This window comes from Drosophila albomicans, chromosome 2R (assembly GCF_009650485.2).
Source record: "Drosophila albomicans strain 15112-1751.03 chromosome 2R, ASM965048v2, whole genome shotgun sequence".
Classification (NCBI taxonomy): Eukaryota; Metazoa; Arthropoda; class Insecta; order Diptera; family Drosophilidae; genus Drosophila; species Drosophila albomicans.
This window is the reverse complement of record NC_047631.2, coordinates 17,961,077-18,012,462: the sequence shown is the minus strand read 5'-3', so window position 1 is coordinate 18,012,462 and position 51,386 is coordinate 17,961,077. Positions and strand designations below refer to the sequence as shown.

At 38.3% G+C, this 51,386-nt stretch overlaps 8 protein-coding genes and 1 long non-coding RNA gene across 20 annotated transcripts; 5 read left to right on the top strand and 4 right to left on the bottom strand.

Annotated features, from left to right (window-relative positions):
* Window positions 1-3,510: 3,510 nt before the first annotated feature.
* On the bottom strand, window positions 3,511-13,080 carry LOC117574633 (probable cytochrome P450 9f2). Of its 6 annotated transcripts, XM_052006627.1 has the most exons (5): window positions 9,348-9,597; window positions 7,823-8,333; window positions 7,272-7,739; window positions 3,750-3,939; window positions 3,511-3,690 (listed from the first exon to the last, which is right to left on the bottom strand). In XM_052006627.1, the coding sequence occupies exons 1-5, from the start codon at window positions 9,548-9,550 to the stop codon at window positions 3,527-3,529; spliced, it is 1,536 nt and encodes a 511-aa protein (XP_051862587.1). In that variant the 5' UTR covers window positions 9,551-9,597; the 3' UTR covers window positions 3,511-3,526. The 6 variants fall into 6 exon arrangements, with proteins under 6 accessions (XP_051862587.1, XP_034114421.2, XP_034114420.2 ...); XM_034258530.2 differs by lacking the exons at window positions 7,272-7,739; window positions 7,823-8,333 and adding an exon at window positions 4,497-5,013 and having other exon boundaries at window positions 3,512-3,690; window positions 3,750-4,407; window positions 9,348-9,567; XM_034258529.2 differs by lacking the exons at window positions 7,272-7,739; window positions 7,823-8,333; window positions 9,348-9,597 and adding exons at window positions 4,497-5,013; window positions 6,141-6,358 and having other exon boundaries at window positions 3,512-3,690; window positions 3,750-4,407.
* A 3,766-nt stretch (window positions 13,081-16,846) lies between these two features.
* Window positions 16,847-18,182, top strand: LOC117575431 (Krueppel-like factor 5). The gene is made up of 2 exons (XM_052006770.1): window positions 16,847-17,640; window positions 17,712-18,182. Exons 1-2 carry the CDS (start codon window positions 16,944-16,946, stop codon window positions 17,948-17,950), a joined length of 936 nt encoding a protein of 311 aa, XP_051862730.1. The 5' UTR covers window positions 16,847-16,943; the 3' UTR covers window positions 17,951-18,182.
* Window positions 18,183-21,655: 3,473 nt separating this feature from the next.
* LOC117575156 (uncharacterized) lies at window positions 21,656-23,033 on the top strand. 3 transcript variants are annotated; one of them, XR_007955282.1, is made up of 3 exons: window positions 21,656-21,916; window positions 22,093-22,147; window positions 22,238-23,033. It is a non-coding gene; the product is annotated as an uncharacterized LOC117575156 (long non-coding RNA). The 3 variants fall into 3 exon arrangements; XR_007955283.1 differs by having other exon boundaries at window positions 21,973-22,147; XR_007955281.1 differs by having other exon boundaries at window positions 21,656-22,147.
* Window positions 23,034-24,789: 1,756 nt separating this feature from the next.
* LOC117576066 (uncharacterized) lies at window positions 24,790-26,744 on the bottom strand. The gene is made up of 3 exons (XM_034260600.2): window positions 26,528-26,744; window positions 26,104-26,330; window positions 24,790-25,651 (listed from the first exon to the last, which is right to left on the bottom strand). Exons 1-3 carry the CDS (start codon window positions 26,617-26,619, stop codon window positions 25,191-25,193), a joined length of 780 nt encoding a protein of 259 aa, XP_034116491.1. The 5' UTR covers window positions 26,620-26,744; the 3' UTR covers window positions 24,790-25,190.
* Window positions 26,745-26,776: 32 nt separating this feature from the next.
* LOC117576064 (S-phase kinase-associated protein 2) lies at window positions 26,777-29,066 on the top strand. The gene is made up of 5 exons (XM_034260599.2): window positions 26,777-26,965; window positions 27,200-28,139; window positions 28,199-28,604; window positions 28,664-28,823; window positions 28,880-29,066. The coding sequence occupies exons 1-5, from the start codon at window positions 26,907-26,909 to the stop codon at window positions 29,064-29,066; spliced, it is 1,752 nt and encodes a 583-aa protein (XP_034116490.1). The 5' UTR covers window positions 26,777-26,906.
* A 10-nt stretch (window positions 29,067-29,076) lies between these two features.
* Window positions 29,077-29,581, bottom strand: LOC117576068 (uncharacterized). Its single transcript, XM_034260603.2, has one exon. The coding sequence runs from the start codon at window positions 29,548-29,550 to the stop codon at window positions 29,257-29,259; it is 294 nt and encodes a 97-aa protein (XP_034116494.1). The 5' UTR covers window positions 29,551-29,581; the 3' UTR covers window positions 29,077-29,256.
* Window positions 29,582-30,250: 669 nt separating this feature from the next.
* Window positions 30,251-31,920, top strand: LOC117576067 (mitochondrial pyruvate carrier 1). Of its 3 annotated transcripts, none has more exons than XM_034260602.2 (4): window positions 30,251-30,403; window positions 30,686-30,776; window positions 30,838-31,053; window positions 31,299-31,920. In XM_034260602.2, exons 3-4 carry the CDS (start codon window positions 30,885-30,887, stop codon window positions 31,454-31,456), a joined length of 327 nt encoding a protein of 108 aa, XP_034116493.1. In that variant the 5' UTR covers window positions 30,251-30,403; window positions 30,686-30,776; window positions 30,838-30,884; the 3' UTR covers window positions 31,457-31,920. The 3 variants fall into 3 exon arrangements, with proteins under 3 accessions (XP_034116493.1, XP_051863982.1, XP_034116492.1); XM_052008022.1 differs by having other exon boundaries at window positions 30,254-30,403; window positions 30,860-31,053; XM_034260601.2 differs by lacking the exon at window positions 30,251-30,403 and having other exon boundaries at window positions 30,550-30,776; window positions 30,860-31,053.
* Window positions 31,921-31,959: 39 nt separating this feature from the next.
* LOC117576063 (serine-rich adhesin for platelets) lies at window positions 31,960-44,899 on the bottom strand. Of its 3 annotated transcripts, none has more exons than XM_052008021.1 (4): window positions 44,419-44,899; window positions 40,089-40,178; window positions 33,320-34,047; window positions 31,960-33,252 (listed from the first exon to the last, which is right to left on the bottom strand). In XM_052008021.1, exons 3-4 carry the CDS (start codon window positions 33,896-33,898, stop codon window positions 32,671-32,673), a joined length of 1,161 nt encoding a protein of 386 aa, XP_051863981.1. In that variant the 5' UTR covers window positions 33,899-34,047; window positions 40,089-40,178; window positions 44,419-44,899; the 3' UTR covers window positions 31,960-32,670. The 3 variants fall into 3 exon arrangements, with proteins under 3 accessions (XP_051863981.1, XP_051863980.1, XP_034116489.1); XM_052008020.1 differs by lacking the exon at window positions 44,419-44,899 and adding an exon at window positions 41,421-41,823; XM_034260598.2 differs by lacking the exons at window positions 40,089-40,178; window positions 44,419-44,899 and adding an exon at window positions 38,168-39,070.
* A 2,773-nt stretch (window positions 44,900-47,672) lies between these two features.
* LOC117573492 (N-sulphoglucosamine sulphohydrolase) lies at window positions 47,673-49,534 on the top strand. Its single transcript, XM_034256720.2, has one exon. It carries the CDS (start codon window positions 47,817-47,819, stop codon window positions 49,395-49,397), a length of 1,581 nt encoding a protein of 526 aa, XP_034112611.2. The 5' UTR covers window positions 47,673-47,816; the 3' UTR covers window positions 49,398-49,534.
* The last annotated feature ends 1,852 nt before the right edge of the window (window positions 49,535-51,386 follow it).

Below are 51,386 nucleotides of genomic sequence, written 5' to 3'. Positions count from 1 at the left end.
GCATGCCAAAGGGCAGAGACACTTCAAATGCAGTTCATCATTCATGGCATTCCATTCATCACATGAATGTTTCGGGGCGACACAAACAGACACTTGACAGCTGACCAGCACCTTGGGCTGTTAGGTAAACATGAATTTATCGGTTATTATTAGCACCTTTCCATCATAATTGCACCATAGGAGTCGAGTCAGCAGTCGAGCAATTGCCAAATTTTCTAACGGTTGCCCGTTGTCCGTTGCATGTTGCCTTTCTTCGATCTCTTTGCATCTCTTTGAATACTTTCATTCAACATGCAATTGCATTGATAAGTGTGAAAAGGCTTTTGGCAAAGCAGCAGTCGGCAATCCACAGTAGCATTGTCCACATTCCATAGAAACTCACTGTGTCATTGTTCCATTTTCGTACATTTCAATTTGCATTTGACTTTGCCGCTTTGGCCATCGACGAGTCGAGTCGAGCCAACCCAAGCCACTTATGTTTGCCTCATTTCTCGACAGGAAACCAGGCTATGCAAGGATCACGGACACGCTCTTCTGAATGGATGAGGCTTTTGGCCCTAGGGAGCGTGCCGGCTACTGGCAATTGTTACCATCTTACACATACTTCTTGCGCTTCCTTGCACAAATCTGTGAATCCTAAGACGATTTTCTTGACCAAATCTGTCATAAGCCGTAAAGCGTGTCATACAAAAAAATCTTGCTTTGTTGGTCCAAGCGGAATCAATTGCCAGAAAAACTATAGGAGCAAAAACAATTTAAGATTTTGCCAGAAACGATAAATAAAACAATTTAAAATGTTTAAGTAAACAGTTTTCGATAGATCTGTTTATTTATTTGCGTATTAATTATAAATATTATATTTTGACTACAATTTTTCTTTCGTTTCTGAACATTTATAAAATAATTCACTATTGCGCATAATACAAATGATGATAAAGATATTTTTCGTTCGCTTTCTATTTGTAACTTAAAATGTTTAAATTTAACAAAAGTCAATATATTATATAAAATTGTTATGAAAGAAAACCTTTTTTCTTTATAGGCAAATTAAATCGGAAACTGTCTACAATCTGACAAATCAAAGATACTTGATTAAGATATTTAATGTTGCATGAATACTTGAACTCATTAATGATTTATATGATTTCGCATATCTTCCCTTTTATTCACTTTCTATTTATTTAAATTTGATTCCATTTTTTTCGTCAATTTCAATACTTGTCAGTTAAAATAAAATAATTTTAATACTGTCACTTCTATTTCCCTTTTATATATGTATTTATCTTTATTAGAATTTTGTCAGCCATTTAATGGATTTTCTATTTATATATTATTCTTCTTTTCGCTTCTACTTCATTCTTGATCATTTATTTTTACAATTAAGGAAAAGTATTATTATTTCTAGATATTGAAATTTATTTTTTGCTGCACTACAAAAAAATACAAAAACCAGCATTGAAATATACAATATCAGATACTCTTTTTAATGCGAGTTTTGCTACATTTTTATTTACTCACAGTTACTTTTATTCTAAGGTCTGTTTCGATTTGCATTTTCAGCGCCCCGAAAAGTGTTGTAAGCCCTTTAATCTAGCTAATCCTGGGCAGGTAAATCAGATTGAATCGGTAGCCAACATAGTTCGATGTGCAACTGTGACATTGTTTGAAGGCAAATGTCCATTAATAATAGAACGATTACCCGACGAGGTCAACACTTTACACTGACACACACACAAATGTATAGCATACAGAAGTTGGTTGCCCGCATTGGTATTTGAATGTGAAAAACTCTGCAGGACATGCAGATCCTTTTGAATGGTCAGTCATACTACTAGGGAGAGTGCATTTGAATGAACTGCATTACAAGCGGATTATTGGATTTGAGGTTAAGTGCATTTTCAATGATTGCAACAACTTTAACTGTAACTGTAACGAAATTGAAATTTCTCGAGGATTTTCACAACTGTTTTGACTTTTCCCAAATACTGTCTCAAATGCTAAGCTGCCAACGACAAAAAAAACGCGCACAAAACGCGCGCGGTAGGCGGAGCGAGACACACGAACGCCATTGCTGACAGACAAACAAGGCAGCTGCTCACGCACACACACACACTCATACACAGTCAACATCTGAGCGAGAGAGAGAGAGAGAGCGCGCACTCAGCTGCCTGTGGCATGCCCCAAAAGGAGCGAGAAGCGTGCGTCAAGGGGAATCGCAGCAGACGTTCGTTTTAGTTGGAAAACTAAACGGGCATTGATCATGCTTGGAGTGGCTGCGACTTAAACGCGCGTGTTGACTGTCGCCTGCCATTGTCCAACTGCGGTAGTGGTAGTGGCTGTGGCAGTGGCAGTGGCAGGGTCAGGCAATAGACACGGGAGACGAGCGACGAGAGATGCGACCGGGGTTGCTCTTTGTGTGCCTTTTAATGGACCAACGGCCGCCGCGGTTTTTGTGGCGTTGTGTCACGGGATAAATATTAATCGATATCTGTGTTGAGTATACATATCTCCCTTTGTATGCGCGAGAGTATAGTATCCTTTTGTTGCCGGCCAGCAGAAAACCCTTGTGTGTCCTGCTACACTAACACTCACTCACATAAAATGAGCAACATCCGCGCTCTATTCCTCGTACCTTTGGCGCGCTTTGCCCGCTGGAATTAGTCGAGTGCATTCACTTGAAAAACTAATTTGATTTATGTCTTCGACTTCGCGTTAAAGTGCGGTTTTCCATTCAGATTGTGTGCCGCCCATTCCCAGCCGCCATTCACACCCATAACATGGCCAGTTCATCCAAGCATCCAGCTGCTTTCACAACGCCCAGCCAAGCGCCTTCTTGACTTGCTTTTCGCCTCACTGTACGCCGTGTGGCAGCGGGGACTTTCGATGTGTATAATTAATTTTGGGGAAATGAGACAAAGAAGGCTGCTAAATTATTAATAAACATTAATAAAACATAGCTCAGTTTTCTATAAAAGAATTTGTGATTCGAATTGACGCTGCTTAATTTGCAATTTTTCTGACAAGAGATTTAAGAATATAAATATATTTTAAACTCAAACATTTATCTAACAAAAAATGCTAAGAATAGAAATATATACATTTTACTTTGAATTTACGCCGAATAACTTGTAACTTTGCTACTTCTCAATTCTATATTTATTAGGTGAAATTAAAAGTTTTTCAAACAACCTTTTTTAGATAAATACAAATTTAAACCTTCACAAACTGTGATTAAAATGAAATGCAAATATATTAATAAATAAGTAAAGTAAATAATAAAATATTGCTAGTATTTATTTATTTGCCTCATGTTATCCGTAATTTTAGTGCCAAACAAAAATGAACTAAAACATCTGCGTATCTTTCTTCATTGAAAGCAGAAATGGGTATATAATATATATCATAAAGCCAGATCAAATCTACACTTATAGAATCCATAGCAGAAAATACTATAACAATAAATGTGCAATACAAACTCAAGTATATATTATTGAATGTTAAAAATATACAAAACAATTTTTTCGTTTCAATTCCGTGGAATAAGTTTGAGCCAGAAACCATTTTTAGGCTTCAGCTGAAAGCCTGAACTGAGTACCAAGGGGATGCAGCTTTTCTCGGAAGCAGCAATACGGAAATCACGCAACAAATAGTAGATAACAGCCTTTGCCTCAAGCAATGCAAAGCGAGAGCCTTAAAATTCATATATTAGTAAGTAAAAAGGTTTTCTTCGTTCCAAAAATTATAATTACCTATACAATTGCGTGGACCGATACCAAAGGGAAAATAAGTAAAAGGTTGGATTTTATCTTTGTTCTCCTCGCTAAAACGATCCGGATCGAACTTCTCGGGGCTCTCAAAGTACTTAGGATCACGATGAAAGCCACAAGTAGGCAGGGAAATTAAGTGACCCTTCTTGATTTCCACCTTCTTACCATCAACCTCATAGCTAATATCCTTGTTGCACTCTCGATCAACAGCAATTGCCGCCGGCCATTTACGCAGCACCTCAGATACCACTTGATCCAAGTACTTCATGCCCATCAGAGCTTCGTATGTGAGCTGACCACCCTCTAGATCGCTGTTGACCTGACTAACTTCCTCATAAAGTCTGCTCTGCACATCCTCGTTCTCCATGATCTCGTGTGCGGTGAAACACATCAGGACCGCCGATGTCTCAAAGCCGGCAAAGAAAAAGACAAAGCATTGGGCCACAATATCGCGATCACTCCAGTTGCGAACTGGGCCACTCTTGGCTTTATCAGACTGTATCATGCCACTCGACTCCATCAGCATGTTAATCATGTCCGGACGCACAATGTTGTTCTCCTGACGATACTTCATGGCATCCAGCACAAGACGCACAAAGTACTCGGTACTCTTTCTATCGAATAGCGGCAATCTGAGCAACTGCAAGCAAAGATCAAATATTATTATGAATACTCTAATCATTCTAATTAATTCTCGAATAATAATTTATATGAATAATTCATACATACTTTGAACAACCGCTTGGAAGTCATAAATATCAAAAACTTCAAGCTCTGCAGACCTGTGAAGTTCATCATCTTCTTGCCACTCAAGTAGAACGCATTTTCGCGATCCTTGAATGAGTTCACCTGCAGTCCAAAGGCTGTGGAAGCAATCACATCATTGGTAAACCGAGTGCAATAGTCCTTCATATCCAGGACGAGTCCATCCATGGGCACCCCATCACGTTTCAGGCACTGCACAGCCTCGTTGGCCACAATATCCATCAGCTGAAACATTTGACGCATTTTGCTGCCCGTGAACGCAGGACTCAAAGTGCTGCGCATGTCCTTCCAACGTGCATCACGCATGGAGAACAAGGAGCTGCCAAATAGATTATCCATATTATGCGGTTCATCATCGACCACGCCAAACATATCGCGATGATTGACAAAATGATCAAAATCCTTAATGGTTATCTGTTTCAATAATTCCGGATCGCGTATCATTAGCATCGGCGTCCGTTGGTCAAAGATGCCATAAACCCTGTGAATAAGTGCAAAAAATAATCTCAGTTTCATTTTGGGACATCGACCGATAAGTAAAGTATCATAAAAGGCCCGCAATTTGTTTGATTAGAAGCATGACTCATTAACAGACGGCGGATCACTGACAAAATGTGAACTTATCAATTCGAGTGCGATGGTATTCCAGTATTATTGCTGTTTTCAGCAACAGCAACTTGGAAAATAATAAGTTTACTCTCTACTTTAATTATTTTTATAATTTTATCACAAAATATTGCTAGTTCATATAGTTTTAAAAAAGTTTATCAAAAGTAATGAAGTGGACTTGTATGATAAAAACACTGCTGATTCAATTAATTAATGCTGATGGAATTTGTTCCAGTTTAATGTCAATGTTAATTGAAGTAAATCAAACAAGAAAGAAAGTCGAGTGTGCTTGACTGTGAGATACCCGCTACTCTTTTTTAATGTGTGCTATTATTTTTATTTTAAAATGGATCAATAATACACTGTAAAATATACCGAAATCCATATTTGGTATATCGATAAGGTACTGAGTTCGAAATATAATATACCATACAGGCCAAAATATTTAAGATTCTCATTCAAAGCACCTAAGACTTGATTACAATAGGTGTAATTTGCATAGATAATTATTTCTTAGATAACTTCTGCAATTTTAATCAATTTAATCAATTTCTGGAATTCTAAATACTATAGCGTCTAAAATTTGAAATAAATTAGATCTGCGTGCGAACATTAAAAGTGCTGACAAAAAAATAGCTATCTCTTATAGTCTCTTAGGTCTAGGTATTCATAGGTAGTAACGGACAGACAGACAGACGGACATGGCTATATCGTCTTGGCTTTTGGCGCTGATCAAGAATACTATGTGTATACTTTATGTGGTCGAAGATGACTCCTTGTGCCTGTTACATACATTTACATGTACCCTATGCGAAGTGGAATTCTATTTAAATTGCATAAAGTAAAAATAAAATTAATAAATAAATACTGAATACAAACTTTTGCATCTTTTAAAATAATTTTAACCCGCACCCTAATTAAAAGCTTTTCAATAAATTGTTTTTGATATTGCATGATAAGTGTACATACGAGATCTATTCATTAATAAATTCTACTCACTTGCTGTCGCTTTTGAGGTACAATTCGACGACTAGATCAAACACCGATTTCTGGCGCACAAACATTTTCCACATGCTGCCGACCAAGGGAAATGAATGATCATAATCAATGCCCTTATCCTTAAAGAAATTATAGTTGGCTGTGGACCATCGATAGGCTAACAGCAGTAGCACTACGAGTATCGCAAAAAATTCCAGCAACATTTTTGACGATTCCGATTTAGAATGATCTAAGCGCAAATAATAACAAAGCACGCTCAACGACGATCTGAACGCACTGAACTCAAATAAATATTGCCCACATGAGCATCTAAATACGAAAGCTTTGTTCCAATTGACAGAAGCTTTAATGTGAAGCTTTTGCAAGCAATAAATGATTGAGTGAATGATTGTAAACAAACACAAAGCCAAAACTCAACGAGCGTGCGTGGGAGACGATTCAGATGCATCTCTATATAAGTGCAAACGAATATGAACAAACTTTTCAATAAAGGACAATGATTTTTATCACAAATAATAATTTAATAATTAAAAATTTTATAATTTTGTAGTTATTAAAGTATTTATTTATTTTCATATTACGCGTAATGTATTTCAAAAACATTTTATATATTCCACTGCAGAACATACTCGTACAAGAATAACAATTCTCAATACAAATTTAACTATATATTAATAAATGTTAAAATAAAGACATCACAATTCGTTTGTTTCAATTCCTTGGAATGAGTTTGAGCCAGAAACCATTTTTAGGCTTCAGCTGAAAGCCGGAGGAACTGAGAACCAAGGGGATGCAGCTTTTCTCGGAAGCAGCAATACGGAAATCACGCAACAAATAGTAGATAACAGCCTTTGCCTCAAGCAAAGCGAAACGAGAACCTAAAAATTCATATTTAGAAATATAAGTAAAAAAGTTTACTTCATGCTACAAAAGAAACTCACCTATGCAATTGCGTGGACCGATGCCAAAGGGAAAGTAAGTAAAAGGTTGGATTTTATCCTTGTTCTCCTCGCTAAAACGTTCAGGATCGAACTTTTCGGGGTTTTCAAAGTATTTAGGATCACGATGGAAGCCACAAGTAGGCAGAGAAATTGCGTCGCCCTTCTTTATTTCCACCTTCTTACCATCAACCTCATAGGTAATATCCTTGTTGCACTCTCGATCAACAGCAATTGCCGCCGGCCATTTACGCAGCACTTCGGAAACCACTTGATCCAAGTACTTCATGCCCATCAGAGCCTCGTATGTGAGCTGACCACCCTCTAGATCGCTGTTGACCTGGGAAACTTCCTCATAAAGTCTGCTCTGTACATCCTCGTTCTCCATGATCTCGTGTGCGGTGAAACACATCAGGACGGCCGATGTCTCAAATCCGGCAAAGAAAAAGACAAAGCATTGGGCCACAATATCACGATCGCTCCAGTTGCGAACTGGGCCACTCTTGGCTTTATCGGACTGTATCATGCCACTCGCTTCCATCAACATGTTAATCATGTCTGGACGCACTATGTTGTTCTCCTGACGATACTTCATGGCATCCAGCACAAGACGCACAAAGTACTCGGTGCTCTTTCTATCGAATAGCGGCAATCCGAGCAACTGCAAGCAAAGATAAAATATTATTATAATCAATCTAAATAATTGTAGAATAATAATTAATATAATTAACAATTTATACACACCTTAAACAGCCGTTTGGAAGTGGTGAATATCAAAAACTTCAAGCTCTGCAGCAGACCCGTGAAGTCCGTCAGCTTCTTACCACTCAAGTAAAACGTATTTTCGCGATCCTTGAATGAGTTCACCTGCAGTCCAAATGCAGTGGAAGCAATCACATCATTAGTAAACCGGGTGCAATAGTCCTTCATATCCAGGACGAGTCCTTCCTTGGGCACCCCATCACGTTTCAGGCACTGCACAGCCTCGTTGGCCACAATATCCATCAGCTGAAACATTTGACGCATTTTGCTGCCCGTGAACGCAGGACTCAAAGTGCTGCGCATGTCCTTCCAACGTGCATCACGCATGGAGAACAAGGAGCTCCCAAATAGATTATGCGGTTCATCATCGACCACGCCAAACATATCGCGATGATTCACAAAATGATCGAAATCCTTAATGGTTATCTGTTTCAATAATTCTGGATCGCGTATCATTAGCAGCGGCGTCCGTTGCTCAAAGATCCCATAAACCCTGGAATAAGTGCAAAAAATAATCTCAATTTCGTTTTGGGATAACAACCGATAAGTGAAGAATCATTAACACACGGCAAATCACTAAGTTTACGCTTTACAGTCTTCATTTTTATAATTTTATTTCATAATAATAATATGTATGTAAAAAATATATAATTGCGAGTATATGAAAAATAATACAGCTCTGCTTAATAGCCAGTAGTCCAAATATGATAAAAACACTACTGATTCAATTACTATAATTAACGCTGATCGAAAAAAAAAGGTTAATTGAAATAAATAAAACAAGAAAGTAGAGTGTTCTGGACTGTGAAATACCCGCTACACATTTTTAATGTGTGGTATTATTTTTAAAATTGACCAAATAATATACCGTAAAAGTACTGAAATATACCCAAATCCATGTTTGGTATATTGAAAAGGTTCTGCGCTCAAAATACACCATAATGTCAAAATATACCAGATTCTCATTAAAAAAACAGCTTCTTAGATAACTTCTACAATTTTTATCATATCCCAATCAATTCTCAGGAATCCTATTGCGGCAAAAATTTTAAAGTGCTGTTAAAAAAAATTACATCTATCTCTTATAATCTCTCAGGTATATGTAGGTGTTCATACGGGCCACATCGTCTTGACTGTTGATGCTCATCAATAATACTATGTGTATACTTTATGGGGTCGGAGATGTCTCCTTTTGCCTGTTACATACATTTCCTGGCTACCAAAAGTTAGAATAACTTTTTACCCTATTCGTAGCGAGTATAAAAAATGTAATTCTATTTAAATTTCATAAAGTAAAAACGCGCTGAACAAATGGAATCAAATTAATAAACAAATTCTCATTATTAGGCTACAAATAGTGAATACAAACTTTTGCATCTATTCAAAATGATCTCAAACCTCACCCTTATTGAGAGCTTTTCAATAAATTGTTTTCTATATTGCATGATAAGTGTACATACGATATACATATATACTTGAATATATTTAATTATGTACTTCTACTCACTTGCTGTCGCTTTGAAGGTACAACTTGACGACTAGATCAAGCACCGATTTCTGTTTCAGAAACATTTCCCACATGCTGCCGAGCAAGGGAAATGGATGATCATAATCAATGCCCTTATCTTTGAAGAAATTATAGTTTGCTGTGGACCATCGATAGGCCAACAGCAGTAGCACTACGAATATCGCAAAGAATTCCAGCAACATTTTTGACGATTCCAATGTAGAATGATCTAAGCGCAAATAATAACAAAGCACGCTCAACGACGATCTGAACGCACTGAACTCAAATAAATATTGCCCACATGAGCATCTAAATACGAAAGCTTTGTTCCAATTGACAGAAGCTTTAATGTAAAGCAGTGAATGATTGAGTGAATGATTGTAAACAAACGCAAAGCCAAAGCTCAACGAGCGTGCGTGGGAGACAATTCAGATGCGACTCTATCTAAGTCCAAACGAATATGAACAAACTTTTCAATAAAGGCTAATGATTTTTATCATTAATAACAATTTAATAATTAAAAAGAAAGTGTATAATTTTTTAGTTATAGTATTTATTTATTTTCATATTACTAATATATATATTTTAAACACATTTTACAAGATGAACATCAAACAAAATCGAAAGTGAACTAAAGCAATTGCGTTTCTTTCTTCATTGAAAGAAGAGAAGGATATTAAATATATCCCTCTCACAAAGCGAAATCGAATCTACACTTATATATCCCATTGCCGAACATACTCGTACAAGAACAACAATTCTCAATACAAATTTAAGTATATATTAATAAATGTTAAAATAAAGACATCACAATGCGTTTGTTTCAATTCCGTGGAATGAGTTTGAGCCAGAAACCATTTTTAGGCTTCAGCTGAAAGCCGGAGGAACTGAGAACCAAGGGGATGCAGCTCTTCTCGGAAGCAGCAATACGGAAATCACGCAACAAATAGTAGATAACAGCCTTTGCCTCAAGCAAAGCGAAACGAGAACCTAAAAATTCATATTTAGAAATATAAGTAAAAAAGTTTACTTCATGCTACAAAAGAAACTCACCTATGCAATTGCGTGGACCAATGCCAAAGGGATAATAAGTAAAAGGTTGGATTTTATCCTTGTTCTCCTCGCTAAAACGTTCAGGATCGAACTTTTCGGGGTTTTCAAAGTATTTAGGATCACGATGGAAGCCGCAAGTGGGCAGCCAAAGAGCGTCGCCTTTCTTGATCTCAACCTTCTTACCATCAACCTCATAGGTAATATCCTTGTTGCACTCTCGATCAACAGCAATTGCCGCCGGCCATTTGCGCAGTACTTCGGAAACCACTTGATCCAAGTACTTCATTCCCATCAGAGCTTCGTAGGTGAGTTGACCACCCTCCAGATCGCTGTTGACCTGACTAACTTCCTCATAAAGTCTGCTCTGCACATCCTCGTTCTCCATGATCTCGTGTGCGGTGAAACACATCAGGACCGCCGATGTCTCAAAGCCGGCAAAGAAAAAGACAAAGCATTGGGCGACAATATCGCGATCACTCCAGTTGCGAACTGGGCCACTCTTGGCTTTATCGGACTGTATCATGCCACTCGCTTCCATCAACATGTTAATCATGTCTGGACGCACTATGTTGTTCTCCTGACGATACTTCATGGCATCCAGCACAAGACGCACAAAGTACTCGGTGCTCTTTCTATCGAATAGCGGCAATCTGAGCAACTACAAGCAAAGATTATTTTTGAAAAACTCTAATAATTCTATCTATACACACTTTGAACAGCCGCTTGGAACTGGTGAATAGGAGGAACTTTAAGTTCTGCAGACCCGTAAAATCCGTCATCTTCTTACCACTCAAATAGAACGTATTTTCACGATCCTTGAATGAGTTCACCTGCAGTCCAAATGCAGTGGAAGCAATCACATCATTAGTAAACCGGGTGCAATAGTCCTTCATATCCAGGACGAGTCCTTCCTTGGGCACCCCATCACGTTTCAGGCACTGCACAGCCTCGTTGGCCACAATATCCATCAGCTGAAACATTTGACGCATTTTGCTGCCTGTGAACGCAGGACTCAAAGTGCTGCGCATGTCCTTCCAACGTGCATCACGCATGGAGAACAAGGAGCTCCCAAATAGATTGTCCATATTATGCGGATCATCTTCGTCCACTCCAAACACATCACGATGATTGATAAAGTGATCGAAATCCTTAATGGTTATCTGTTTCAATAATTCCGGATCGCGTATCATTAGCAGCGGCGTTCGTTGCTCAAAAATGCCATAAACCCTGTGAATAAGTGCAAAAAATAATCTCAGTTTCGTTTTGGAACAACGACCGATAAGTAAAGTATCATAAAAGGCCCCCAATTTGTTTGACTAGGAGCATGAGTCATTAACACACGGCGGATCATTGGTAAAATATGAAATAATTATCAATTCGAGTGCGGTTATACTCAAGTGTTATTGTGGCTGTCCGGCGAAAAACATTAATTTTGTTTGTTTGTAAGTGTTTTGAGCAACACCAACTAAGAAAATGATAAGATTACGCTTTACTTTCATTATCTTTATAATTTTATCACATATTATTGCTAGTATTAGTTAATGATTGCAATTTTAATACTTACTACACATATGTGTGTCTACATTTATTATTCGAGTATATTTATAAATATATAAGCCCTTTAAAACTAGTTTACTTTAATATATACAATTTTTATTAAACTGCCGGCAAGACAAAACTACTTTGGAAAATGTTATCAAAAGTAATAAAGTAGACTTGGTATATATGTAAATGCATATGTATAACATATATACATAATTACGAGTATATGAATAATAATATAACTCTGCTCGATAGCACGTATTGCAGATATGATAAAAACAATGCTGATTCTATTAAATAACTCTGATGGGACAACGAATGTTAATTGAATTAAATAAATAAGCAAAATTCTATTTAAATCGTATAAAGTAAAACGGCGCTCATCAAATGGAATCAAAGAAACAAATAAATTGCCACTATTAGGGTATTAGGCCGTCGGCTCTTCAAAGCTAACTATTTAATTAGTTTTCTGACAGACAATAAGCGCATAAATGAATTCAAGTGTTAAGCAAACAAGTTGATTTAATAATCCGCAACGACAGGTTGATTGTTATGGAATTTTGTTGTATAGAATGAAAATAATATAGTTCCATATTCTGTATACAATTGTTGTATATAATATTATTGTATTACAATAATAGCTATACGCCAACTGAATACAAACATTTGCATTTATTCAAAATGATCTAAACCGCACCCTAGTTTAGAGCTTTTCAATAAATTGTTTTTGATTTTGCATGATATGTGTACATACGATATATATTTATCAATAGATGTAATTATGTATGTATCTTGACCTTCACTGGAATTTATTTGTAATACGCAATTGTTGATTCTACTCACTTGCTGTCGCTTTTGTTGTACAATTCAACGACTAGATCAAGCATCGATTTCTGACGCAGAAACATTTTCCACATGCTGCCCACAAAGGGATATGGATGATGATAATCAATGCCCTTATCCTTAAAGAAATTATAGTTGGCTGTTGACCATCGATAGGCTAACAGCAGTAGCACTACGAATATCGCAAAGAATTCCAGCAACATTTTTGCCGATTCCAATGTAGAATGATCTAAACGCAAATAATTACAAAGCACGCTCAACGACGATCTGAACGTACTGAACTCAACTAAATGTTGCCCACATGAGCATCTAAATAAGAAAGCTTTGTTTCGCTGGACGGAAGCTTTAATATGAAGCTTTTGCGAGCAATGAATGATTGAGTTGCGTATGAACTTATAATCAAACACAAACAAAAGCTGACGACAACGCATCTAATAATAAAACTGATACCAGTTGACAGTGAACTTGACTGCAATTTCAACTCAACGAGCGTGCGTGGGAGGGGCTGCAGATGCGCCTCTATACAAGTTCAAAGAAAAATAAACAAACTTTTGAATAAAGGTCAATGATATAATATGATGATAATTTAATAATTTAAAAGAAAACGCATAATTTTATGCTCAGTACACATGTACCCATAGCATGATGAAATATTGTTTGCTTCTTCAGAATTTCATCATAAGCGACAGAAATTGCAACGCGATAATGAAATACTTTTAACAAGATTACGTATCTGAAACGCAATACCAAAGATATTGATACAAAGTTTACGATTTACTTTACACTATTGATTGAATTTGAATTAATTTTAAGAATATATTACCGATTAATACATTATTTCTGCTTCAGATTAAATTGAAAGAAAACATCTAATAGTGCTGCAACAATTAAATTTCTAATTACTTTGTAAAATTGGCATAAAAGATAAATTCAACTTATTTAAGTTATACAATTTAAATATTGATGACTCAATGCATCAATGTGGATAATTTTTTACAACAATAAATTAAATTTTTTCAGATTTCGATTAAAATATGAAATTCTTTGTCTTAAATAAACCAAAAGATGATTTCAAAGAGAATCAACTTATGCGCACTAAACATAATTTAACATTTATTGAGCTTCATTTAAATTATTTTCAAAAAGTATCTTATATTATTAAATTAGTTATGTTAATAAATGTTCAGAAATCTTTTAACTCAACAATAAAGATACTGACTATTTTACATAATTTAATTTAAGATGTTATTAACTTAAATTATTTCATAGTGATAGCCATAACTTAGTTAACAAAACATTTAACAAATATTAAATACAATCGCTTTCAAAATGAAGTAAAATAATTTAAAAAGTATCTCTTTGTATTACATTATTTAACATAAGTCTAAAATTCTTTCGTTAACAATATTCGATTGAGATATTATTAAATAGAATTGATTTGATATGAATAATCAAATATATTTATATACGATCTACAATATTCTCATAAGACTTCCTTCAGTAAGGGAATCTTAAAATACTGATACTGACATTAATCGTTTGTTATGCAGTATTTCGCGTAATTCCTATGAACAACTCATTTTACGTAGAGCACAAGATACAAGAAAGTATCTTGAAGATGCTGGTGCCACTTAAGCCTACCGCTGCGTCATTAGAAACAAAAGGGAAATCATTAGGATTAAGTGCAACTGCTTTGTTCTCGCAACGCTAATGAATGCAACGGGTGCATTGGATTGGGCTGCGCTTGCCGGGTTACGCTTTGCGGGTTAGGTCGGGGTTTTAGGGCTGCGCCCGTAGGTGGTTTTAGTACCTGCCATAAAACGACTACACGCCAGAGAGATTCATTCACGATTTGAGCAGCAGCAGCGACTCATTCATAAATGCGCTTTTTGCCTGAAAATCGGGCCGATTGAGACAGGATCTCCTATACCAGGAGTGGTATGCGAGTGTTATCAGGTAGGAGGTGGGTTGCCAGGCGCGGTTTGGATCATAAAAATCCATGAGCTTATTTGCGTAGGCTGGCACTTAGGCTTGGCAGCCGCCTGATACCACCGCTTTGGCTTGGGACTTTCCCAGCGTGTTTGTCAAATAACGAGCGTAGGTTTTTCCACCCATTTCCAAAGCGGCTTCGGCTTCAGCTTCGGCTTCGGCTTGTCATAAAGTAGCACCTACCTAACACAATGCAATGCTCATAAATAGTAAGAAGAGATGCTATAAAATAATTAAATATAGTAAAATGTTGCCAGCCGGTGAACCAAAAAGTTCATTCATGGAATGTCTGGAATATTTCCATATCTACTACGCATATACCTGGCATAATAATTAGAGCAAACATTGCGGCATATAACAATAAGGATGTGTGGATATATGTACGTATATTATGTATGTGGCGTCATATCAACACTTTGATTAATGAGGAAATTTCATAAACTCAAATGAGAAGATGTCGGCATGATTACAGCACATGTTGCACATGGCGCCTCATTAGATGGCGACGATGTGGTCAGGGGAAAAACACATCCTAACCAAACTAAGTTCAACACGATTGCGACTAACGTGCCAACGTGTTTATCGTAATGCCAGAGACAGATAAGCCAAGCAGAGCTAGATTAGTTACTGCCTCGCTCACAGATCCGCGTGCAGATCAGGATACATCCGGCTCTATGCGGTTAATCACGAGGTGACCAGATTCTTCGGGATGCTAGCTTATGATATGTGGAATTGAGCCAAGTAATGGACTAGGTGTGATCTTAGTATCGGGATTAAGCCTTGATTACAGTGTGATTAATGGCAGCTTAAGCGGAGGCATGGATTTCCTTATTCCAAGCTAGATTTGGATTACCTAGCGGACAATCCTACGCTGTAGATTAGCGCGCCATTTTCCACTGTTAGTTCGTTTCAATCTTTAAGATACTTATGTATCTTTCGCCATTATTTCCATCAATCTCACTGACAACTGGCCCCAAAATGGGGCTCGAGATTTATCAACAATTGCCTTGGGACAAACGCCTCTCGTAGCCCGTAAAGTAGCCAACAATTTATCCGTGTCATCCCCCAATAAACTTAAAGCAACTGTACCATTTTACATGCTCAAACCTCAGCTCAAACCCCCCCAAAAAAAGGAATATTTGAGAGCACATCTACTCCAATCTCTATGTATATGCGTATTCGCTTGATACACATTTTGCATATTTAAAGCGCAAGTTTAGCAGCACAAAGTGCCCGCAAAGACGAGAGACCAACAACAACCCCCACGGAATGAAAGAAGCACTTAATTCAATAATAAATTGCCACCCGAGAAGGGCAGAAGCTAAAGCAAGCCCCTTGGTTTTACGGGCAAGCCCGAATCAACCAAAAAAAAAAATGAAAGAAAGAAAAAGCAGTGCCCACAGATAACCAAGTTATAGCTTAACACACAGGCGGGGGGTTGCCACGCCCAGGCGGGCAGGGATGTAGGATGAGGACGAGAACGAGGACAAGGATGAGAGCCAAGCCCAGTTGCGCCTTTGAGACAACAACTTTTATCAAATTGCGTATAAGGGGGTTTGTCGGTAGGTAAGCGTAAAATTCATAATCATGAATACTTTGCTTAAAGTTCCACCCCATGGGGAGAAATACTACATATAAATATATATATGTATATATATATATGTATCTAATAAATAGTGCTGGGAATATACACACACTAAAAGCGAAAGTCAAGGAAGCTGCCATTTCAAGAGGCGATTAGATTTGCTGCCAAACAGCCACACACACAATCGCACACACATACCTTATATACCAACCCGCATGTGTGTGTGTGTGTGTGTATTTGAGTCTGCGTGAGCGGCCATTGTTGTGCGGTGCGAAAAAACAACCCTGAAGCGTGCCTCTCGCTCTCACAGACAGATAGGCAGCAAATCGATGAATGAAGCGAGCGTCTGCGTGTGTGTGCCTGTGTGTGTGTGTATGAGTGCGTGTAGGTAGGCCGCTGTTAGGTAGACCTTTTGGGCACCAGCCAGGACCTCTTTAAATTGTGCGTCGCTCGACCGAGAGAGTTCAGTTCGAGTTGAGATCTTGTAACGCACACAACGCACGCCAAGTGTTCCGCCCAACATCATAGTACAACAAATTTCTGAGTTCTTTATTTTTTGGTTTTCAATCGAAGTAAACGTAAAAATGTCGACAATTAACTTGCATCCACCGCAAACATACTCGCGTCTTTTCCGTCCCTGGGATACGCAACGCCAAACGCCTGCGCCGCCCGCCAGGCCAGTGAAACGTGAACGTGAATCCGAGTTGGATATCTGCAATCCATCTCCTGCTCCCGCTGAACGTGTGACCATCAAAACGGAGCTGCCTACAGTCAGCAACAGCAGCAGCAGCAATTTCTGCTACGGTCAGGATAGCGATCGCGAATCATCATCCTCGTCATCCGCATCCTCATCCTCATCGAGCAGCAACAGCAGCAAGTCCAGCTACGAGGATGGCCTCAACAACAGCAGCAGCTACACACGCACCTCCACACCACTTCTGGATGTGACACCGCAGCCAGCATTCCCCGTATCCAATGTGTTGGCGCCGCAGCAATTGTCGCCCGCACAGCCAGCTCCCTATTTGCCCAGCAGTGATTTATATTACGCCGCCGCCGCTGCGGCTGCTGCAGCTGCCAACACACCATCGGCTGCTGCCTTTGGCATGGATCCCTTCACATTGGGACTGATGGAGCAGGAGTATGCTCGTGTCATGGCCGAGGATGCACAGCTGAAGGCCCTGAATGCCCGCAAGCAGCGACCAAAGAAGTTCAAGTGTCCGCACTGCGACGTTGCCTTCTCCAACAATGGCCAACTCAAGGGACACATTCGCATTCATACCGGTAAGTTAAACTTTATTCAGACTCGCAATTGACATGCCTTACTTACAATTTAATTTTCTTTTACTTTACAGGCGAGCGACCTTTCAAATGTGACGTGGAAACCTGCGGCAAAACCTTTACACGCAACGAGGAGCTCACACGGCACAAGCGCATCCATTCGGGTCTGCGGCCGTATCCTTGCAGCGCCTGTGGCAAGAAGTTCGGGCGTCGCGATCATCTGAAGAAGCACATGAAGACGCATTTGCCGCAAGAGCGCCAACTGGGACCGGCTATCTTTATGCCCATGTATCCCTATCTCTATGGATACTAAGCGAGACAGTCCCCAGCTAAGCCAGCGATCTGTGAAGCGCTTGCACGCTTTAAAAACGCTACAAGCCCAACACTACACTACACTACACAACAACAACAAGGAACAATTCAATCATGAAACCGCAACTACAAGCAATTTAATGCCGGCCAAAACTATCTCTACCTCAGGCGTACCTGGCGCAAACTGGCGCACAACACAAACAGACACACATCGATACACACACACACACACACATACAGATACACCTACACACTCACACAAGTACAATCACATAGTCTACCTCAGAGATATGCAGACGATATATGCAAATATTGAGCTATTTATTTTTTAATGAATATTTACACTTCCACTACGTGACGAGACAGTCGAAGAAACTCCCACCACACATGTGTAAATAAATCCTTAAGTGATCCTTTCTCATATGCTAAGCGATTAAGAGTGTTAAGAGCGAGACATACAAATAGTTGTTTAAGAGATACCATTACTATACCACTTACAATACGATTACGATTACGCGTTTAAGAGAATATTTTGTCACCACTTTTTATATAGTTATTATACGAATGCTGAAATGCAGTTAATAGCAATACGAAATCCGATGATACGATTTACATTTAAATATCTAGTTAAATATTCAGAGCTGTATTATACGATTTATGTTTACACAAAAAAAACCCACACAAACAATATAAAAATTTAAAAACAAATTCATTTCTTTTAATTCAATTTGCATCTTTGATATTGCAGCCTTTTCAGCTTTCCATTTGCATCTGTTTCCACTTTCAGTTAATAATTCTGCATTGCGGCCATTTTGCACATTTCATTAATGACTTTTCACTTCCCACTAACCAGATCATTTTGGCAAATTGCTCGTGTCATGCCGGCAAATTCAAAAGTGAAATCTGCAGTTTGCATTCGTCGGCACATTTGTGTCAAATCAAAGGGTTACAAACTCGTTTTCCACAAGTCACAAGGCCCAAAACTAACTGCGAAAATTCATTGAGAAAACCCACAAAATAAAATCCATTAGTTTGCAGCAAGTTAAATAGATCTTAACTTTTCGTCCAGAACAAATCCATTAATTTGGTTCAGAGAGACAGAGTGACTGCATCTGGAAGAGGAGTTTTCTCACAGTCCTCTCTTTGGCATTGACATTGCAATTGTTCACGTATCCTTGCCATTACTCAGACGACAGCTTGCGTCATTCATAAGGACAATGAGGTGTGGGCCCACCTGAGCAACTAGGAGGGAGACACAATGTCTGTTGCGGGAATTTATTATCGAGAGTAAATCGAATCCCGAATATCAATGTGACTTCTACGTGTGCACAATAGCTGCAATTTCGTTAACCGTAGCAGACCGATGGGCACTACACAATCTTTTTTTTCTATTTCTCTATTCTTCGGACAATGGCAATAAGGTTGCTTGATAGGGGCGTGCAGGTTCCATATACCATATACCATATCTGCAACTACCTGTGCCTCAACCTGTGTCCTCCCCTGGCCTGAGAACATTTTTTCCCTGGCAGACACGGTGTCGTCGTTGTTCGACAAGTGCCACAATGATCTAACTAATAATGTGTGTCCCATTGATTTCAGTACTTGTAATTCTACTTGCAGCAGACACAGCGGCTGCACTTTGTGAGGCTGCAAGACAACGTCAAGTACAGAAACTACCAATTTTTCAAGATGATATGCTTTTCGTCAGCACAGTCGATATCGATATTTGCCCCGTATTGTCCTTTAATTGCTGGCAATTAATTTCACTCTTTGCGCGATTCAACAGAATAGAATCTCTTCTTTTCTCAAGTGTGGGAAAGCTAAATTCCCTAAGAAAACTCTCTCTTGTACAATTTCAAATAAATAGTCCTATATAGACTTGTGTATTTATGTCAATCACATTGACAACTGCTAATTTATGGGGTATAACAAAACGCATATGAAGAAAACCTGGACATCACTCAAATTGAAGATGTTTGCTATCACGTCGCATTTATGGATATAAATTTGTTGGGATAAAAATAAACATCACCCTTAGATCAAATATTGAACAAGTTCAAAAGAAATTAAGAAGAAATTACTCATTCCCATACTAACATTTAAAATATGTCAAAATTATTAAGTTTATCTTTTAGTGTCTCATAATTGAAAAATGTGTAAGACCCTAATACGATTTTTCGTATAAACCTAAGTCCATAATTTAATATGTTAATGTCATCATTTTTAAATCGTCAGCCCTATATGAATCCTTTTGTTGTAGCGTTTAATGAGCTACTTTTTATTTCAAAAATTCTTTCAAAAAAAATAGAACACCAAAAAAACCGCTCAACATAACATCTCAAATTTACTTTTATTGCATTAAGAAATACCTAACTTACATAAAAAATTAGTTTTTTTTAATATTTAGTACAATAACCGTTAGTTATGTGTTCTAAAAAATGGTACAAATTATAATGTATGCCATTTAAAAATTCGCTGATGTATGTAAATAGATTGACATACAAACTTAAGTAGTTAACGTAAATGTTAATAATAATATGGTTAATATTTTTCATTTTATTTAAAATTACAACTGACTCAAACTAAAAAAAAATGTAGGTTTTATTGTAATTATTATTTCCAAAATTCCTTTGCGATCTTAAACAAGCCTTATTTACTTATGCAACTTTAGTACTTGAAAATAAATTATATTACTCAACTTTACAAATAAAAACAACAAATAAATTTTAAAATAATGTGCACAAAGCATTTCCACACAATTTATTATTCATAGAATCCCCAATTTATGGGCAAAAATAATTTATTAGCTCTATTTATATATAATACTGCATTGAGACTCTTAAATTCATTTTTTAATACATATACATACATTTAATAGTACACTTAAAATAAGAGTGAGATACCAAGAAACCAAAATACTATTATTTCTCATCCAAAATACGATGTAGATTTGGATCGTTACGCAACTTCTCAATCGACGTGAGAATTCACAAGAATTTGAATTGACACAAGAATGTAATTACAGCAGAATAAAAGTCAAGAAAGAAGAGAGCATTGTTTGCGGAACAATATATCGAAAGTAAAGTCACTTCCTAACAAGAAAGTAGTTTGGCCATCCATAACAGGCTGACATCAGTCTTGGAACAATTGCGATGTAGGAGGCACTAGCCTATCTGCCATTCATGACCACAAAAAGGCCAAACAAAAGTCGTCGGGTGGTCCATAAATTTCGCAACTAGATAATTGCCAACTAAAAGGACGAGAATCAGGATCACCTCGAGCAACAGAATGAGACTTCATGCACTTCGTTGCAGGGCCACACAACGAGTCTGGCCGAGAAATTGAAATGTCTTTTGTCCACTAATAGAGAAATATACGGGCTATAATTTCGCAACGCAACCGAACAGTGGGAGCAATTGAATGAGAAGTGCAAAAAATGAAAGAAAGAAAACTAAAGAAACAGAAAAAGAGCTGTGCATGAAAATAAAAAATGGAGTTGCAGAGAGTTGGGTATCAATTGCTACCTTTCACAGCGCCAGTTCGCTCGGCCAAGCAAAGTGCGTCGACGGGTTTCAACCCCTCGAGGAACAACCCTCATCCCCTATTTCATAGACACACACACACACACACACAGAAACGCACCCAGGGGCTGGCAGGAGGTAGACGCAGTAGTCGTAGAAGCTGTTGCCCGTGCGCTGACGTTTTAAACAAAGTGTCAGAGGATCCATTTAATTGGGAAATTTATTGGTCAGCTACAGCAGCATAGGAGACGACGACATACTGTCTGGCCCTCTCTTGTTGGCTTTCTTTGGCTCGCATGTTTTGCGGTTTGCTGGAAATGCTTTCACACACAGGGGAAAGTGGTCCACTAAAAAATAAAAAGAAGAAACAACGATACAAACTAGAGACAAATTCGTGTAAAAGAAGTGGATTTGTTTTGAATGACAACAACGTGTGTGGCTAACATGTTGGTATTTCTATTCAATCTCATATTTGTATTACGTATTATATATAGTATTGTAGTGGAATATTTTGTGAGCTCGTTCCGATTATGAGACTTTCCCGCTAATTATATTTGTACAGGCCACACGCTATGGACATTCAGAGACATTGTTCATTGCTCAACATTTTTTCATTTTCCAGCTACTTATCAATCGTATTTTCCAAGAGTCTCGTCTAATCCTAGGCGGAAAAGTGGGTATGTCCCGACACACGCTAAACGATGAGTTTATCTGCATAAACACTCATAATAAGTCGATTGTCTGCACTCTAATCTCACTTCCCTTAGTCCTCGCTGCCAAACGACTAATGAGCATTTCTTTCCATTATCTCATCATGCAAATGTACGCAATTGCGAAGCGTATCCTAACGCCGGGAATTGGACTTGCACAACTCTGCGTAACGTGAAAGATCCGTCACAGATGGCACAAGGTGAAGTCCTAATCTGTTTTTGGTCAGATAAAAACCACAGATGCAGATACATAAACACTCACACACACACACACACACACACACTATTGCAGTTGCAGTTTCCGTTGCGAAATGAGTTTGTCAGCTATGGGATGACAGACCTTCGTAATATCCCCTTAATTAAAAAGACGTTCATCATCGATTTGTTTATTATGCAATTGCAATTTCAATTGCATTCATATCAAACCAGATATCGACCAAAACAAACATCCAGGCAGCGCCCAACTGTGCCAAAAGGTAAACCAGTAGGTGGTGCCGGAAGTGCCCGAGAATCCATCCACAAAACAAACCTAGGTGAGGTATCTGTTGTGCAGTTTCCCATCAACAGGAGACAACAAACTAATCAAAACTAATGATGACATAATTGGCTCGGAAGCAGGACCCTATGTGTGGGTCCTCTGTGTAATCGAATAGGAATTGATATAGGAAGAAAACTGAGGAAGTGGCTGACGCAGTGCGAAAACAAAGCCACATACAAATTGGGTCTACCAAGGAAACAAACATCAGCCATCAGTCAGGGGTCCTCAAAAAAAAGAAGGAAGAAGACGGAAAGAACATCTCGCACAAGTTACAAGCAAATAAAAAGAAAACGAGAAAAAAGTGAAAAAAGATAATTGATTTGTTTGCAAAACTGCAATGCGATGACACTTTGGATTTTAATGCCCATGGTGTGGTCCTGTTCTGTGTTCAGCAATTAGTTGGAACGTTATAATTACAATGAGGAAATTGTTGTGACATTTGGTAAAAGTCAAAACTATTGAGCAATTCATCAATATGCTGCCACACAGACTGCTTTCCTTTCTCAAATGCCTTCTTCTTCGACTTTTCTTCCCTTTTCTATTTTTTTATTCATTATAATTTTTGTGGCACGGATGTTGCCCCGCGGTGTAGCGTGTGCTACTGTCCGCTTCCATTTCCCGTGGGGAACTAAAGTCAACTGCCACACAGCTGCCATCCATACAAGTTGTTATATTTTAATTAACGCTGAAGGATATTCTATAGAAAATCTATTAGTCGCATCAGCAGCAACACATAAATAATGAAAACTTAATTACTTCTTATTAAGGAAACCTTTAAAATAGAGATTTGAAACTTGGCTCTTACAGCATTTTAATCAAATACAACTTTTAATATAACGTACAGTAATTTTTACGATTCTATGATTTTGCTAAACAAAATGTAATTTAAGGTTTAACCAAAATCTTATAATATTTGTAGTTGGTCAAATAAACTAAATGAATAATCATAATTTCAGCTTCTCAAGCAAAACTTTTTACGTTTAATTTTCAACTTTGATATGATATGATCAAACATTTAATTAAAAAAATTAACTTGTTTTACTGTTGATAATAAAAAATACATATATACAACAGATAAATTTGCAAAATTGTTGCAAAGCGGAAAATCTATGTTGTATACATTTTAAATAAACATAAATATTAATTTTAATTCACAAAAATTTATTTAAAAAACCAATCTATTTTTTGACATTTAATGTCAAAACATTTATGCCAAGAGTGAAATAATTGGACTTACTTTACTTTAAGCAAAAAATATTCAAATACATAAACAACAACCAATACCAAATAAAATCAAGTAAAATTGGGTGTGCTCGAATGTGAGATACCCGCTTCCCATTTTCAATAAAAGCTAAACAGTGCCGAATTATTCTCAAATTATACCAACAATATACTAACTTACCCCCGAATTTGTATATACTACTACATTAAAAATATACCAGATTGTCATCGAAAACTTCTAAGACCTGCGGCAGCATACATTTTTTACCATATAAAATAGTTTCATAAATAACTTCTACAGTTTTATCTGATCGTAACCAAATTTTCAGGATTCATAACGAAAATAGTTGGGTAATATATACCAAAAATCGTGAGTCTCGCTTACGCTTACAATTCTATTTTTATTGATTTGTGGGGCAGAAGTGGACGTGGCAAAAATCAAAAACGAACTTGATCATAAGAATAAGAAGTGCTGTCGGAAAAAGTTATAGCTCTATCTCTCATAGTCTCTGAGATCCAGGCAGATGGACATGGCTAAAACGTCTCGTCTGTTGATGCTGATTAAGAATATTTATACTTTATGGGGTTGGAGATAAAGTTAAAAAAACATAAAGTTATTGTACCCCTCTAACCTTTGGATAGCGGGTATAAAAAGCCAACAAATTTCTCATATCTCAATAAAAAAAACCAATAATATATTTATATCCCCATCTTTAAACAAAGAAACAAAGGCAGCTATATTGTTGTATATCTTAACAATGACTATTCTTTTATTTGTATGATTATAAAACATACTATAAGTAGCTGTAATAAATAGCAGCTTGTAGCAAAGTGTATATAAACGAGTATATAAAATAGATTCGAGTATGTATAAAAATGCAAAAGGTAAATAACATTTCAAATACTTATGTCAATACAAGAATATTTATCAAAATTGTATCGTGCATTTGTTCTATCAAGTTTGAATGTGCTATCAAAATGCGTATCAGACTTGACTTCAACGTGGTACATTTGGAAATAAAGACTTACAAACTATGAAAATGATAAGGTTTAACTTGAAGATTCATTTGTTTACATATATATATAAATAAGGATTACATTCGATATTTGTCATGTGGCATTCAAAGGGCATCTTTAAGTAAGGCACCGACATGTGGGCCGCTGAGATTATTGTCCCTCATCGTTTGATCGAACATTTTTTTGTTTCTTCTTGAGGTTACTTGAGGATAATATATTCCGCCTAATTCTTGGCTAATAAAGCATTATGGCCGCCTGGTTCTTGTCTTTGCTCAGCGGCTCTAAGCGATGACGATCGCGATGCTCACGTCTCTTAGCATACAGCAATATGATGATGTTAATGAGTACCACAATTGTGGATATTACAACCAAATAGAAGCTGTAGCCCAGACTAGCCAATCCTGTGCTGGTCCAATGCTGTTTCTGGTGCTCCGTCAAGAGCACATTGTGTATGAGATACTGATAAAACTGCACCAGCCAGGCCACAAAGGCAACAATCTGTGCGCAAGCTGCCGAAATGTTGGAGGCCAAGAGCAGCACCATAGTGCCGCCTTTCTTGGCAGCCGATGCCGACTTTAGCACAGCAGCTATGGCAGCCACAGCACAAGCCAAGAGGCCGAGTCCGGTGCCCAGGGTGGTGATCAGCCAAAGCCAGAAACTGTTATCGCCATGCTCGGTGCGAATGAATGAATAAACTGCAAAGAAGAAATGCCAAATGAACTAAGAGGTGCTAATTGGTACAGTATAATGTCGATAATTGCACACAAAATTTCTAACACAAATAATGATGCAAGTGTCGAGTTTATTTTTATTTTAAACCGATGCGCAGTCACAATATTTTTGGAGATATGATTAAAGCGACAACTTAACAGCAGTTGTGCGTTTAACTGCAACTTTTCCTTTAAAAATCGATCGCGCCCGGTAGGTGGCGCTATATAACTGTTGGGCGTTTCTCATAAAAAGAATTGATCGATGCCCTATAGGTGGCGCTATTTAATAGCTGTTGGAATTTTAACCAAAATCGGATGACTCAAAAATGATGCAAAAAACCGGAAATCTAACCGGAAATACAATTTTATGCAATTATATTGGATGCGCAATTATGTGCAATTAACGACGTTATACTGTATATATTTGCATAACTAACCTTCAAGCGGATGACAGCGCTCACCAATGCCCAGATTCAAGTACTGGCTGCCGTAGAAGAGGCCGAAGTTAACGTCGCCTTTGGCCTCGGTAGAGTTAATGCGTCGCGGATAAGCGCGCACCCAATGATTGGTTGTCACGCTCACTAGCAGCAATCCTATGGCCAAACAGCTGCCAAAGAATGTGGAGAACACCAGGGCTCGCGTTCGTATGCTCATCTTGGCGGATCTGCAAGGTAGATGCTTAATCAGTTCACTATCAAAAGACTTAAGGTGCGAACTGATAAGATGCAACAAAGAGCTGCTGTGTCATTGCTCCCCCACATAGTACTTCATCACTATGCGCACAGTCAACAAAGAAAGTGCAACAACAACAAAACAGCAACAAAAGCGACCCTTGTGTACACTGTCTCTGTAGTCTTTTACCTTGCGAAAGTTGTGCTGCTGCGGCGCTGAACGCCGTCGTCGTCTTTATCGTTGTTATCACGCTCCTCTAACTCAAAACAATTTTGATTCATTTGCAGGATGCTTGATTTTATTTCGAATTATTGCTTCACTCTCACTATTTTTGTTGCTGCTGCTTCAAAATACGATTTTCCTGTATTTTCGATGATTTTGTTGTTGTGTTTTCCCACTGAATTGCACAAGTGTTGACAAGCGCGTAGTGCTGTACAACTCGACATAGACTGCGCACGAAATGGCAACGCTGCCGCAATTGAAATGTTGGCTACTAACATATGGCAACGCTGCATACAAAAATAGCGCGTAATTTGTGCGTGAAGAAAAGAGAAATTTCGCAATAAATATGAGCAGCCGCAAGCACAGAGGAGCCGAAAACATTGAAAATCTATGTCCAGTATCCAGGTAAATAAATGTATATAACAATTGCATAAATGCAAGCATGCGAAAACCCCCATTGCAATGTGCCCGGCAAGCAAAAGGCGCGAATTGCGCGCAGTGACGTCACATGCAATGCAAACGATCAAAAAAACGGGGGCAGCTTTTAATTGAAAGGTGCTTGACCCGCCAATTGCATGCCGAGCACTTTTGCTTTAAGTAATGAATAAAACAACTCCCCTCACTTCCTCCCCGTTACAGAAAACGCTCGTCGAGTAAGAACAGCGCAGTCGGCATCGGGGCGACAACGTCAAAAGCTGCGCCGTCGTCGTCTACGGCGTCGACGTCGTCTTCGATCTACGAATACACTTCATCGCCCTCTGTGCTCACATACGAGGCGCTCGAGGAGATGGGCATTGGCATGCTCGATTCAGAAGAGAGTAGCTCCTCGGCCATGTCCGCGATTGCTTTGGCAGTCAGCGCCACCAGCGATGAGAACTCCAATGAAACAACGCCCTGTGCTACAATTGCAGCGCGCATGTTGCATCAACACCAGCAACAGTCGCGCCTCAGTCTCAATTCCACTGGGGACCACAACAACAGTACCCTGGTTGAGCTGTGCAACGAAGATAGCCAAGAGCAGCGTCTGTTATCCTTGTCACAAGCGAAGCGCACTGCTTTGGCCAACAACGAGAGTCCAGCGGGCAGCAATTCGAATTCGCCCAGTAAACGCACACGCAATCCGCTGGCCACAGTGACGTGCAACCAGCAAAGCGAGGCGCCACAGCAAACGTTGCTGCCACCGCCACCGCAACAACCACAACAGCAGACACCTCTTAGCTTGCTGCCTTCGACCAGCAAACAAGCGTTGCTGCGACAGCAAAAGAAGCCAACGCCAGTGCCACGCCTGGTGCCCACTCAAAACTTCTTTGTGTATCGCACCCCAGCGATGAGTGCTCACATTAGCAGCGGGATCAATTACTTTGAACAGCTGTCCGATGAGATACTGCTGGACATCTTCAGGTGGCTGCCGAAGAAGGCATTGTTGCGCATCGCCACCGTTTGTCGCCGCTTCAACTGCTGTGCGCGTGATGAGACGCTGTGGACACGCTTGGATTTGGGACTGCGTACCATTCGTCCGTCTGGCCTGGAGCACGTTGTGCGACGCAGCATCCCGGTGTTGCGTCTAGCGCAAGCTGATGTAAGTGATAGTTTAACTCTTTATCAATTCTTAAACTAATTTCCTTTTCTTTACCTTAGATTCAAGATCCTGCTTTTAGTTACTCGCCAGCTGCTGTTGACTTTCACTCGCGACTGCAATACTTGGACTTGAGTCTGGCTTCCATTTCCCTCATCTCGTTGCAAACATTGCTCACACATTGCCGTCAACTCAAGAAGCTCAGTCTCGAGCATGCTGAGCTCAATGATGAGATTTGCTTTGAGATTGCACAAAACACATCGCTGGAAACACTCAATCTGTCCATGGCCAGTGGCCTTAATGCCAGCAGTGTGCGACTGATGATGGAATCGCTCTCCAAACTCAACAGTCTGAACATTTCATGGACTGATCTTAGTGCTGATGCAGTCACTGCTTTGGTCACCCACGTTTCCCCAAACATAATTCGCCTTAATGCGGCCGGATGTCGTCGCGTGCTCTTCGACTCCCGTAAGTTACTTAAACGATATTAGTTGGCATCTTTAATACATAATTCCTCTCTCCCATAGATGTCCTCACTTTACACAAACGCTGTAAACAGCTGCTTGAATTGGATCTTTCGGATTGCAACAGCCTGACGCCGGCAGCACTTGCTACGATTATGAAATTCACCAGTCTCGAGTATTTGTCCGTCTCCCGTTGTTACCTCATCCCCGCCACGAATTTTATGTAAGTTATACCCATCATCCCTAGCAAACAGCAAGTTTAATACTTTGTCTTCACAGAGAACTTAAAAACATGTCATCTCTCACCTATCTGGATATCTTTGGTATGCTTTCGGAAGCCGCCATGGAAGTTCTGGAGAAGCAAATGCCCAAGATTGGCATCAATAAGTTCATACACAGCTCGGTGGGACGCCCAACGGTTGGTACACGTCGCACCTCCATTTGGGGTATTCGCACACGCGATTAGAAAAACATCCTTCCACAAACACATCTAGAGACTACATTTGTCCATCCTAATTCACTAATGCGTTAAAAAGTCGCTTAGCGCTGTTTTTTTACATATATTCAATTCAAAATGACAATAATTAAATGTCACGTTTCAACTATGTAATACTCCTCGTATCGTCGTCGAAGAAGAAGAAAGTGTTTCCTCTCGTTTATGCATCAACCTCACTTAGTGGTGCCACCGGTTTCTCCCACTGCCAGTCATCCCAGATCACGCAATCTTTAAGGCTATCCATAAAGGCCGTCTCACTGGGGCAACGGAACTTGGCTGCAGGCTCGTTGAGCTCGCTACACTTCCAGTAGGACGTGGCATCCCAAGTATCACGGAAGATACCAATATCAAGCTCTTCCTGCGTTTTGCAACCTGGCTGACCGTCGCCATCATAGGCATTGGCGTAGCAGCAAACTGCCAAGATAACCAAACTGATTGTAAGCTGAAGTTTCATTTTACTGTTACTGATAAAAGGCTGTTGGGCCATCTTGGTCTTTTATAGTTGCCTTGCTGCATTGATAAGTCAAGTCAAGTGCAATCGAGAACCTGAAAATGCTTTCAGCAATTACATAGATGCAATGTTTACAACTTGGCTGACTCAATTCGCAGAAACAAACTAGAAAGCATCTTTCAAGAGGCGGAAACGAGGAAACAACACATCAAATATTACATAAGTTTTGCAACTTTGTCCAATAATTCTTTAGCATATTTTCTGTTTCCTATTTCCTGTAATTTTATATCGGTTGTATATTCCATGTACTTTATTTCAAAATCGAATGCTAAAATTAATGTACACATAATTGTGAAAATAAAAGGCGTTTAAACTTTTATAGCATATTCAAAATTATTGATAATTCAACAAATCACTATAAATCAAGCCTTTATCATTTATCAGTACATTTAAATCTTTTGAAATTATTGATAATGCGCGCCACAACATTTAAGCACTATAGGGTGACCATGTCAAATAAATACTAGACTATATGGTATAATTATGTCTAATATAAAGTTGTCTAACAAATGCTTCATTATATTAACTTCGTTGTTATAATATTGTAGTTTTTGGATTACTTTAATAAACAGATATACCTACTTTCAAAAATTAAAAAAAATCTTTAAGTCGGCGTTGCCATATCTTAACCAAATTCAAATGTCAAATACACAACATTTATTGGCACTACTTTTTTATTATTATTAGATTTTTGTGTTCAGAAGAAGTTATGAGACTGTGCTGTTTTGATTTTAATTTTTTTTTAATTAAAAATCTGTTTACGCTAATCGGATCAGTGGAAAGAGGATTATAAGAGGTGAGCAAAAATATATTTGCTATTTGAAATATTGCGCTCCTTCGAAACAATTATCATGGTTTCTGAATTCTGGTATATTTCTTTGGCATCGAACGATGTGTTTTATAAATTCAGCTTGTGGTCACACTGCGCCTCAGATGTTAAATAAAACAGCTTTAAGAAAGCTCAGAAACAGAAAGTTAGAATTCGTTTGCTGCGTATAGTATTCTCTTATCAACATTACATTTACATAACTTTCGTTTGTTTGTAATTTCAAATCTTTGTGTACAAAACTCTCTGAAGAAACGCTATACCCCAGGAAAATCAATAACGAGTGGAGCAACTAACAACGCCAAGAACAACAACAACCTCCAGATCATAAGGCAAACAACCTGTAAGACCTTGAGCTTTCAATAGTAGTTTCATGGAATTAAGCAAATAACACTAATCATGAGCTTTCTCAATCATACGTTTCAGCACTGTCAATCGCACAACAATCATCATGTCGGTCAGACGCACAATGTCCACCTCCGCCAATTCTGCCAAGGAGTGGCGGAATTATTTTATGAGCACCCATTTCTGGGGTCCAGTGGCCAATTGGGGCATCCCGATTGCGGCAATTGCTGATACGCAAAAGAGCCCCAAGTTTATCTCTGGCAAAATGACATTAGGTAAGTCTCGAGTGTCGATATTCGCAAAAACCAGTTCGGCAGCTGTGAAACTTTCCAGTATAGAGATCTAACGCGTTATCAGCACACGCAGTTTCATAGTTTACGATTCTATGCTAATCATGGTCCGACACTCTTGATAAGCTAGATAAAGCGACACGAGCCGCCAAAATGTATGCTGATAAGGCCCAAGTGGCTTTATTTAATATACACAGATTAATTTAACCTATTCTTTTTTACTTTCCCAGCCCTGACGCTCTATTCGTGCATCTTTATGCGATTCGCGTACAAAGTGCAGCCCAGGAATTGGTTGCTCTTCGCATGCCATGCCACAAATGCTTCGGCACAAGCCTTCCAAGGATTGCGATTCCTCAATTATCAGCGAACCCAACAGGCCGAGGCGTAGACGTAGACATACGACACTACCCTCCCAGTTGAGATTCAGCGTGCGATGCCATTTTCAATATTTGCACAACTAACGAGGCGCAACAAATGACACAACTAATGATGACGGCAAAATCTGCTGCAGAGACACGCAACAATGGAAATATCATCATCAACATCATCATTATTGCACTGCCATTGTAATATTCTGTTATTATCTATCCGCATCATCAAATTGGCTGAATCTCAACGAAAATTGGCCATACACTACTTTATGGGTGCTACTTTATCTGGACTTGGCCATTTTTTATTCCCAACTCTAATCCGATTCAGAAACGTGACGAGGCGTGTCTACGACGATGTTGTGTTCAAATGGAGTCCACGCTTTTCATTCACTTCTATTAAACAAAAAAGAATCCGATTTTCCCAAATTTTACGTGCAATAACTTTTCAGTACAATTGTTGAATAAATAAGTCATCAAGAGAGTATCTTGCCTTGAAATTTGATATAGAAACAAATGTAGATTTTTGATTTTGGCATGGAAATTTCGTCATGCGCTTTATTTAAGTTGGTTATTTGTACATATATAAATGTAATTCTTAAAATAACTGGAATATATATTTATGCATTCTCAACAATGTTTTCTTTTTTTGTGGGGTTTTTTTGTTTTTTCTTTTTTTGATTGTAACAATTTTTGTGTTCATTTTCATGATATATGGGTATACATTGTATTTGTAATAATAATTGTAATTAATCGCTTGCATTTCGCATTGAGCGCAATATTAAGTGGATTACAATTAATACATAAAACATAAGTATGAATAGAAACATGTGGTTAAAATTTGACAATTGCAAACGTAATAAAAATCATGTAATATTAAAAAAAATGTGTTTAAAAGAATTTTTAAAAAAATCTCGCGCATTCCATTGAATTTGTGGCGCATTTTGTAAGTATGCATAATTACTACAATAAGTGTCTATAACATATGTGGGGGTTGTTTGTTTTTAATCAATTTTCCCGAAATTGATTTGATCTTGTTGGTAGTTCATCATTTTTTGTGTGGCACCCCGTATCGGGGGTGCCACGTCATGCAGCGACTTCGACATCAATACTAACTTTACATTGGATTACACACTAGTTTACATCTAAAGTAATGTGCCGCAATATGCGACATGAGAGAGGAGGTACGACAGTTTGACTACTATGGCAACACGCTTGTGTGTTTCTGAGAATCTTAGTGCTCCGGTTCGGGCTTGACATAAGTGCTATTGCGGTGGTGCATTTGCATAAGATGGTGTTCGAGCATCTTCTTGTCAGCCTCAACCTTTTGTAGAATGGCAGTAAGATCTCGGGAAATAGTCAGCAAATTCTCCTCCTCCAGTTTCTCAGCATCCTCGCGACTCTTCGTCTTCCGACGGGAAACGCGACTCGCCTCGTTGTTCTTAAGACGATCCTGATACAGTTTAAGCTCATCACCTTGCAGTCTCGACATCAGTTCGGGATCGGGGCCATCGGCATGCTCCTTGGCAGGACGACCGCGCTTACGCTTGGTGCCGTTGTTGTTCGATGTGGCGGAACTGAACTGAGATGTGCTGGCTGTTGAAAATGCAGGCGATACTGGAGCGGTGATGAGGCCGGCGAAGCCGGTAAGGCAGGTGGGTGCATTGGAGGTGGTGGAGGTACTGACGGAGTAAGCGCTGTATGGTGTATTTGGCGCTGAGAAGTCTTGAGTGTCACTGAAGGTGGTGTTCTCCTCGGTGCTGCGCAGATCCTCATAAATCTTATCCTGGGTGGTGAAGCTAGTCGCTTGGTTTTGCTGCAAGTCGAAAGAAATCAATTAGTTAGTAAAGTGTAAATTTGGAATATTTTCAGAGATAACTTACCTCACTCAACTTGAGAACTTGCTCGATTATATCAGGTGTGTTGACGATTTCTGGTTGGTGAACATGCGACTTGTTGATATTAAGAATAAGGTTACTGCGTTTTGGTGGCATCGAATCGATAATGGGCATTAGGCCAGCGGCAGCAGCTGAGCGTTTAACGCCCAGGCACTGTGTGGAGGTTGTGGCTTCTTGGCAGACGACACTAACTCCCTCGCTAGATAGCTCCAGCTGGCCGAGCCCGAGGCCGAAGCCAAGTGAAGCCTGGCTAGAGCCATAGTAGTTGGTGGTCTCCAAGCTATTCTCGTCAGCCAACAATGGCAACTCGTGGAAGCATTTTGTTTGACTGGAGGGTAGCTCGGAGCCCTGCGAGTAGCAGGGGAACATGGGATTCTGTGAGCTGATCAACAGATCGGGCTCATCCTCGGTTGAAAATTCGATGCCGTTGCACATTGAGCTGACGTCAAGTGTCATCTCCTCTCCTCCCTCGTCCAATGGAAACTGTAGTTCATCCATGTATGTAAAGTTGTTGTTGATGTTGTCGCTGTTGTTGATATCCATATCCTGACTGCACTGATTCATTTCCTTCCGCTCAATGAGATCCTCGGCAATCAAGTTTATATCAAAGTCAAAGTCAAATATATCCGTCTCACTACAAATCTCTTTTCCGTTTTCCTCTGTTTTGCTGCTGCAGCTCGTTGACGACGATGCTTCTATGTTTTGCAGGTATTCTACGAAAAATGCAAAAATATTATTAGTAATGCATATAATAATCAAAGTTTTCAAATGTATGTGTGTGAATGCGTGTGCATATTTTTTATTTGATTTGTTTTTAAATTGCAATATCAATGACCTTATTTAGATTGCACTCAGTAAGGAACTGGAGGATCACAAATAAATCATATTTTTAATGTTTTTAATTAATAATTATGCTCTGATTTCTCAATTTTTTAAATTCTCAAATTTAAAATCAAAAACTGTTGCATACTTTTGAGTGTGCACAATAATAAGACAAAGACAACTAGCTGAATGATGACTCACTATCTCGCTCGTTTGTTGTGAAATTCAAACGACAAAAAATGGAAACAAATTGGAATCGAAACGAAATCAAAATGAAACAAAAAGGTTAAAACAAAAATAATAAAGAAAAAATATTAAAATAAATAAATATACTGTATAATTAGTTTAGCTATTTAATTCAATTTCTAAAACACTGTGAAAAAAAAAATCATACAAATTTTGTCTCAGCTGAAAATCAGCCGGTGCGAGAGAGCACAGAGAGATTCAGAGAGTAAGAATGAGAGAGGAAGTAGAGAAAGAGAATCGCGCCAGCAAAAACCACCAGACGAAGAGTCTCTTGTGACGTACGAGACAAATTGAACATGTTTGTTCATGTATGTTTCGCACTGGGGCAAAGCTGATACCAAAACAAAACGTTTGCGCGTATTCAATGGAATTTGTTAACAGTCGATAGAATTTGGTTTATTTGCCAATTTTTCAAAGATCTATAAGGTGCATATTCATATACTAAATGCATATTTACATATATATACACATAGTTATACGCATTAGTACATAATTGGCAGCATTCAATATAATGACATTTTTGAGAACTTTATGCTCTACTTTTGTCACTCAAAAGTTGCACGGTGATTCATTAACTGCAACAATAGATAAAATTGATAAATCTGGCACATTACTAATTTGTCTGCTCAAAAAAACAAAACAAAACAAAAAAAATTAAATCTCGCAAGCAATTTACTTATTACTTCACAAAAATTAATTTCTATTATTTAAATTTAATTCTTCGATATGTTTTATTTACCTTTTGTGAACACTTCGAATACGACGTCTACACGGCTCAAGATATAAACGGCAACTGTGTGGTGCAAAACCGCCTCACGTATTTTTTAGCGACAGCAAAGCAGAGGCCCAAACAGAAACAGAGGCACACAAACACAACTCAGTGTGGTGGCTAAGAGATCGCGAGAGCGAGAGAGCAGCAGCAGCAACACTAATACCTACGCGCAACCTGCCCTACACCACTAACTACTGTTGGGACTCTGAGAAAGGCAACAAGTGCTCAGACACTATGGCTGTCTCGCTCTCGACTATGCGTGCTCTGTTGGTATTTGTTCTTTGGCAATTACACATGTATATGTCCATGTGTGTAAAAACGTTTGCTGGACTTGAGAGGCCAGTGAAGATGTTATTAACCAATAAATGTAGTTTTTGGTGAATTTAATGCACCAATACAGAAGCCGTTATAATTTCATCAGAGCAATCGAAAGTCCGAGAATATAAAAAATACTAACCACAGACTTAATAAAAGTTTAGTAATGTATGTTCAATTTTTTTTATCTGTCAAACACCAGCAAATAATTGTAATGAAATTGCCATATTTAGAAGTTTTTGTGACAAAAATAGAACGAAAGTAAACGATAAATAAATTAATTTAATTGGAATAAAAAATTAAAATATTTCATATTTGCTTTGATACACACATTTCAATATTTTAGTTGCACTTTACGTATACGCAATGCAAAATTGTTTGCCCATTGGGGATCATGTATGGGTGAAAGAGATAGAGAGAGGGAGAGAGCGTCAACCGGCCCGGCCGGCATAAATCTTTTGTCTCCCTTTAATGAGGGGAGAAAGAGAGGGACAGTTTCTTTGTTTCTTGAGAGTGTGTGTGTGTGTGAGAGAGAGAACACGCGCTCTCCCATACTCCTACAAGTGGTGGAAAACAATGGCTCCACATTCTCTCCAACATAGCGCTCTCTCTGTTTTTTTGCATGATCATTTTGCTAATCGAATTTCACAACAAATGGGTAAAGGACAGAAAATCTAACAAAATCAATGCCAATGTCCTATGTTTGAACACGTGTAGCAAACAAATTTCACCTATTATTGATTTAACCTATTATTAGCATGTTATATAGATCATTTAAAACATATTTTGCCTGTTTGCAATGCAACAGTGCAGAAATTCAGCTACGTATGTGTAATAATCATACGACTATTAAACAAAGTGTTAAGAAAAAAGCATGTGCCGAATTGTATCTAGGTCATGCGTCAACGTTTTACATTGCACTTGACTTCAGGTAATATAGATATTGTTAGTCAAAGGTAATCAATATGTGTTTAACAGAAAAAGATGCCCATTTATGGGCAAACATTACTTTCCACCTAATAAAACCGATAAGGGTTAGAGAACTAGAGTGTTTCCGAAATGCAGTTTACACGCTCTTTGTAGACAATTAATTTGAACAAAGAAATCAAACGTGGCGTGACTTTTTACATGCTATCATTTATGTACATATATGTATTTGAGGTTTGAGCAAGATTTTTTTCGATTTTTTGATATTTTTTAGACACCATCCAGGGAAATTGACAAATTTTAGCAGCAGAGGAAAATATAGCAAATTATATGTGCACATTGTTGTCTATGTAGTACATATACATTTATATAGATCTTTGCAAAAAAAAAACCCCGTTTGTATACAAATTTTTGAAAGACTTGAAAAAAAAAATATTTTTCTGTCGTGTGATAGTAAAAAAGGCTCGAACAAGTGAAGAATTGAAAATATGTAATAAATGCATATGCAAAAATAAGTATCATAGATTGCACAATTATTTTCATATTGATACGTGTACATCACTTGCATTACAAGCTCATTAAAAACTGCGCAGTTAGAAGAACCATTGTTGTCAAAGACGGAAAAATAATATGACTCATGTCATAATATAGGCGCAAAGCGCGTAAGCTGCTCACTGCTCATGAATAGCGAAACGAAAAGAGAGCTAAGAAAACTGGCTGATAAAAAGTGTCAAACAATTAAATGGCGAAATTAATTCACGGATTCACAAAATAATTGTCACGCGACTCAAAATGACAAATCTATTCACATTAGGTGTGTAAAGTGTAACATTGCATATATTTCATTTATTTCAAATTTTGCAGATTATTATTTAAAATGATCATGACCTTTGTGAATTGTAACTCGAGGTCAAACTAAGCAAAGACCTTGAAAAAAAGTCTATTACTAGTCAAAAATATACTATATAATTGATTAAATACCTATACATAATTGGGCTGCCATTGTTAAACACACTTTCAATATACAAAAATTAAATTCCTCACACAAAAAAAAGCGACATCACAAATTTGTTTAAACAAAAGAGAGAAAAATGTGACAACAGGTTTATTTTTCTCTTGAAAAAAAGCGACATCACTTTTATATAAGCAAAAAAAAAAAGCGACAACAGTTTTCTGGATGCATATATATTGATATGAATCAAGACTGATCTATACTATGTAATATACTTCCTACATTGTGCGATGGAATTCTTTAGAAATTTGTGCCAAAATCAAGGCAGTTCTGTTAATTACTACAAAACTGGTTGTAGTCCGTGGATCTTAAAAATAAATTGAATACCAAACCAGGTCGTTCATTGCAGTCAAACAGAGTAGGGGGATGATGGGGGATGTTTTGGATGGAGGGAGGGGTAGTTTTTTTTTCATTACTCTATTGACTGCTGTGCGACCGGGTCACTTACGATTCGCACAATTGTTAATGGGTCATTGCACTGTGATCTTCCAACTCATCAATACGTGGCAACGTACCTCGATGTCATGGGCAGAACAACCATGCCCACCATGCCTCCCTCTTGCCCCCACCCTCCTAAGAGAGGAGAGAGGGGAATAGAGAGAGATATGGTGAACATTTAGTTCGACGCCTGCTATCCGACTCAATCTCTAAACTGATATACGTTTTGTTTCTCGTTTGACTTTTGATCGTAATGAGAGAGTGCTGGGTACGAATTACACACACAAAACACAGTACTCACCATCAATGAACACCGGAACATCTATCTCTTCAACTGTAGCAGTAGGCATTGCTCCACTCATATCCTGGTGGGACAGCATGTCGGCACCTGTCAGTTCTACACCAGCCATTGAAGCCAACGTTTGTGGCTGCTGCTGATGGTGGCTCGAAACCTGGACCGTTTGATTCACCGTTGTCGGTGGACCTATTTTCGGGTCGATCGCGACTTGGTTTGTCTGAGACTCTGAACTGCTCAAGTACCTCTCTGTTGGGTATATTGTCCCAGTCGCTGGCAAGGTTTGCGTCGCGATACGGGATGCTGTCGCCGAAGTTGTAGAGCTTACTAAAGAGCTCGCCGTAGGCAAAGCCTGGTTCGTTGATGGCGGTGTTGGTACCGACCCTGGTAAAAAGGGTATTCTTATTAGCCGAGTTCGAGGCGCTGTTAACTCTGCCCGGTTGCACGTGTTGTTGCTGCTGCTGCAGTTGCTGTTGCTGCTGTTGCAGGTGTGGTTTTGGTTGTTGTTGATGTTGCTGCTGCTGTTGTTGCTGCTGCTTCGATTGGGCACCTTGATCAAGATTATTCTCGGATTGGGATGCGTATTTATAACGATCGGTATGGTTGTGCACGTTAAAGCCGTTGTCGACCGTGGTAAATCCTTCGTCGTCGCCGTTGGCTTTGTTCTCATCCGCGAGCAATTGCAATTGGACGATAAGGTTCTCTCGCCAGCGGTTCTCACGTCGCTCTGCACTTCCTCGTATGTTGTTGCCTGTACTCGTGCTGGCTCCTGGATCATCAATATTATATCTCTGAGATTTTCGGTTCTCGGTGTAGTTGTTGCTTGCGTTTGCACCGTTACTATTCTCTGGGTTGATTCTCTTGTTGGGGTTGCTCTTGGCGTGCTCTTGGGATAGTTTGTTGTTGCTGTTTGAATCGCTCTTGGGCCTGTTTTGGCTGGCTTGGATTTCGACGCTGAATGCCATTTTGAACGTGGCTATTTATTGCAATTGCAATTTCAAATGTCAATTTCAAATTCAATATTGTTTCGGTGAACGGTTCAATTTCGGTTTCGGTACGACAGGATTTCAAAATTTATACAATTTCAGAATTTGTATAATTTTTTAAAGATTTCGCAGGATATGTCGATGAGTGGAGCAAGCGCATTTATAGAGTTTTGATTTGGTTTTTGGTTTTTTATTTTTTACGTGAAAGAAAATAGACAAAAGAAAAAAGTTTTTGTTAATTCGCTGATCGACGACGTTTCAGGAGCGCGATCCTTTTTGGGGCTCGCGCCACTTGTGATTTGATTTATTTTGTATGTACGCAATGTTGTGTTACACCAAGTCAATGGGTAAATAATGTATGTACATTTTCATCGGATCAGAGATATCAACATAGTGACAGCATATGTGGTTGTCTTGATATCTCCAATCCTTGAGGTATTAGACAGGGCGAAAATTAGCAGTGTTTCTTTTTTTTATTTTTGCATAGCAAATGGATGAGTTGTTGAGTGGGTGGGTGAGGTGTCAATTGTTTTGTGCTTTTTTTTCGCTGGCGTTTAGTTAGTTGTTTTTTCCATTCCATTTCATTTTTCTTTTTTCTTTTGCCTTTTTTCCATATTTTTTTCTTATTTACATTTTTTTTTTGGAATTGCTCCTTTTTTCACTTTTTTTTTTTGGATATACTCCTTTTTATATTTTTGGAATTACTCCTTTTTTATGGCATTACGCCTTTTTTGTATGGAATTACTCCTTTTTTGTGGCATTACGCCTTTTTTAATGGAATGAATCCTTTTTTACATTTTTGGAATTACTCCTTTTTTCATATATATACACATATTTTCATAAAACATTCTTACATAACTAATTGGTGGTAGTGGGTGTGGTTTAATTCAAGCAGATATGAGGCTTATAACTAATTAGCAAAAAGGACTTTGTATACTCACTTTTAATTGACCGTTTGAGAGGAACAATGAAATTGTTAGGGAAACTCTAAACAAGCTCTAAAAGAGTCGTCGACACAACTTCCTTTTAGACTGAAATGAAATAAAGAATACGCATATTATTTATATGTTCAATAAGTGTAACAACACAACACTCGAAAGTGTTATTATTAGATATGTAACTCTAATGATGATAACAAGTTAAAGTTTTTAATGATGATTATTATCTATAAGCGCCACAAATACTTCCTCATTTGATACACACACCCCATAGAAGCGTGATAGTTTGCGATAAGCTTTTTTGACCAGCTCCCTCTAAGTTTCGCAACAGGAGGGGGTCCAAACGCATGAGATTCGAAATGAATTTCACAACAAAGCTCCATATATGGGCGCAAAGAAAAGAGCAAAAACAAAATGGCGGCCGATTGGCAACAACAGGTTTCGTTATTTGCTAATCAGTATCAGTAGTTGTTGGATACCCCCGATCGAGGGAGAACCTCGCACGCGCCACCCAGTTAACATTTAGATAATTACACGTACATATGTATGTATGTATGTATGTATAAAGTGTAAGTCTTTACGTGTTCGCGCAGATAATGTCACACAATCGCAATCTCGTCAACGCATCAACAAAGTCGTGCACCAAAACAACAACGAAAAGCAATTATCAATTGGTGGAAAATTCCCAAACGCCACAAAGCGCGCAAGCTCTTGCTAAATTACCCCTCTTTTAGCCCTATCCCCCCCCATTCCCTAGTTATCAAGTAATTACATACACGACAATAAAAAGTGGCACCACATATAATAAATTCATTCTCCCCCCTCTCCCACAATAACCTTACTCGCGTGTAAATGTGTGAGTGTGTGTGTGTAGCTTCAACTACTGACGTCTGTGGCGTAGATAATCTATCGGTATGTAAGAACAACAACTGTTTGATTTAAGCACATCTGCATACAGTATATGTTTGTATATGTGTCTGTCTGTGCGTATGCTTGTGTGGCGCTATTTGTTGTTGTTTTTGTCGCACTTTTGACTCATCCAATATGGCGGCCGGCCGCTGTGTTCAATATCGTTTAAAGCTTTCGCTAAACTTTCTGCTTGCATTTAGTATTAATATACTATAAATACATATGTACAAACATATATGAATGTAAGTATGTGTTGCTTGCATATATATTTGTATGTACGCTGTATGTATCGATTGTATGTCTGCACACACTTAGATGACGCATTACATACATACATACATACACACATACATATGTACATACATAAGTAAATTCCTATGAATAGCAGATCACTTAGTAGAAAAATTCCACCCAATATGTACTTACATAAATTTCTGACTTTTGTCTTCAAGCGCAGTCGGCCGGTTGTTGAAAACGCGACCAAAAAGGTGCCACTAACTTTTAATTTAGCGACGCAATTTACTGGGTGGTTCCTCACACCACCACTTGTAGGTTTTTACGCGAGTCGCCGTTGCTTTAAAATTTCCAAGTTTGCTTATTTGCACACAAAATATGTGGTGTTGTTGTTGTTTCACGTATAAAACAACAACAGTTAAATGAATTGGTTGACTGTGTTGTACACTTTCTATCCTTGGTTTCACAAATATGAATTGCCTTCTTGTTATATGCCTTGTATTATTTCACTTGTCACATAAACAGAAAGCAGCGCTGAGTTGTGCCTCAACTGCTTGATTGTAGTATTCACGTCGAATTGAACACACAAAACCCGCCGATTTGCCAACGAGCCACAAATGTTGAAAACTGTGTGGACTTGCAGTCGCTTGAATTTAGTTTCGTTGTGAAATTCAAAAAGCTCTCTGGCAAACCAGTTTGCTATAGCAAGATAAAGCAATGCGTGTATGTGTGCGAGAGAGTCAGAGAACTTTACATAGATACGCGCTCTCACGGAAGCGAAAGCTCTTGGTGTACAAGCTTTCGCTCACGTCAGCCGGCGATGAGGTTCTGCTGTGTGTACATTTTGGTTTTTTGCATTCTACGTCAGCTCATTAAATTAATGTATTTATCATGGGTGTATTAATTAATATTTCTTCTTCAATTTGATTAAATAAATGCCCATTAAAATAATATTGCTACAAATTTTGGTTCTGTATTTTCTTAAGGCAATTGTTATATAAAGTGCTTATCTGTTCGCACATGCGCTTGTGACGTCACAAATAACGCATACGAATATGCGCAATGTGTTGCTACCTTCCTAGTTGCTTGGCAATGACCTCAATATGTTTGTGTTGTCTGATGCCAGCCGGCCGGCAATTTCGTGCAAATATTCCCCAGAAGAAAAATACAAAGAAGCTAATGTCTTGTTATTAACAAGAAAAAAGTGGTATATTTATTTCACCAGACAACAAATTAGCCAGATAAGAATATATTTATATACATACATATGCAAATTTAGAATTTTTTTGGAATCTATATGTATAAATTGGTAATTAAATGATGCAAGCAAATGACCTGAACATTGTGTACTAAGATAAGACGCAGACTTGGATGTTTTTATATTCATTTCAGTTCAACTGATGAGTCAGTAGAACCGGTTAAAATGAATTTGTTTATTAAGTTCAATTGCTTAGGCAGTGTACTTGGATTGAAAGTAACGAATAAGTAAAACGTGTCAACCTAAACTTAAAAGGTATGCAAATAATTTTCGAACAGGTCTATAGTTCTTTGTATTCTTCTAGTATATAAAAAAGATGTACATAGTACATATGTATTTGATTTATGTTAACAGTTATAAAGTAATTGATCTGTCTACAGAATTGATGTTTGTTAGTACATTTGTATGTACGCACTAATTCTTTATAGCTACAGGGGAATATAAATCAAATGTAGACAACTGTTGTTATTGCAGCAGGTGTTTCCCCTTTCAAATATACGTTAAGAATTCAAAATGAGACTTTAAATACTCTCAAAGCTTAGCGACAAAAGCTCCAATTCAAACAGATGCGTCAGCGGCTGCTTTGTGTTTGTGTGAGTGCTTGTCGGTGCAAAGATAAAAGCTCTCATTGCGAGCTCTCACAACTGGAGAGCTTTGAACCAACAATCATAATAACAAATACAAGTTGTGTGTAGGCATGTATGTATGTAAGTATGTACATACATATGTTTGTAAGCGCATGCATGGTACGATAATAAAAAAAATGCATGAGTCATGCTGCCAACGCAAAAATCACAAAATCGAAAAGCTCTCGGGCATGTGACTTTGTAATTTGTATGTTTGTTCAGGAAGGGGTAGGTAAGTGTGGGGAGGTTATTAGACCAGAGCTTTACTAAACAAATAATTAATGAGAAGGTGCGCAGAATTCGTGGAAATTTGCCGTCCAAAATAGCACACGCCATAGATGGTACAATACAAAGATACATACATACATGCATACCTATGCATATTAGTACATATGAACGTGTATGTATTTCATTTGGGGATTTTTTTTGGCACTGATCACAGACTGGCACGAGATCTGTATTTAAGTTGGCCAACAAAAACAATGGCCAAACTTGTTGTTGAAAACTTTATGTATGGGAATTTGCCAGCCACGATGATTGGACATTTTTCTGTGCCAAGGGCCACGTCAAGGAAAAGCTGCTTTCACGTAATAGTTTATAATATTAAGTTTATAAGTATGCGCATTAAAGCACATTGCACATACATATATACATACGTGTACTTAAGTCATGCATTATAAATAAGTTTTGCAATCTAAAGCTTGAGATACTTTTTTCGGTTGAAATTTTAATCAAGAGCCAAAATTATTTATTTGCATAAACTCAAAGAATCACGGATTTAAAAATATTTTGTTTATTTTGCAGGCAGAAAATTTCAAAAGAAAAAGAATTTGATCTAAAATAAATATTTGATGCTATTCATAAATAAAATATGTTTATTGGCTTTTAATGATTTTCAGAATTTTAATCGGAATTACGTACACATGTACATATAATAATAAATTCAACCAACTTCATTTTGTTGAATATAGTCTAAGAAATCAGTACATAGGAATTGAATTGAAGATAACTTCTTATCTTTAATAGGTGCTTATGCTTATATACAAGTATTTTGAACCTCTTGATCAATTGGCAACAACAAAATGCTTATCTGTTATCATATGCCACTCGAGTGTAGGGTATCAAGCTAGCTGGGTGAAGGGCGCCACTTCGAAAATATTCGCTCCATCAACGCTATCAGTTCGAAATTCGAAACATGGGGAAGTTTGTGTGAAAATGTGTGTGGGAGTGATTGCTTATAGCACGTGTGTTATAGTGTCAATGGCCGATGTCGGGTGGTGTAGGGTGTTTGTGTGGTTCAACTTACCGCCCATCATAGTGCTGCCGCGTTTGGCTAGCAAGTTCCACCTAAATGTTGCAAATTTCCTTTCCGTTTTTGTTTACGCTCGTTGACGGGGGGTGTTTGGGGTTTGTTTTGATCTATGTGAAAGTCTCAAAAACGAAAGCCGCGGCGGCAACCACAAATATTGCGACGAATAATACAAATATCGCGCTTCTTTCGCAAACCCTTCGAACGCTTTAGGACAGTCTTAGTGGTTGTTGTGGACTTGAACGTGGTGCCCTTAATGGAGAGGCAATTGTTATTGGAGTGGGAATTGTTATGCCAGCCACGCATACGCATACACATAAAATTCTTGAGCATGGGGGGAACTTGCTGCTGCGAATGTTGCACACACATGTAGACAACGGCAGGCGAATGTTGCATGACGTTGAGACCTCGCTTGAAGTGATGCTTTCGCTTGTCGACGACTCGCGCACTTGTTGTTGTCGTTGTTGTTTTTATTATTGTTGTTGCTGTTGTTGAGTCAACAGTAGAAACAGAGAACATAATATTGGGGCAATTGGCCGATGAAGACACTAATTCTTCAATATGCTTAATATATAGTTTTTGAACGAAAGTTTTGTTTTAACTGAGTATCTAGATACAACTTATATCTCAGATACAATTGAAGTTATGTAAAATATGATGAGTTTTTTGCAGATTTATTGCGTCTCTCGCAAATATTATCGCACTTTTATCAGACACTTTTCACTTGGCTTAGCTTTGTGATTCACGAACACGGAAAAATATTATTGTTCTATAAATAAAATATCTTTATACAGTGGCGTAGGTTTCGATGCCATTAAGACCGTCGTATACTACTTGAAAGTTTTTTATTTTATTGCTATTCGATTTTATTTCACAAATTCACAGTAAATTTGCACAGCTTTTGCGAAGTTTGCTTGTGGTTGGTTGTTGTTGTTGTTATTGCTAAAGCTTTCGGTATTCACGACTCGCTGATATACTAAAAGTTGCTCTGTTCACGACGGACAAAATTTTGTTACTAACGAATACGTTTTGCTTCAACCAGTCACTGGACGCAGCGGTCGTCAAAGTCGGCAACAAAGCTGCTGCTGCTTCTGCTGATTATCAGTTGGCTGACGTAGAATAAGACTTCCCCCCTGGATTCCTCGCTCTCTTTTTCCGCTCTCTTTCTATCTGTCACGCTGTCTGTTTGCTCTCTACTGTCTGTGCTGCTGTTGCCGTGCCCCCAAAAACGATTTCTATTTTATGCTAGCGCTATATAGTATAGAAGACTTTGTACAGTAATAATATAAAAGGTCGCAGCGACTCGCAAGTCTGCTACACAAGTCTAAGCAATGTAAACGACACGTACATATGTAATATTCTATGAATAAAATGCTGGATCATCGTGTGAGTGCAAAAATTGTGAAGCTATCTGTTTGTGCATAATCCATAAATGTAGATAAAACATAAGTACATACATATCTCCATCTACAAACATCTATCGATAATAATATACATACAAATTTATATGTAATTTATGACACTTATCAGTTAGCAGGCAAATAAGCAGTCAATATACAATAAATGTACTCGCTTCCCTGTTAGATAATGAAATATTTGCAGGTTTGACATTGAAAGTCGCTTAGACTGATTAAAAAAAGTGTAGAGTGCAAGCACAAGAAACAACAACAACTTCGATTTGGCATGCAGCATGCGTGAGAGTTGCTCTCTCATCATATTCTCTCTCACTCTGTTTGTCTGCCGGTTTGTTTGGCTGATGCAACAATCGCTACGCATTACAACAGCTGCTGGTGGTCGTCTTGCACAGCTGATGGCCTGCCACACTATTCAGCATGTTGCCAAAGTCAATAGAGCTAAAGCAACATGTTGCTAAACTCAAATTTGTATGACACATTTGCTTACTATGCATATTCAACCCTTTCGCCTCATGTTTATAAACTTTTATCTAAATGCGGTACAAAATCATGTGTTGTGGTTTGTTTATATGTATTTTTGTGCACTGCATAAGATCATAGACTGGATGTAGCTGTGATTCATATCTAAAAGAAACCGCAATTATGGGATATTGCGCACTATATTTTGGCGAAAAAATGGAAATGCGCAGAAAGCAAATTGCAAATGTCAACGACATATCATTCTTCTCACTCAGATAATTTAGAATAACACTTGACGTATGATATGTACATACATATGTAACATTTTGAAACGAGTATCTCAAACTCGTTAATGTTTTGCACAAATCTAATCAAGTCAATGAACTGACGTGATAGGCTTATCATCAACCACAAAGTCTGTAGATAGCTTGCAAGATTATTTTGTTATTCTAGTTGTAATTATTTGATTATGAAATCTATTGCAGAATTTGCAGTAGTACATTTTTGATACTTAAGTCAACAAATGATTTTAAACTTAAAAATAAATCGTTTGTACTTATTCGTATTTAAGTATGTTGATAAGTTTACTACGGGCTTATTCAGTAATAAACTAACTAAAAGCTTTGAGTCTCTGGAGAAAGCTTTTGAACCACGCTGCTTTGTTATGATTTTGATAATACTCTGATGTACATATATATGTAAATTCGTGAATATATATAAATAATATTAAATATCTATTTTGTTTTGTTTTTATATTACCTCATATTACTTGAAAAAGTTTAATAAAATTATACTTATATATATATGACAGTCTGGAAAACTATTATTTATTTCACAATCTTTACATTAGATAAAAATTAAAAACATAAAAATCCGTATTTTATTTGTAGGTAATTTTTATAATCATAATAATTGTAATACCAAAATTACCGTTTTAAAATACATATATTAGAATAGATTTCCAACGATTTTAAAATAAATAAACTAACAATATCACTTTAACAAGCTAAATTTTATTAATAAAATATTCGCAAAATAAAAATATCTTAAATAGGTTAATAAAAATACTAATGACCAACCAATATTAGTAAATAGTATTTCTAATTTATTAATTAAGAATGGTTTTTGTAATAGAAAAGTAATGTAAGCAAATAGAAGGCATTCAAAAATTGCTTTTGGTAAACCTCATATCAACATGAAATGAAATCCAAATCAAAGTAGATTGTAGCCGGCAACCCGCTTTAAAAGAAAGCCAGTTCCCAGTGAATGTGCAAGTTCACACATACATACACACATAAAGTCGAGTAACAATAAATAAATTGTATGTGTTTGAATATGTATTTGCAGCGTTGAGCTCTTGCTGTGAAAGAGATTAAGACTGGAACTGGAATGAATGGAATTGAATGGAAAGAGCAAGCCGGGAGGGCATTCAATTGCTGAGCCAAGCTCTGAATGCGGATCAGTTGAGCTCAGTCAGTGAGACGCAGAGTGTCGACGGATTGATTCAGAGAACGTTGAGAAATGCGACTGACATTTGCGACGTTTTTATTGTTTTTGTGGGGCAGCACTTGCTGTGGCGCCACAAGACCGCAGAATGTGCTGCTGCTGCTCGCTGACGATGCTGGCTTCGAGATGGGCGCCTATCTCAACAAGTACTGCCAGACACCAAACTTGGATGCGTTGGCAAGCACGGGATTGCTGTTCAACAACGCCTTCACCTCGGTGAGCAGTTGCAGTCCGAGTCGGGCACAATTGCTGACGGGGCAGGCAAGTCACTCGAATGGCATGTATGGACTCCATCAAGGAGTGCACAACTTCAATGTGCTGCCTGAGATCATCTCGCTGCCCAATGTGCTGCGTCAGCAGAGCAATGGCAGCATCTTGAGCGGGATCATTGGCAAGAAACACGTTGGTCCCGGGGCCAATTTTAAATTCGACTTTGAGCAGACGGAGGAACAGCATTCAATCAATCAGATTGGTCGTAACATCACCCGGATGAAGGAGTATGCACATGAGTTCTTGTCTCAAGCCAAGCGAGAGAATCGATCCTTCTTTTTGACGGTCGCCTTCCATGATCCGCATCGTTGTGGTCACATTACACCACAGTTTGGCGAGTTCTGCGAGCGTTGGGGCAGCGGCGAGGAGGGCATGGGCACCATACCGGACTGGAAGCCCATCTACTACGACTGGCGCAACTTGGAGGTGCCTCCCTGGCTGCCTGACACGGATGTGGTGAGGCAAGAGCTGGCCGCACAGTATATGACCATTTCCCGTTTGGATCAGGGTGTTTCCCTGATGCTCAGGGAATTGCAGAGATCTGGTTTGGCGGAGAACACGATCGTCATCTACACTTCCGACAACGGGCCACCTTTTCCCGGTGGACGCACCAATCTTTATGAGCATGGCATTCGCTCGCCACTCATTATCTCGTCGCCGCAGCCGGATGCAAGACGCCATCAGACAAGTGCCGCCATGGTAAGTCTGCTGGACATTTATCCCACTGTGTTGGATGCGTTGCAACTGTCGCCATCGAATGGAACTCGCTTCAGCGGACAATCGATTTTGCCTGTGCTATTCAACGAGCCGAAGCCAGACGAAAATGATGCGGTGTTCGGCAGCCAGAGTTATCATGAGGTGACCATGGCGTATCCCATGCGCATGGTGCGCAACAGACGCTACAAGCTCATCCATAATCTCAACTATTGGGCCGACTTTCCCATTGATCAGGACTTTTACACGTCACCCACATTCCAGCAGATTCTCAATGCCACCATCAACAAGCAGGCATTGCCTTGGTATCGAACCCTTCAGCAATATTATCAGCGACCCGAGTGGGAACTCTATGACATCAAGACGGATCCTTTGGAGCGCTTCAATCTGGCGGAGAAACCAAAATACACAGCAACATTAAAGCAGTTGCAGCAGAAGCTCTTCAAGTGGCAGGTGGACACCGAGGATCCCTGGCGTTGTGCTCCGCATGCTGTGCTCCAGGCTCAAGGAGTGTTTAAGAAGGATCCGGTTTGCTTGACATTGGGACATGAGGCAATCCAGAGACCTAAACGTAAAGTGCTTAGCCAGTATGAGCAATATGTGCTCATCTGAAAGATACTACCTATCTACCCATTTTAGACGATACGATCAAAGTATTGTAATGTACTCAAACTATTCGATTAGATACTCATTTTTTTCCATTTTTGTACTTTTCACATTCGAAATAAAAAGAAACTTTTATAGCCTGATTTTTCTTGACATTACTCATTGTGTCGTGACGGGACGTACATCGCTCCCAAAAAAAAAATGCTGATAAGATAGGTTGGCCAGACCCCAATAGCGATATGATAAACAGCCAAAGTCATATGTTGTCAGACTTTATCAAATTGGCAAATGTTTTTGCCTCTATAAGTAATGATGATTGAAAGTCAAATTTACTTTACTTCTTTTAGCTGCAGTCGCTATTGTTAATAGTGAATGATTTAATAATTAATTTCATCATCTTTGTATTAGTCGTAACGCCATTTTCCCTTCAAATTTTATTTGTGCACGTGTCCAAACTTTAATCATGTGCTATAAAGATTGCGGAACCATTTTGTTATAGAAAACTGGTCTGTGCACAGGTGTGTTTCGTTGACACTCTTAGGGGATGATAAAACCGGTTTTCTGCAGAAGATTTTTCAAGAATTCGAGATAAAGAAAACTTTGGTTTTCTATATAGAGAACAAGAATTATTTGTGCGATTTTTTAAGGGATGATAAAACCGGATATTTAACAAAAGATTTTAGAGAATTCAACAGAACATAGAATTCTATTTTTTTACAGAGAAAAATATAGATTTTAGGATTACTTTTAAGATTGATAGAACTGGCTTCTTTGCTTAGTAGAAATATATTTTGGAATGTACAATAAAATTAGATCTTTATTATTTAATATCGTTAATTTTCATTTTCGATAATTTTTAAGGTTATCTTAAACATAAATTCGATATTACAAAGAAGACAATTATTTATACGATTTTTTTTAAATAATGATCAGCTGAGTTAAACATAATATACTTATTAAAACAGTTTTGTAGGAAAGTACTACAACTAAATAAATAAATAATTGAAAATAATCTCACAACTAAGATTTGCCAGTTATAAAGTGTTACAAAGTTAACGTTTAATTCCTGAAGGAAAGTCATTGGAAAATTCCAGCGATAAAAAATGTTCACGCACAACAGAAGTTAATCTACGCATATCTCTGAGAGGTTCAGGGTTCTTCTTTCGCTACTTTTTAATGCAGTTAACAAGGCTATAACATTTCAAATGAAAGATCACAATTACCACCATAAAGATTACGTCGAGGAACCGCCCCAATGATGTCACTTGATGTCATACTCGTATAACCCAACAATTTGCTGCCACTCACAATTATATTTAGAAGTCATTTCATCTTGGAGGAGCTAAGGAATGCCCCCACTTGAGACTGACTGGACGATGTGCCACACGCTCAGAATCCTCAACAATGACGGCATGACCTCAACGGATGATGCGGAGATGTGATGCAAGGGTTTGGGGGGTGTTGCGTCACGTTTCAATGTCATGCCAACTGGGCCATCCTCTTTGTTTGATGTGGGAGACAGGGCAGGAGACGAGGGTAAAGACTTTTGATGCTCATCGTTTGCCGCCCCATTGTGTTGCTATGGAAAATCGAAAATTTCAATGCTTCTCTTTCATTTTTTTGCTGCTTTATTGGCGACGACGACGTCGCTACGTCGTGCCTCATCTCTGCTCTCCCTCTGAGAACCGGCAGCATCCAAATCAATGTTACGCAACATGCAGAGAGAGAGACGTCTCTTGGTGTGGTGTGGGGCCAAGGCCAACCGGAAGGATGTGAAGGAAGGAAGCGTTTGCCACGGCTAAAGATATTCGCTACTGCTTTAAGGTCAACATGCAAATAAACAAAACGCAAATTGGGTTTTTCCTTTTTTTTATGATTTTGAACGAAAGACACATTGAAAATTAAATGTATTCAATTTGGTTTTTTTTTTGTGGTTTTTGTTTTTGCATAAATTAGGGCATCAGTTTTATGTTTTGTTAGAATTCTTTAGCATTA

Bases quoted from the DNA above. Each gene is read 5' to 3' on its own strand.
- LOC117576066 (XM_034260600.2), bottom strand. From the start codon at position 26,619: ATGAATCAAAATTGTTTTGAGTTAGAGGAGCGTGATAACAACGATAAA. The intron at 26,331-26,527 runs GTAAAAGACTAC...TCTACCTTGCAG, and splicing joins AGCAGCACAACTTTCGCAAG to ATCCGCCAAGATGAGCATAC. The intron at 25,652-26,103 runs GTTAGTTATGCA...TCTTCTTTGCAG, and splicing joins GCGCTGTCATCCGCTTGAAG to TTTATTCATTCATTCGCACC.
- LOC117575431 (XM_052006770.1), top strand. From the start codon at position 16,944: ATGTCGACAATTAACTTGCATCCACCGCAAACATACTCGCGTCTTTTC. The intron at 17,641-17,711 runs GTAAGTTAAACT...TTTACTTTACAG, and splicing joins ACACATTCGCATTCATACCG to GCGAGCGACCTTTCAAATGT.
- LOC117576063 (XM_034260598.2), bottom strand. From the start codon at position 38,939: ATGATCCAGGAGCCAGCACGAGTACAGGCAACAACATACGAGGAAGTG. The intron at 34,048-38,167 runs GTGAGTACTGTG...CATTTTTCGTAG, and splicing joins TGTTCCGGTGTTCATTGATG to AATACCTGCAAAACATAGAA. The intron at 33,253-33,319 runs GTAAGTTATCTC...TTCGACTTGCAG, and splicing joins AAGTTCTCAAGTTGAGTGAG to CAAAACCAAGCGACTAGCTT.
- LOC117576068 (XM_034260603.2), bottom strand. From the start codon at position 29,550: ATGAAACTTCAGCTTACAATCAGTTTGGTTATCTTGGCAGTTTGCTGC.
- LOC117576067 (XM_034260602.2), top strand. From the start codon at position 30,885: ATGTCGGTCAGACGCACAATGTCCACCTCCGCCAATTCTGCCAAGGAG. The intron at 31,054-31,298 runs GTAAGTCTCGAG...TTACTTTCCCAG, and splicing joins CTCTGGCAAAATGACATTAG to CCCTGACGCTCTATTCGTGC.
- LOC117574633 (XM_052006626.1), bottom strand. From the start codon at position 12,988: ATGTTGCTGGAATTCTTTGCGATATTCGTAGTGCTACTGCTGTTAGCC. The intron at 11,628-12,785 runs GTGAGTAGAATC...ACTTATTCACAG, and splicing joins TACAACAAAAGCGACAGCAA to GGTTTATGGCATTTTTGAGC. The intron at 11,059-11,110 runs GTGTGTATAGAT...CTTTGCTTGTAG, and splicing joins GTTCCAAGCGGCTGTTCAAA to TTGCTCAGATTGCCGCTATT.
- LOC117573492 (XM_034256720.2), top strand. From the start codon at position 47,817: ATGCGACTGACATTTGCGACGTTTTTATTGTTTTTGTGGGGCAGCACT.
- LOC117576064 (XM_034260599.2), top strand. From the start codon at position 26,907: ATGAGCAGCCGCAAGCACAGAGGAGCCGAAAACATTGAAAATCTATGT. The intron at 26,966-27,199 runs GTAAATAAATGT...TCCCCGTTACAG, and splicing joins AATCTATGTCCAGTATCCAG to AAAACGCTCGTCGAGTAAGA. The intron at 28,605-28,663 runs GTAAGTTACTTA...TCTCTCCCATAG, and splicing joins TCGCGTGCTCTTCGACTCCC to ATGTCCTCACTTTACACAAA.